Raw genomic sequence first — 71,538 nt, 5'->3', positions numbered from 1 at the left:
TTGGTCCAGCCCAGCTGAGACATCACCCAGGGGGGGATCACCAGGCCTCATAGCAGCCACAGGCACAGCCAGCTGGGCTCATCCCCCCGAACACCCCCAGGCTCCCAGGCCCTCCCTGCCTGCCCATGATAGCCCAGTGTCCCCTGCTGGCTACAGGACCCACATACAGGCCACAAGGAGGCAGAGCTCAGGGCCTCCAGGCAGAGGAAGGTCTCTGCTGCCTCTTCTGTTCATCCCACCCAAAGGTGGAGCCTCCCTTGAGCCCCAGCCTGAGGCACCCAGACAGACCCTGTCCTCAGCCCCCTCCCTGGCCTGGCCTCTTGCACTTTTCACTCCCTGCTAGCAGGCACTGATCCAGGCCCGGGTTCCAGGACTAGAAATCCTGGCCTCTCACTGGGCAAAGGTTCTTCTTCCTGGCCTTACAGCCTTTCCAGAGCCCAGCCCTGCTCACTGCCCCATCCCAGTCTGCTGGGACTCCTGGACCGACAGGAAACTCTGCTCTCTGCACCAGGCCAGCCTGTCCTCATGGAGCTCCTGAGGCCCAGCTGGGCTCAGCCTCCAGGCCTTCTGTGCTCTCTTCCCACAAGCCCTCTCAGAAGTCACAGGGTCTCTGACTTTCACCCAATCAGTGGACCAATGAAGCATCTATTTGTTTCTCTGCTATGTCCCAGGCACTTAGGAACAGCAAGCTGACAGGCTGGACCTCCCTGCCTCCCAGAGGCCATCCTGGAGGGGCCACAATCTCCTGGTACTTCAGGGTCCCAAGGGCTTACCCTGATTCCGAGGCAGATGCTTGGCCAGCCCCTCCCTGGGCATTCATCAGGTTGGGCAGCCTCTCCGCTGATCCTGTGGCCATTAGGCTCAGATTTCTTGGTGTTCTTCCCTCCCATTTGGGGTCTCATTGCTCCCAATCTGGCTCTGAGTGCATCAGATCAGCTGATTATTGTCTAGACCCAAAGCCCCTCCAACTGGGTAAGTGCAAGAGGGAAGGGAGGGTTGGAACATGCTCATTGGGTGAATGTGAAGCCACCCCTCCATCCCACCTCCCCACCCTAGGGAGCCTGATCCTACGAAGACCAGAGAGAGGAATATGGTTCCTTCCTGCTCCCAGTTAGAGCCTGGGATCATGTCATGTCACTGCTTCCCTCCCCTGACAGATAGGGAAGAAGAGAACTTTTGTGATTGGCTGAGGAGCCAGAGCCAGGGAGCCAATCCCCAGCATCCTCAGCCAAAGGGAGTCTGGGGCTCTTGTTCTTCCTCCCTGCATGGGGGTGTGAAGGGAGGTGCTGGGAGCCCCAGGATGGAGGGAGGACACAGGCCTCTCCATGGGAGGCCAGGAAATGGCCTGGGAAGGAGCAGATCTGCTCTGTCCTCTGAGGTTGTTATTTCTTGTGTTACCTGAAGGCCATCAGAGAGAGTTACTGCTGCTGACGTTCAACAGGTGGGAATGGGGAGCTGCTGAGGGACTAAGTAGCAGAGAATTGTAACCAGAATTGTAGCCATACTAGTAGCACGAAAGGAGCCCAGGGAGCCAGGCCAGTGATCTTTGGTGAGAGGCCTGAGGCTGGCTCAGACCTGATTTGGAAGGAAACTGAATGGGATCGACATAAAGTCCGAAGTGCTTCCAGTTGGAGCTCCATCGCCCCAAGGGGTGAGCCTGGAGAGGGGAGAGAGTGACTCCTGCGGTATTGATCTGAAATATTTGGAAGCTCTTCATTTTCTATGTTACCTCAATGAATATCATTTTGTACATATGGATTCTGTTCATTCATTCATTAGATCCTTTACAGTGAGGGAAACAGAGCAGAGTGGGAGCCTGAGCCATTACCAGTAGAAAAAGGCAAGCACAAGGCTCAGGGAATCCCCAGGATCCAGAGGGAAATTAAGGGAATTTCAGGGAATGCAGGAGGTGGGATGAAGGTCCTCAGACACTTGACCAGGGCTCGCTTAGCTGGTCCGGAGTCACTGGACTGAATTCATGGTCCCTTGGGTCCCATCCCATTGTCTGGACAACGTTGTCACACGTGGTAGGTCAAGAGAGCTCAGAGCATGTTGGTGAGTCCTCATTAGCTACTGGCTGCAGGTACAAGTCCCTGACCCTCCCAGAGAAGTCCTCCTCAACACCAGGACCTTCACAGTTTGGATGGACTCTTGGGTCTCCTACTCAGGCCTCAGCTGAAGCTTTCCCAGCCTTCAGTAGAGGGCAATGAAGGACAGCCCCAGGGCTAGTGAGCAGTAAAGGATGCTCAGAGAGAGACTGGAGAAAGGGAAGAAGAGAGCAAGAGAGAGACTGACTTGGGAAGGGAGGAGGAGACCCATATGAAGGGATGGTGCCAGAGTGGTGGGAGAGGAGATCCTTGGGAAGCCCCCAAAGTCAGATGGTGATGTCACCCAGGGGTCCCAGTGGAGAGAATCCTGGAGCTGAATTCCAGAAGAACTGTGTTCAAATGCTGCTACAGGCATTGAAAGGTTGTATGAGTCTGGGCAAGTCTGTTCACCTCTATCTACCTGACTTTTGTCATCTGAAAATGAGGCATAATGAGAGCACCCTCCCCAGGGGCTGTGATTGGCATCATGCGATGACATTTGCAAAGTGTTCTATACAATTTAAGACTATAAAAGGTCTTTTTCTTATTGTCATCATTACTTCCAAGGCAGACTCCTGCTGCAGCAGCAGTCCATGTCCTTCTTCCCCAAGAACAGCCCCCCATTTCTCCCACCATTTTCCAGACCAAGATGTGCCTCCTCTCTTTCTCTTTCTGGAGGACCAAGAAAGTCGGTGATGAGGGTGGTCTGAGCCCATCCCCTGCTCCACACTCCCTTCCCTCTACAACACACAACATGCCTTTGGACTTTCTCCTTCTCTGAGATGAGCCTTAATGGAAGCCTGGCTGGGGGAGGTGGAATGGGTGCTGCCTTTGCTCAGCCTTTCCTGGGTCAGAGGCTTCCCAGCAGCTCAGCCTGGCAGCCCTTCCCAGAGGAATCGGCTCTTTGCTCTCTGCTGTCATTAGACCGGATTCTGCTCACTATGGCAGGAGGGGAAGCCCTGGCAGGAGCTGCTGTGAGCTGTTGGGACCCTCTGAGTGACTGTGGAAGGGAAACGCCCTGGAGGGGTCTGGCACCGCCTGCACAGGGAGGTCTATAAACAATGAATGTTGAAACTCAGGAGAAGCAGTCAGATCCAACTATTAAGATATAGGAGGGGACAGTTGGGGGGCTTTGGGCAGTGAGTGTCTACACTGAACGGGGCCCTGTGGATATTCACAAACAGGATCAATGGTTCGGCCTGTTCCACCGCAGTGCTGGGCTTCCTCCTCTGGCTGGGCGCTGCTGAAGGACAGGAATGGATCGTCCCCAGAGCTGGGCTCTTACTGGTCCCTCATCCTCACCCTGAAATCCTGTGATCGTGGCTGGGATGGCTGTGGGGGCTGGATGCAAATCTACCTTGTACCTGGGCTTACTTAATCTTGCTCTGGCTCCTGGGCAGGCTCTGGGTCCCAGGTCCCATGGGGACAGCCTCTCTCTCTGGGTCTTGGGGGGTCTTGGCCCAACCCACGTGGGACGACCCCCAGGAGTCCTCAGTTACCCCCCTGCCTTCTTAGGACCAGCCCCAAAGGGTCAACTGCTGTCTATAGAAGCCTCATTCATGCCAGGCTTGTAGCTAAGCCTTAGGAACCCCCAGTTACCTGCTGGCTGCTCTGTTCACCCCAAAGCCAGAGCCTTCCCTTGACCTACAGCTTTCGGCTCCCGGAGCCTCCCTCGTCTCTCTGCCTCTCCCAAGAAGTCTTCCCTGATCAATTGGGGATACTTTAACTCTTACTGTCTGTCTTCAAAAAAAACCCCAAAGACTGACTCTCTCTATTATTAAAAGAATCCATTTCTTTATCTCATTGAATATATTTAGAAATGCAGAACCTGCTCTCTCTCCAGTCAGAGAAAGGTCTTCTCTGTCAGCTGTTAGACAGACTGTCTTCTGATTGAACTTGTTCTTTGCTTCCACCTAGTGGAATTCCAGAGTACTGCACAGCTACTCTTCTGATTGGATACAGAGTTTTATATTTTCCAAACTCTCTATCACCAAATTCTTCCCAATAGCTCAAAGCCATCTCCCTGGACACCCTCCCTCAGCAAGGGAAATCCAAGGAGTGTCTGTTTATCAACGGACTCTTCCCGGGGAGCCTTGGGAATCCCAAAACCTCCAACCTCTTCAAAATTCTCTACGTTAAAGGAGCCCCGATAACTTTTTTAAACTATCTGTCTCAAGGTCTTACTTCTATCTAAAGCCTCTTCTTTAACTCAACTATTTCACTTAAGTTTACATTCCCCACCTGGGCTTCTTTGAAAAGTCACGTTGATTATAGACTTTTTTTTTCTCAAATGAAGCAAACACATATCTATTTTTATTCTATAGTTAAACTAAGCTATAATCTATGCTACGGACAGAAAGAGAATTACAGGAAAAATAAAAAGAGAAAGAAAGGAAAATTCTTGCAAAACTGCAAGTCAAATATTACAGTAACAAAAATTCAAATGTAAACAACTGCAATAACAACATAAGACTTTACCATATAGTGTTACATAAAAACACAATTCCATATAATGACAATACTTTAAAATTCACTTTGCAAATACCATGGAAGGAAAGAAATCAGACCACATTTTTTAACTACTTTATTACAAGAAAATCGATGTTAAATAACTCTAAATTAGCACACAAGATCCCAAAGCCAGGCAGGTCAAAAACCGAGAAAGAAAACTATAGACCAATCTCCCTAATGAATAAAGACGCAAAAATCTTAAATAGGATACTAACAAAAAGACTCCAGCAACTCATCATGAGGGTTACTCACTATGACCAGGCAGGATTCATACCAGGAATGCAAGGATGGTTCAATATTAGGAAAACCATCCACATAATTGACCATATTAACAAGCAAACTGACAAAAATCACATGATTATCTCAATAGATGCAGAAAAAGCCTTTGATAAAATACAACACCCATTCCTATTGAAAACACTAGAAAGTATAGGAATAGAAGGGCCTTTCCTAAAAATAATAAACAGTATATATCTAAAACCATCAGCAAACATCATCTGCAATGGGGATAAACTAGAAGCCTTTCCAATAAGATCAGGAGCAAAACAAGGATGCCCATTATCACCTCTAATATTTAATATTGTACTAGAAACACTAGCAGTAGCAATTAGAGAAGAAAAAGAAAGTGAAGGTATTAAAATTGGCCATGAGGACACCAAGCTATCACTCTTTGCAGACGATATGATGGTTTACTTAAGGAATCCTAGAGAATCAACCAAAAAGTTACTCGAAATAATCAACAACTTTAGCAAAGTTGCAGGTTACAAAATAAACCCTCATAAGTCATCAGCATTTCTATATATTTCCAACACATCTCAGCAGCAAGAAATAGAGAGAGAAATTCCATTTAAAATCACCCTAGATAATATAAAATACTTAAGAATCTATCTGCTGACACAAACACAGGAACTATATGAACACAACTATAAAACACTTTCCACACAGCTAAAACTAGATCTAAACAATTGGAAAAACATTGATTGTTGATGGGTAGGATGAGCTAACATAATAAAAATGACAATCCTACCCAAATTAATTTACTTATTTAGTGCTATACCCATTGAACCACCAAAAAACTTCTTTACTGAATTAGAAAAAACCATTACTAAGTTCATTTGGAAGAACAAAAGATCAAGGATATCCATGGAAATCATGAAAAAAAATGCAAAGGAAAGAGGACTTGCAATCCCAGATCTCAAACTACACTACAAAGCTGTGGTTATCAAAACAATTTGGTATTGGTTAAGAGACAGAAAGGAGGATCAGTGGAATAGATTTGGCGTAAATGATCTCAGCAAGACAGTCTATGACAAACCCAAGGACCCCAGCTTTTGGGATAAAAATCCATTATTTGATAAAAACTGCTGGAAAAATTGGAAGCCAGTGTGGGAGAGATTAGGTTTGGATCAACACCTCACACCCTACACCAAGATAAATTCAGAATGGTTGAATGACTTGAACATAAAGAAAGAAACTATAAGTAAATTAGGTGAACACAGAATAGTATACCTGTTAGACCTTTGGGAAAGGAAAGGTTTTAAACTAAGCAAGACTTAGAAAGAGACACAAAATGTAAAATAAATAATTTTGACTACATCAAATTAAAAAGTTTTTGTACAAACAAAACCAATGTAACTAAAATCAGAAGGGTAGCAACAAATTGGGAAACAATCTTCATAAAAACTTCTGACAAAGGTTTAATTACTCAAATTTACAAAGAGCTAAATCAATTGTACAAAAAACAAGCCATTCTCCAATTGATAAATGGGCAAGGGACATGAACAGGCAGTTCTCAGCCAAAGAAATCAAAACTATTAATAAGCACATGAAAAAGTGTTCTAAATGTCTTACAATCAGAGAGATGCAAATCAAAACAACTCTGAGGTATCACCTCACACCTAGCAGATTGGCTAACATGGCAGCTATGGAAAGTAGTGAATGCTGGAGGGGATGTGGCAAAGTAGGGACACTAATTCATTGCTGGTGGAGTTGTGAATTAATCCAACCATTCTGGAGAGCAATTTGGAACTATGCCGAAAGGGCGATAAAACACTGTCTGCCCTTTGATCCAACCATAGCACTACTGGGCTTGTACCCCAAAGAGATAATAAGGAAAAAGACATGTACAAGAATATTCATAGCTGCACTCTTTGTGGTAGCCAAAAACTGGAAAATGAGGGGATGCCCTTCAACTGGGGAATGGCTGAACAAATTGTGGTATGTGATGGTGATGGAATACTATTGTGCTAAAAGGAATAATAAAGTAGAGGAATTCCATGGAGACTGGAACAACCTCCAGGAAGTGATGCAGAGCGAAAGGAACAGAACTGGGAAAACATTGTACACAGAGACTGATACACTGTGGTACAATCGAAGGTAATGGACTTCTTCATTAGTGTCAATGCAATGTCCCTGAACAATCTGCAGGGATCTAAAAAACACTATCCACAAGCAGAGGATAAACTGTGGGAGTAAAAATACCGATGAAAAGCAACTGTTTGACTACAGGGGTTGAGGGGATATGACTGAGGAGAGACTCTAAATGAACACTCTAATGCAGATACCAACAACATGGAAATGGGTTTGAATCAAGAACACATGGGATACCCAGTGGAATTGCACATCGGCTGTGGGAGAGGTGGTGGGAGGGGGGGAGGGAAGAAAAGAAAATGATCTTTGTTTCTAATGAATAATGTTTGGAAATGACCAAATAAAAATAAAAAAAATAAACTAGATATCTGGCTAAATTTGAAAAAAAATAAATTAACACACAATATTATGAAACCAAAAACTTTGTAAACCTGATACAAAAATATACAGAACTACAAATATTTACACAAGTCACCTTTTAGAAGGAATATAAAATGCTCTCATGTGGTGAGTAGAAAAACGTCTTTAAGGAGGATATAAAATTCCTATGATTTAAGCTATTTACTATTATATTTTATTTAAATTATCTTCTACATTTTTATGCATTAAGCATTATATGTAGTAACGAGTTAGAACTTTGGAGTGGATGAACCCACACCCCAGACTTAAGTCCTTGCAGAGTTTGAGGTTATGGCAGGGAGGAATCAGACTCTAAATTTTCCATTTCCATTAACTCAATCTGTGGTGAGCAACCAAATATATTCATTTGGAAGTGATACAGACACTGATATCTTTGAAGACGATGCTGAAGTATATGAACTTTGACCAAGAAGAAGAGAGAAAGTCAGAAGAAGTACCTCAAGAGAGAGATTCGATGATATTGTATTATTAACAGAAGATATACAGGAAGGCGATACTTTAAATGCAATAGCCCTTCAGTAGTGTTGTTCTGTAGCAGATACCAAGAAGGTTAATAATCCCATCAGTGATCAAGACAAGAGAGACTGACTTGGGGAGAGAGGAGGAGACCCATATGAAGGGATGGTGCCAGACTGGTGACAGCAGATCCTTGGCCATTCCCAGAAGTCAGACCATGGTGGCACCCTGAGGGCCCAGAGGATAGAATTCCAGAACTGAAATGAAGAAGACCTGGGTCCAAATGCTCCTGCAGACACTGAAATGTTGTGTGACCCTAACCTTGTCACTGATTCTCTATCTGCCTCAGTCCCCTCATCTGTCAAATAGGCATAAAAATAACATCTATATCCCAGAGTCCTTGTGAGTATCAACAAATATTATATTTGTAGTCCTTTGCAAACTTTAAAGGGTCATCTAAGTGGTGATTCTCATTGGATTGGTATAGTTGTGGTTTTTTTTTTTTATGATCATGTGTGTCACTTCCTGCTGCAGCCTTCATCAGTTCCTTTAGTTCATGATTAGAAGGTTTGGACCAAATATACCACCTGATGGGCCTTTCTGTCCCCTGTTATATTTAAAATTAAGAAAAGAGACTGACTAAGGGGTAAGAAGACAAGTTCATGGATGGTGGCCAGCTGGCAGGTGAGGTAACAGCAAACCCCACAAAGTGATCCGAGGCTCTCTGGTGTTCTCACGGCCAGCATCCTTTTGTGTTGGGTCCCACAACTTAAGAATCCAACTCTGAGGAGCTCATTACTCAAGGTCTTCCCTATCAGCCAAGACAGCTTTAATGGGGGAGAGCTCATGAAGAGGAAGCCCAGTCAGCTCTCCTGCCCTCCCCAGCCCACTTCTCTGGAGCCCACACAGGCGAGGAGTGCTTGGCCCCTTCACTGCTTAGCCCAATCCTGCTAGAGAGGAAGATGCTCCTGGAGATTCCTGGGACAAAGAAATGCCCAAAGCAGCAGCCTAGATGGTGTCTCTGATGGGATTCCAGATGCAGGAATGCTTAGTCAATCGCCCAAGTATTTGTTATTCTTACAGTAGATGAAAAATAAATTGTCACTATTTCTCCCACCCACTTGGGGATCCTGGGCCTCAGTTTCCCAAGTGAAATTCCTGAAGGATGATGGCTACATGTTACATGGAGTGTCTAGGATGCTTGGGTGTTACTCTATATAATAATAAAAGAAAGATTGTTAGAGGCCTTGCCAGGGTGCCATTACGGGGTCACCCCCTGGTAGCATAAGAATATCACCAACAAACAAACCAAAAGAACATGGGAGAGACACAAAGGGCACTGCTAAGCCAACCCCCTGTCCATACAGGAGAGATCTGCTCCACAGACATATGGCGAGTTCTCGGAACTGGGACAAGAGAAATTGGCCTGGATTACAGGAGGATCCATCCCACAGGCTTACAGATTAGACTCGCAGACATGCTCTTGCTGGGTGGTAACAAGGTTTACTGATTTGGGTACACAATTTCTAGGGGAAATGACGTAGGTTAAAGGATGGGGCAAGCCTTTGGCAGGAACCATGATTGGCCATGATTTGCAAGATAGAATCAATGGATGGAGATTGCCTCAGTGGCTCTTGTTATATTAAAAATTGTTATAGGGAAGGTTTTAGGGAAAGGTAAGTGAAGATGACACTAATAAATATATAACAGAAGTATATTTAATTAAGAGGATAAAGGGAATTGGAGAGGAATTTAGGGAAGTCCTACTTCTATCAACCCATCCAGGTATTAAACCTAAATAAATCTTAACTAAACCAGACTACAAGGGGTTAGTAATGTCCACGGGGCCAGATCCTCACAGACTCCACATGGTTGGGTCAGACAGCAGAGTCAAGATGGAGTGTCCTCACAAGGTCCCAAAGGGGAGAAGGTTGTCACCATCCACAATGTGCAGGGGAACACCCACTCAACCCTTTTGGATAATCCAAAGTCCTTGGCAGCTGCCCAACTGGTTCTTCAGGGAGACCACCAGGCACACCTTCCAGTCTGACCAGCTCGAGAGAAAAAGAGATTTTCCAACTGCTCTAGAATCCTGACCCAGCCAAGGTCGGGGGAATTTTGATCTTCATCGCCCCAGGCTGCCAGCCTGCACTGCTCTGCCCAGCTAGAAATCCTCTCCTACACTCTGAGCAGCGTCTTCTCGAGGATAATGAATGTCTGGCCAGTTCACTATCGAATACGGCTTGTTCTTCTTCCCGGGCTCTGGCTTGTTGCTTTCTTGGCTCGACGTCTCCTGTTCTGGCCGGCGGGAAATGTTCGCTTGTCTCAGGCTGGGCTGCAGACTGCGTGTCTCAGTGCTTCGGAGCTAATGGCTATACAGACACGTTGCAATCTGGCGAGCGCTGGGCTGCTTTGCCCAGCCTGGCTCAATGGAACGCCCCAGACTTCCTAACTGCCCAGAAGATGTCCGTCCTGGGCTGCACTGTGCCTGGCAGCCCCGGATCTTCTGTGCGGACCATTAGGTCGGAGGACTCAGAGTCCCGGGATGCAGCGGGCTGACTTCCGGGCTCCCCGGCTCTTTGGATCCTCTTCTTGGGCCGTCTGCATGCAGTCACCCTGGTGCTGGGAACAGCTCCTCCCGCTGATCTCGCTCCTCCTGTCCAGGGTCCTGGATCGCTTCTTTTTTTTTTTTTAATATATTTTATTTGATCATTTCCAAGCATTATTCGTTAAAGACATAGATCATTTTCTTTTCCTCCCTCCCCCACCCCCCATAGCCGACGCGTAAGTCCACTGGGCATTAGATGTTTTCTTGATTTGAACCCATTGCTTTGTTGATAGTATTTGCATTAGAGTGTTCATTTAGAGTCTATCCTCTGTCATGTCCCCTCAACCTCTGTATTCAGGCAGTTGCTTTTCCTCGGTGTTTCCACTCCCATAGTTTATCCTTTGCTTATGAATAGTGTTTTTTTCTCCTGGATCCCTGCAAGTTGTTCAGGGACATTACACCGCCACTAATGGAGAAGTCCATGACGTTCGATTATACCACAGTGTATTAGTCTCTGTGTACAATGTTCTCCTGGTTCTGCTCCTCTCACTCTGCATCACTTCCTGAAGGTTGTTCCAGTCTCCATGGAATTCCTCCACTTTATTATTCCTTTTAGCACAATAGTATTCCATCACCAACATATACCACAGTTTGTTCAGCCATTCCCCAATTGATGGGCATCCCCTCGTTTTCCAGTTTTGGGCCACCACAAAGAGCGCAGCTATGAATATTTTTGTACAAGTCTTTGTGTCCATTATCTCTTTGGGGTACAGACCCAGCAGTGCTATGGCTGGGTCAAAGGGTAGATATTCTTTTGTCGCCCTTTGGGCATAGTTCCAAATTGCCCTCCAGAATGGTTGGATCAGTTCACAACTCCACCAGCAATGAATTAATGTCCTGACTTTGCCAAATCCCCTCCAGCATTCATTACTTTCCTTTGCTGTTATGTTAGCCAATCTGCTAGGTGTGAGGTGATACCTCAGAGTTGTTTTGATTTGCATCTCTATGATTATAAGAGATGTAGAACACTTCTTCATGTGCTTGTTAATAGTTTTGATTTCTTTATCTGAGAACTGCCTATCCATTTCCCTTGCGCATTTATCCATTGGAGAATGGCTTGATTTTTTGTACAATTGATTTAGCTCATTATAAATATGAGTAATTAAACCTTTGTCAGAGGTTTCTATGAAGATTTTTCCCAATTTGTTGTTTCCCTTCTGATTTTAGTTATATTGGTTTTGTTTGTACAAAAGCTTTTTAGTTTGATGTAGTCAAAATTATTTATTTTACATTTTGTGATTCTTTCTATATCTTGCTTGGTTTTAAAGCCTTTCCCCTCCCAAAGGTCTGACATGTATACTATTCTGTGTTTACCCAATTTACTTATGGTTTCCTTCTTTATGTTTAAGTCACTCACCCATTTTGAATTTATCTTGGTGTAGGGTGTGAGGTGTTGATCTATTCCTAGTCTCTCCCACACTATCTTCCAATTTTCCCAGCAGTTTTTATCGAATAGTGGATTTTTGTCCCAAAAGCTGGGATCTTTGGGTTTATCGTATACTGTCTTGCTGAGGTCGCTTTCCCCCAGTCTATTCCACTGATCTTCCTTTCTGTTTCTTAGCCAGTACCAAATTGTTTTGATGACTGCTGCTTTGTAATATAGTTTTAGGTCAGGAACTGCAAGGCCCCCATCATATGTGTTTTTTTTTTTCATTATTTCCCTGGATATCCTTGATCTTTTGTTCTTCCAAATGAACTTTTTATGGTTTTTTCTAAATCAGTGAAGAAGTATTTTGGTAGTTCAATGGGTATGGCACTAAATAGATAAATAAGTTTGGGTAGGATGGTCATTTTTATTACATTGGCTCGTCCTATCCATGAGCAGTTAATGTTTTTCCATTTGCTCAAGTCTAGTTTTAGTTGTGTGGCGAGTGTTTTGTAGTTGTGTTCATATGGTTCCTGTGTTTGTCTTGGGAGGTAGATTCCTAGGTATTTTATTTTGTCTAAGGTGATTTTGAATGGGATTTCTCTTTCTAGTTCTTGCTGCTGAGCTGTGTTGAAGATATATAGAAAAGTTGATGATTTATGTGGGTTTATTTTGTATCCTGCAACTTTGCTAAAGTTGTTGATTATTTCAATTAGCTTTTTGGTTGAGTCTCTAGGATTCTTTAAGTAGACCATCATGTCATCCGCAAAGAGTGATAACTTGGTCTCCTCCTTGCCTATTTTGATGCCTTCAATTCCTTTATCTTCTCTAATTGCTACTGCTAGTGTTTCTAGTACAATGTCAAATAGTAGAGGTGATAATGGGCATCCTTGTTTCACTCCAGATCTTATTGGGAATGCATCTAGTTTATCCCCATTGCAGATGATATTAGCTGTTGGTTTTAGATATATACTGTTTATTATTTTTAGGAATGACCCTTCTATTCCTATGCTTTCTAGTGTTTTTATTAGGAATGGGTGTTATATTTTATCAAAGGCTTTTTCTGCATCTATTGAGATAATCATGTGGTTCTTGCTAGTTTGCTTGTTGATGTGGTCAATTATGTGGATGGTTTTCCTAATGTTGAACCAGCCCTGCATCCCTGGTATGAATCCTACTTGATCATGGTGAATGATCCTTCTGATCACTTGCTGGAGTCTTTTTGCTAGTGTCCTATTTAAGATTTTTGCATCTATATTCATTAGGGAGATTGGCCTATAGTTTTCTTTCTCTGTTTTTGACTTGCCTGGTTTTGGAATCAGTACCATGTTTGTGTCATAAAAGGAGTTTGGTAGAACTCCCTCTTTGCTTATTATGTCAAATAGTTTGTATAGTATTGGGATTAACTGTTCTCTGAATGTTTGATAGAATTCACAGGTGAATCCATCAGGCCCTGGGGATTTTTTCTTAGGAAGTTCGTTGATGGCTTGTTGGATTTCAATTTCTGATATGGGATTATTTAAGAATTCTATTTCCTCTTCTGTTAGTCTAGGCAGTTTGTATTTTTGTATATATTCATCCATTTCTCCTAAATTGGTGTATTTATTGCCATATAATTGGGCAAAGTAATTTCTAATGATTGCCTTAATTTCATCTTCATTGGAGGTGCTGTCCCCCTTTTCATCTTTAATGCTGTGAATTTGCTTTTCTTCCTTCCTTTTTTAATTAGATTGACCAGTACTTTGTCTATTTTGTTTGTTTTTTCAAAGTACCAGCTTCTTGTCTTATTTATTAAATCAATAGTTCTATCACTTTCAATTTTATTAATTTCTCCCTTAATTTTTAGGATTTCTAATTTGGTTTTCTGTTGGGGGTTTTTAATTTCATCGCTTTCGAGTTTTTTCATTTGCATTTCCAATTGATTGATCTCTGCTCTCCCTTGTTTGTTAATATAAGCATTCAGGGATATGAATTTACCTCTGATTACCGCTTTGGCTGCATCCCAAAAGGTTTGAAAGGATGTTTCGCCATTGTCATTTTCCTCGATGAAATTATTAATTGTTTCTATGATTTTTTCTTTAACTAAACGGTTTTGGAGTATCATATTGTTTAATTTCCAATTGGTTTTAGATTTGGTTTTCCATGTACCATTACTAATCATTATTTTTATTGCCTTGTGATCTGAGAAGGCTGCATTCATTATTTCTGCTTTTTTGCATTTGTGTGCTATGTTTCTGTGACCTAATGTATGGTCAATTTTTGTGAATGTGCCATGTGGTGCTGAGAAGAAGGTGTATTCCTTTTTATCCCTATTTATTTTTCTCCATATGTCTATTAATTCTAATTTTTCTAAGATTTCATTCACTTCTTTTACCTCTTTCTTATTTATTTTTTGATTTGATTTATCTAAATTTGATAATGGTTGGTTTAAGTCTCCCACTAGTGTGGTTTTATTGTCTATTTCTTCCTTCAATTCTCCTAATTTCTCCATTAGAAAATTGGGTGCTATATTATTTGGTGCATACATGTTGATTAATGATATTTCCTCATTGTCTAGAGTCCCTTTTAACAAAATATAATTACCTTCCCTATCTCTTTTGATCAGGTCTATTTTTGCATTGGCTTTATCAGATATCATGATTACCACTCCTGCCTTCTTTCTATCAGTTGAGGCCCAGAAGGTCTTACTCCATCCTTTAATTCTGACCTTGTGGGTGTCAACCCGCCTCATGTGTGTTTCTTGAAGACAACATATGGTAGGGTTTTGGATTCTAATCCATTCTGCTATTCGTCTACGTTTTATGGGTGAGTTCATCCCATTCACGTTCAAAGTTATGATTGTCATTTGTGGATTCCCTGGCATTTTGATTGCCTTCCCCAATTCTAACCTTTTCTTCTTCGGCTCTACCTTTTAGTCCAGTGATTTACTTTGAATCAGTCCCCCTTGTCCCCTCCCTTGGTGTTTCCCTTTTTAGTCCCTCCCTTTTTGTTCCCTCCCCCTCCCCCCTCTCTTTCCCTCCCTTTTTGTTCTCCCTCTCCCCCTCCCCCCCTTGGTTTTCCCTTCTCCTTACCCTTGTTGGGTAAGATAGAATTCAAGATCCCAATGGATCTGGATGTTTTTCCCTCTCAGAGTTGATTTCCCTGAGATTGAGGTTTAAGTAAACCACCCACCCCTCTCTTCCTCTCCTTCTTATCGGAGTTTTCTTCCCCTCCCCTTCCCATGTGAATCTTTGTGTGAGAACGATTATTCTATTTGGTCTTTCTTTACCCCCTATTTATACATTACATTTTCCCCACATATTAGTATACATAGAATGATATAAATGTAGTCCTTATAGAAGAGAGTTTGAGTAAAAGAAGAAGATAACATTTTTCCCCTTTCCTTAATATTTACCTTTTCAGGTATTCCTTGCTCTTTGATTTTCAGTATCAAACTTTCCACAGAGCTCTGGTCTTTTCTTTGCAAAAAGTTGGAAGTCTTCTATTTTGTTGAATGCCCATACTTTCCCTTGGAAGTATATAGTCAGTTTTGCTGGGTAGCTGATTCTTGGTTGGAGACCCAGCTCTCTGGCCTTTCTGAAGATCATGTTCCATGCCTTACGATCATTCAGAGTAGAACTTGCAAGGTCTTGTGTGACCCTGATTGGCATTCCTTTATATCTAAATTGTCTTTTTCTGGCTTCCTGTAGGATTTTTTCTTTTGTTTGATAGCTTTGGAATTTGGCAATTACATTCCTGGGAGTTGTCTTTTGGGGGTTTAGTGTAGAAGGTATTCTGTGAGCTCTGTCAGTGGCTGTATTGCCCCCTTGTTCTAGAATCTCTGGGCAATTTTCTTTGATTATATCTTGTATCACCATGTCCAGTTTGGTGTTTATTTCTGGCTTTTCTGGGAGTCCAATTATTCTTAAATTCTCTCTTCTCCCTCTATTTTCCAGATCTATCATCTTGTCGGTGAGATATTTTATGTTCTCTTCTAATTTCTTGGTGTTTTGGCTTTGCTTTATTAGTTCTTGCTTTAAAGCCTGGTTTTCTTTTACAGTTTGGTCAAACTGGTTTTGTAGATGCGTGAATTTCTTTTGCATTATTTCCCACTTTTCCTCCCAGAAGGCTTCCATCTTTTTGGTCATTTCTGACTCAAATTCTTCATGGGTTTGTGGAGAGTTTCCATTTCCTTTGGAAGATTTTGGAGCATTTTCTTGTATATCTTCTTCTATCTGCTCTGTATTTTGTATTTTGGCTCCGTAGAATGTGTCCAAAGTCGCCCCTTTCTTCTTATTTTTCTTGGTATTTTGGGGCTTCTGTGCTTCTGTGGAGTTTGCCATCTCTGAATGTGGAGGATTAGCTTTTCTTATCTCTGTCTGGTGATCAGAGGCTTTAGTCCTGGGCAGATTGTCGGTTCTATGAGCTTTCCCTGGGTTAAACTGAATATGCCTCACTGGAACTAGAATGGACGGGTCGGACCACGTTGCTTTCCGGAAGTTGCCTTCAGAATCGCTGGCCGTGAGGCTGTTTCGTTGGCCTGCGGGGGGGATGGGCTGCAGCTTCCCCAAGCTCCGAGGGCAGGGAATTTCACTGAGACTTGGATAGCAGGATCCAGCCAGTGAGGCTGTCTTGCTCCAGGCAGTGACTTTCACTGGGACTCGGATAGAAGGCCCTGAGGGTTGTTGTTCCGAGGACCCTGCTCTCTGAGCCGGGCCAGGCTGAGGCTTCCCGGAGCCTTGGACTCTGCGCTTCTACCCCTTAGGTCAGAGTGATCTCAGGTTCTGGCTTTTGAGGGGAGCCGTACCTTTTGATCCTGGTCCAGGTCCAGGAGGAGGGTTCCCAGGGTCTGTGCTGTTGATCGTTTTGAATTTCGGCGCCTTAGGAGCTTATAGTTTGAGATCAGTCGGGAAGGGTTTTCCGGAGATCTGAACTTTAGCTTTCTCTAAGCCGCCATCTTAACCGGAAGTCCCTGGATCGCTTCTTTCCCAGAATTCCCTTCAAAAATAGAACTTAATGCAATTCAGCATCAAGTCAGCATTGTCAGGAGCTGGTCAGCCGGTGAGAGCGAACTCGGGCCTCCGGACTCTGCTTCCTCCTACACAGCAGACACAGGACGGAGGCCGGCGCGGCACGATCCGCGTTTCTCAGACTCGGGGCTGTTTGGCTTCTTCCTGCTCTCCAGAACTGGCCATAACCACGTGACCCAAACGAAGCTGCTACTTTCCCTACCTTTCTCCAGCTCTGCCTTGGAGCACGCTCAGAGCCTTGGACAGGATCAGAACCAGATGAGGCACAGACACAGCTCTGTGGATTCTTCTGGTCTTTGTAGCTGTCTGAGGAAACTTTCCCTCCGTTATTCTCTCGCTCCCGTCAGTCCTCATTGCTTCAATCCTCTCCTTTTCTTATTCTCAGCCCCCAGAAGCTCCTCCTCCCTCCGGAGCCTCTCAGGGCGGCTCTCTTGGACCACGAGGGGCTTCTGGGCCCGAGTCAGCTGGTGGCCGCCAGGAATCCACCCAAACGCTGCTTCCTCCCTCCTATGGGACCGAGAGACGGGCGATGGGAGTCCCCCAAGCTGGGCAGACGCGGCTACACCGTCAGACACGATCTCTCTCCTCAGGCGGCACCAACTCCGAAAGAGGCCTGAATGGACTCCACACTGTCCTGGCCTCAGGGAGGCCCTCAGAGCCCTCTGCGGCCCACACAATGATGCAGCTGATTTTGCAGACGCCCCGCAGCTTTTCTCGACCTCAGAATTCAGCCTCTCCTCAGGGGATGCCTGTCAAGGCTTGTAGAGGTGTGGGCGCTTGGCCACAAGGTGTACATCATGGCGCAGGGACTGTCAGCAGCTGCCTCTGTCTCCTCTCTTCCCATTTCCTTCCTGACATCTTCGTTTCCCCTTTTCTTCCCCTGGAGGGTGTCTCTGGTCATGGCCTCGTGAGCACTGGCAGGGGTTCAAGGGATCCCCTTGTATGAACAAGATTCTATTCCCTGAGAGCAAACTGGGGCACAGCCAGAGCACGGCAGGGAGCTTCCTCTCAGCTCCTCTCTACCAGCCCAATCCTCAGTTCTGAAGGCTCAACTAAATACACTCCTCTGGTGTCTTGGTCATCCCAAAGGGGGCTGGGACATGGCAGGAAGTACTGGTGATGGGGTGAGAGGACCTGAGTTACAGCTTTAGTCTGTATGACCTTGGGCCAGTCACTGCTGAACTGGATGAAATAGACACACTCAGAGAGAAAGAAGGACACACAGAGAGACAGAAGGAAAGAGACAGAAAAAGAGACAGATGGAAATGGGGAGGGTGAGACAGAGAGAGATAAAGACAGAGAGACAGAGAAAAAGAGAAACAAAGAAGAGACAGAGGGAGCTCTAGCAGGGACAAAGAGACAAAGACAGAAAGAGAAAGAACAGCTGACTCTCCCCTAGCAGCACCCTGGCCTTGCTCAGGAGCCTGGGGACAAGCGAGAAGCTGCTGCAGGCCTGACAAGGAGGTTTTTGTCCCACTTCCCCACTGAATGCATCACTGTGTATAAGGATAGCTACCACCAGAGTAGTAATACGACTGGCAGAAATAATCGGCCTCATCCTCAGGCTGGACGTTGCTGATGGACAGGAATCGGTTAGTCCCAGATCCGGAGCCAGAGAAGCGCTCAGGGATCCCGTCGGCCCTGCCTGTACTTCCACTGCTATCGATATACAGGAGGTACCGAGGGGGCTTTCCTGGGCTCTGCTGGTGCCAACCAACAGCATAACGACTGGACGCACTACTCAGGGTGCAGGAGAGTCTGACCAAGCTCCCCAGGGCTGCAGACACAGAGTGAGGCTGAGTCACCACATCCTGGGAGAGGGAGCCTGCAAACAGAGAGACTCATTAATGACCCTGAACAAGGAGGAAGCCAGAAGGTGCTTTGAGATCCTCCTGAGAGGCAAGAACAATCCTCTCCTGGTTACCCCGTGATGGTGGCTGATGGGCAGGCAGGGATTGATGCAAATGTGGGCCTGCTCCAGCCTCCTCTAGACCCCACCTGCATCCTCTCTCAGGGTCCCAGGGGGGCAGCCCTTCATGGAGGGGGGTTGTTGGGGTCACTTGAGCCCAGCCCAGCTGAGATGTCACCCAGGAGGGATCACAGGGCTCAGAGCAGCCACAGGCACAGCCAGCTGTGCTCATCCCTCTCAACACCAACAAGCTTCCCAGGCCCTCACTGCCTGCCCAGGATCAGCCCCACATTGTCCCCTGCTGGCTATAAGACCCACATCCAGCCCACAAGGAGGCAGAGCTCAGGGCCCCCAGGCAGAGGGAGGTCTCTGCTGCCTCTTTTGTTCATCCCACCCAGAGGTGGAGCCTCCCTTGAGCCCCAGCCTGAGGCACCCAGAGCAACCCCTGAACTCAGCCCCTTCCTTGGCCTGGCCTCCTGCCCTCACCACACTCTGCTAGCAGGCACTGATCCAGGCCCAGCTTCCAGGGCTAGAAATCTTGGCCTCTCACTGAGCAAAGGTTCTCCTTCCCTCACCATAGAGCCTTCCCAGAGCGCAGCCCCTGCCTGATGCCCCATCCCAGCCTGCTGGGGCTCCTGGACCTACAGGAAACTCTGCTCTCTGGTTCAGGCCAGCCTGTCCTGCCTGCCATCCTCATGGAGCTCCCCAGGCCCAGCTGGGCTCAGCTTCCAGGCCTTCTGGGCTCCCCCACAAGCCCGCAGGGTCAGCATAATAGAAACATAATGACTGATTCCCTTTGAAAACCAGACTCTGGAAAGCTGCCCCACCTTGCAGTGACTCTGCAGGTGTGTCTCCAGAAATTGTGTCTCCTCGGCGCAGTCAAAGGGAAAGTCCAAGCTGCCCCCATTCTTGCTCATGGCTGCTCCTCCTTCTGCTTCTTCTTCTCTACCTCTCATCACTGAAGGGCTCAAGGCATTCACAGAGAAAGCTTTGGATCATGGAATAAGCTTTTCCCCAAAGCTTCCACAAACACAGAAATCTTTCCCTGGGTGATCAATTAGTCTGTAAAATGTCCTTCTTCTGTTACGGCATGCTTTTTCTCCACTAAAAGCTCATGTACTTCTACTTCTAGTTGGCTCTGCACAGACATAATAAAACTCATTTCCTTCTTCCGGTTAATATACAGGAATGACGTGGGGTTCTTCCATTTGCATTGATAGTCCATCACTTTCAGGGTCATTAATCAGAGGCAGGGATGAGCTCTTTGCTCTCTGGGCAGCAGGACGCCGATTCCCCAGGACCGACATTCAGTTTTGTCAGCCTTATGTGACTCATCCCGACCCCACTGGGGATTTGGGGGCACAGACGCCCCAGTGGTTTGCCATTCCTTCTAGGGCTCATTTTTACACAAGGGGAAATTGAGGCTAACAGGCCATAAAGACTGCCGTGAGTGGCCTGTTCAGGTATCTGCCACAAGCTCTGTAGCCTTGACGCTTCCTCCTTGACATCTGTTGGCTCTCATGCCTAGTGACAATGGAGGACAGTGTGGGACTGCCAGAGGTGAGTCCTGGCAGGGCCTCATCACATGTCAGAAGTCACAGGAGCTTCTCCAAAAGTGAATAAGTTGGTCCTATATGTGTCAGGTGGGGGCTAGTCCAGTAGCTGCTTCCTGCCTGCGCCCCATGGGGTAAGTTCGAGGGAAGGTTATGCTGTGCTTCACCCCCTCTAAACTAGCCATGACACTGGGAGCACTGGCAGGAAACAGGCTTCCATGCTCCTGGGTCTGGAGGGATGAGAGGGACTGGCAGGAATCCAGCCCTAGCTCTGAGAGTCCAGAAACAGAGAAGCAACATGAGGGCCTTGACTCCCCTCTTGATGCTCCCCACTCTTTGCACAGGTTTTGGGGGAGACTCTGGGCTCTGAGGAGATGATGAGGGCTGAGGTAGGCAGGAAGCAAAAAGCCCCCCCACTGACAGCCCCATCCTCATCTCTGTCCTGTTGTTTTCAGGGGTCACTTCTCAGGTGGTGGTGACTCAGGGACCTTCTCTGACTGTGATCCAAGGAAGAACCATCACCTTGACCTGCAGCTCCAGTGCAGGGGCACTCATCACTGCCTCAGTCCTTACTGGTTCCATCAGAAATCTGGCCATGCTCCCAGGACACTGATCTATAGAGCCAACAATCCTTCATCAGGGGTCCCTGCCTGTTTTTTTGTGTCCCTCCTGGGAAACAAGGGTGCCCTCACCATCCCAGAGGTCCAGTCTGAGGATGAGGCTGGTTATGACTATTCTATATGGCACAACAGTTCTTGTCACTGTGAAAAGAGAATTCTGAACGGAGTTAACACTGTAAGGGAGTTTGCAAGTCACTTGCTAAAATGAGTGATAACTCTATAACTCAACACTAAGTAAGAGAGTTGGCAAGTCATTTGCTAAAGTGGGTGATAACTCGATCAGTGAGAATCTTGTATATGATAAGAGTTAACACCTTCAGAGGTGTGTGTAATTGGAATCTGTTACCCTAGAAAAACTATGATCCCCAGCAAAACTGTGATTCCCAGAACTCCACGCACTTCCTTTCATTACATGCTGAGGTAGATAGGATATAAATTGGGTGGAGGTCCATCTCTCTCCCTCTTTTCCTTATGGTGGCAGCTTTGATGGAGCAAGGGTTTTTGAGCAGGTAGAGAACTTAGTCACATGGTTCTATTTTGTCATATAATAAACTTCATAAAATAATACTTAAAGTATTGGACATTAATTTAACTCTTATAGGTGAAAAGGTGATCCCACAGATACTGCCTACTGGGCAGTGATAGATAATTTGTAAACTGTGATTGGCCCCTGTGAAGAGGGGAAGGGACAAGGAGTCACCATCAAAGCAAACCCCATACTCCTTTGGTGGGAATTGTCTTAGAGAAGATAGTCTGAAGAGATTGTCTTCTGGAGATAGTCTTCGATAGTCTTCAAGGGAGTTTTGCTGGCTTCGAGCTCAGCTTCTACTTGGACTCTGACTCCTGGACTGCTTCCTTGAGTGAGTGAAAGGCTGATCACTTTCCTACCTTCTGGAGAGACTAACTTCCATCTTGGAGGAGGCTATGTGGTTACTCACTATCAGCCTTCCTGGTTGAGAGCTAATCAATGACTTTTTCATCCCCCTCACATTTCTCTTCTTTATTGTTTCCTCATCATTTGTACATAAATTTTTCAGACACAAGATATAATAAATACTGATGACTACACACTTTCATATAATCATTGTCAAACCATTAATTTTATCCTTTACAATAGCACAGTGAGAGCCTGAGATGGAGAACTGAACAAAAATCTCCAGCCCAGATGGGTCCCAGATGCATAGGCTACCAAGGTTTGTGGGCTGTCCAGCTTCCAGGTCAGGCTCTGGGTACTCCTCATGCCTTCTCCTGATCTGCACATGTTCCACAGGCCGGGTTTAACAGTGGGTCCTTTAGAGCCTGGGGCCTGGGCAGGCAGGGCAGAGAGTTTCTGAAATCTCTTAGTAGCCAGAGTTTTGGGGCTCCTTGAAGGGACATTACTAGGAGCCTGACGGTGAAAACACAGTTTCTGAGGGAATGTTCCCCTTCCTGGAGAAGGCCCCTGTTTTTCACATCTTTATAAAGAGGAAGACAATAGAATGTGTAGATTGTTGGCTCTCTCACTGTTCATGAAGATGACGTCCTGGAAGGTACAAGACTTAGGCATTGTAAAGATGAAAATGAATATTGAATTATTAAGGGTTTTTTGAAGATTATTTTATTTGGTCATTTCCAAACATTATTCCCATTTCCTTCCTGAAATCGTCATTTCCCTTTCTCTTCCCCTGGAGGGTGTCTCTGGTCATGGACTCATGAGCACTGGCAGGGGTTCAAGGGATCCCCTCATACAAACAAGATTCTATTCCGTGAGAGCAAACTGGAGCACAGCCAGAGCACGGCAGGGAGCTTCCTCTCAGCTCCTCTCCACCAGCCAAATCCTCAGCCTTGAAGGCTCAACTGAATCACTCCTCTGGTGTCTTGGTCATCCCAAAGGGGGCTGGGACATGGAGGGAAGTACTGGTGATGGGGTGAGAAGACCTGAGTTCCAGCATTAGTCTCTGTGACCTTGGGCAAGTCACTGCTGAACTGGGTAAAATAGAGACACACAGAGAGAAAGAAGGAAAGAGCCTGAAAAAGAGACACAAAGAGGACAGAGACTGGCAGAGACAGAGGGAGAAAGAACAGCTCACATGGCCCTAGCAGCACCCTGGCCTTGCTCAGGAGCCTGGGGACAAGCGAGAATCTGCTGCAGGCCTGACAAGGAGGTTTTTGTCCCACTTCCTCACTGAATGTATCACTGTGTATAAGCTAAGCTACCACCAGGGTAGTGATACGACTGGCAGAAATAATCGGCTTCATCCTCAGGCTGGACGTTGCTGATGGACAGGAATCGGTTAGTCCCAGATCTGGAGCCAGAGAAGCGCTCAGGGATCCCGTCGGCCCTGCCTGTACTTCCATCACTGTAAACCCATATCAGGTACCGAGGGGGCTTTCCTGGGCTCTGCTGGTGCCAATAAACATAGTTACCACTGATCCCACTGCTCAGGGTGCAGGAGAGTCTGGCCGAGCTCCCCAGGGCTGCAGACACAGAGGGAGGCTGAGTCAGCACAGCCTGGGAGAGGGAGCCTGCAAACAGAGAGGCTCGTTAATGACCCTGAACAAGGAGGAAGCCAGAAGGTGCTTTGAGATCCTCCTGAGAGGCAAGAACAGGGAGGGAGGAGGAGGCCAAAGGGGAGGTCTGGGATGGTCCTGACCTGAGCAGAAGAAGAGCAGTGAGAGACAGACGAGAGGCCAGGCCATGGCGAGAGGACCCGAGAGCTCAGCTTCAAAGAGCTCCCAGCTGAGTCTGGCCTCTCTCAGCTCCCTCTTATTCTCTCCTGGTTACCCCGTGATGGTGGCTGATGGGCAGGCGGGGATTGATGCAAATCTGGGCCTGCTCCAGCCTCCTCTAGACCCCACCTGCATCCTCTCTCGCGGTCCCAGGGGGGCAGCCCTTCATGCAGGGGGGTTGTTGGAGTCACTGGGCCCAGCCCAGCTGAGATGTCACCCAGGAGTGATCACAGGGCTCAAAGTAGTCACAGGCACAGCCAGCTGGGCTCTTTCCCTCCTTAGGCCCTCACTGCTTGTCCAGAACAAGCCCCACAGCATCCCCTGCTGGCTACAGGACCCACATTCATCCCACAAGGAGGCAGAGCTCAGGACCCCCAGGCAGAGGAAGGTCCCTGCTGCCTCTTCTGTTCATCCCACCCAAAGGTGGAGCCTCCCTTGAACCCCAGCCTGAGGCACCCAGAGCAGCCCCTGAACTCAGCCCCTTCCCTGGCCTGGCCTTCTGTCCTCAGTACACTCCGCTAGCAGGCACTGATCCAGGCCCGGGTTCCAGGGATAAAAATTGTGGCCTCTCACTGGGGAAAGGTTCTTCCTGGCTTTCGAGCCTTCCCAGAGCCCAGCCCTGCCCGCTGCCTCTTCCCAGCCTGCTGGGGCTCCTGGACCTACAGGAAACTCTGCTCTCTGGGCCAGGCCAGCCTGTCCTGTCTGCCACCCTCATGGAGCTCCCCAGGCCCAGCTGGGCTCAGCTTCCAGGCCTTCTGTGCTCCCCCACAAGCCTGTAGAGTCAGCATAATAGAAATATAATGACTGATTCAGTTTGAAAACCAGATTCTGGAAAGCTGCTCCACCTTGGAGTGACTCTGCTCATGTGTTTGTACCTGGAGAGGTCTGGGAGAGGCTGTCCAGAATACCCTGTGCTGGCATGTCTCAAATGAAGGACTGAAGCTGAAAAAGGCCAGTCAGAGAGTCTGTAGAGGAGAGGAAAAGCCTGGCCAGAGACAGCAAGCTGGTCTCTTCCAGGGCTGGAGCTGGTGTTCTCTCCTGGGCCTGACCTTCCCTGACAAGGGGATCTGTGCCTGCTGCCCAGAGGAAGCATCGGCACCTAGAAGGGAAGGGAAGCCAGGGGATCTCTGTCTCTGTCTGTCTGTCTGTATGTCTGTCTCTGTCTCTGAGTCTCTGTCTCTATCTGTCTCTTTGTCTCTGTCTCTTTGTCTGTCTCTGTGTCTCTATCACTGTCTATCTGTCTCTGTCTCTCTGTCTCTATCTCTTTGTCTCTGTCTCTGTGTCTTGTGGAAAGGAAAACTAAAGCAAATTCTGGAATTTCTGCCACTGAGTTGGAAGAAGCACCAGTTGGAGTATTGGAGAGAAGATATTGACAAGACGGATAGTTGGTGGGGGACACTGGGAGTAGCAGTTGGTCTTGTGATGTGCTCACTTCCTGGTCCTTAAACTGGAAGGAGCCTCTTTCTCTGTCTTTGGATAGAAGTGCCTCTATTCCTGAATTTCCCAACTGAGTGCTCTACCTGGATCCTTGTGATTGTGTTCATTAGACAAAAGGACTTAAGGGAAGCAGTTTGAACTGTAAGGCCAGACTTTAGGGCATCAGCCTGAAGAAACAGGCCCAATCAGTTCTGAAAGTCAGAACTTTTCTCCATCTTGCTGTCTACTGCTAAGACTTTGAACTTGAGAAAACTAGCACAGATTAGCATAGACAGGAACAACAGAAACCCTCCATCAGCCTGTAAGGCCTGGTCTCAGCTCGAAAGCTGAGAGAGACTCAAACCTCTTCTAGGGAAATCCTTCTTCCCTCTTCCCTGATACATCTCCAACCCAAACTTGTTATTAAAATTTATCTTTATTTGAATATCGTAGTCAGATAAGAGGAAGATCATTTCAGGGGACATCAAGGGAGCTGAACCTCAGGACAACCATTCAACTAAAAACAGTCCTTATTGGACCCCTGCTGGGCGACCTTGGTCTGGGAAGGCTTTTCCCTTAGGAGGGTCCATGCTTACCTGCTCTGGGGTATCTTCAACATCATTCTATAGAGAAGACATCCCCTCAGGCTATCATAAATGGCCCATTTCTCAGGAACCCCATTTTTAAAAAATAGCCCCTGGGCAGGGGGCATCTCTCTCCTTTTACCTCACCGGTAGCCATATTCCCTCTCTCCCTTCAACTCCAACATTTCCTGATACAAATCCTTCCATATCCCCTGTTAATCAATCACCCCATTTTCCCAATAAATACTACAGTCTTCACAATTCCCCCTGTGATCTGTGGGGAGACTAGTCTCCTCAATTGATCATTTAAACATAACTATCTTATACCTCTAAAAATCTCTAAGTAAAAGTGCATAACAATATTGCACTTTCTAAGAGGAAATTACAATAGAGATAAGAGGGAAGTAGAAGAGAGAGAGAGAGAGAGAGAGAGAGAGAGAGAGAGAGAGAGAGAGAGAAACCAATGGTCACTAGGTGCATTGAAAAAAAGCCAATTAGGGAGAAGACCCATTTGGCATAAGAGTTTAGATTCAGAATAAATATGTACAACCCCCTTCAGTTCAATTAATTACATCCCAAAGTTCATTCTGGATCTTCCAATGAAGTGTGGATTTCTTTATGGCATTTTCTCCAAACAGTTCATCTACTAGATTCAAGACTTGGCGAGGTTCTTTTCCTGAAACTTTTCTCAAAAAATTTTTTTAAATCTTGAATTGTATGAAAATCTCACAATCCCCCCTGAAAAGGGTGTTGACCAACATCCACATCAACTCAGGATACATGGTTGAGTTATGACATGTGTGAATTGAGTGTCAAATGAAAACCCAAAACATAAAAAAATAAATTTTGGGAAAAAAGAAAATGAAAATCAAAACCAAAATATCAAAAATCTATGTATATAAAATTTCTAAGTGACATATAAATCCATAACATTTTTTTAAAAATCAGGGTTCAATTGAAGTCATTTCTGTCTTACAAGTCTGTAGGACAAATTCAGTAATCTTGCATTTACCCATTGGTAGCCAGGATTACAGGAAGTTGTCATATTATGAGAGAGAAAAAAGTAGAATTTCTATGTAAAAGGTCTTGTTTTGCCTTCACTATTAAGGATGAGGAAGCCAAGATGGTGGCTGAGCTTGGGTACACGTCAGAATGTGCCATGGGGAAGACATGCTTCTGCTGTATGTCAAACAGCCACAACCTCCAACTTCAAACAAGTCCTCTGTTTTGGTGCAGAAACTCATCAATCCCACTGGCATTGGTTGGTCTCCTTGACCGTGTGCTTGTAGGCACTGTGCAGATTAACCTTGTGCTTCCTTCCTACTGTGCAGCGGCTCTTCTGTGAGGCCTTTTCCGGGGATCAGACGTGATCCTTAATCAAAGTCTCATAACACTTATCAATCAATGGCAGGTTTCCATAGTCTAAAACTTTGGGTTATGAATCAATATTGGAGCAAATGGATATTTTAAACTTATTATATTGCAAATAAAAAATAATAATATTGATTATATGTATTTTAAGTACAATAAATAAGAAAGGGAAAAATATTCTATTGAAAATACAAAGAAAAGCAAGAGTAAGAATTTGCAGGAATTCACTGTGTTCCCAAAACAGTGTCCATTTGTCTGTGGACTCTTAAAATGGTATTGCCTCCAGTCCAACCATAGGAGAGGGAAAAATAAAAAATAAGGAATAAATCGCACTACAGAGGTGTCTTTACTGTTGGGAGGGGAAGAGTCTGAAAAAGCTTAAAACTCACCTCCAGACTCTTTCAGTTTCCTTCCCCTCCTGAGTACCATCATTCATGTAGAGTCCTTTGGTCCTGCCTCTGAGGGCCCCCTGGAGGGAAAGCTTTAGTACCTTTGAGGTGTTCCTGATACACCTACTCCAGTTAGAGAGCCAATAGAACTGCACTCAGCATCTGGTTTACACATCAAAAATGATTTGGAAGCTCCTGTATCTAAGAGGCAATCATTGTATGTGTTCCCCACTTTTAGGGTTACACGAGCTTCATTACCATACATGGGGGATAATGAATAGGGATGATTGGCATTAAAACATCAGGGTCTGCGGAATCAAAGGTTTCACTCCTTGATCCCAGGGCCTTATTCCCCCTCCCCTCCCCACGTCTCACGTTCATAAAGATCCATGAGTATTCCTTGGGATCCCCCACTCTGAGGGGATCGTCACCCTGAGTACAGAGTGGACAAGCTCCACTTTTGAGATATTGTTCTTGGGTGTTTGCTGTGAGGTGTCATTTGGAGTTTTGTTTCTGTAATTGTTTTGATTATAATTTTGATTATTGTTGTAGCTTTATTTCTGAAATTACCATTTTTCCTAAAATTCATGTTATTGAATACCTGATCCCGGTTATTACAATTTAATAGTAAGTGGCCTTTTTCCATATAAAGATCACTTTGGGGGTTTATATCTGGATTCTTGCGAAGGGCTACGGTCACATCATGAGAGCGCTGAGCCTGGGGCCGGACCTGATCTACAAGGAAACTGAATGGGACAGACATAAAGGCCAAAGTAGTTCTAGAGGGAGTCCATTCTCTCCAATACACTGGATTGTAGAGGAGAGAAAGCATCCCTAGATGTTGAGTGAAAAGATTTGAAACTGTTTTATTTTCTGTATTATCTCAATGAATATAATTTTATGAAACCAATTGTGTTCATTGGCGGATTAGAAATGTTACATGAGCAGAATGGGAGCCTGAGCCATTACAAGTTGACAAAGGCAAGCACAAGTCTCAGGGGAACCCCAAGAACCCAGACAGAAATTAAAGACCCTTCATGGAATGTGGGAGGTGGGATGAAGGTCCTCAGACCCTTGCCCAGTGTTGGGTTTCCTGATCAGGAGTCACTGGAGGGAATTCATGGTCCCTTGAGTCCCACCCCATTATCTGCACAACATTGCCACACGTGGTAGGGTCAAGATAGTTCAGAGCATGTTGGTGAATCCTCACTAGCTATTGGCTGTAGGTACCATTTTGAATGGAGTCATGGATCTCACTCTTGCTCAAGTCTCAGGTGGCCAGTGAAGATTTCCCAGCCTCTAGTAGGGGGCAATGAAGGACAGCCTCCAAGCTAGTGAGAAGTAAAGGATGCTCAGGGAGAGACTGGAGAATGGGAAGAAGAGAGCAAGAGAGAGACTGACTTGGGGAGAGAGGAGGAGACCCATAGGAAGGAATGGTGCTAGTGTGGTGACAGTAGATCCTTGTCCATCCCCAGAAGTCAGACCATGGTGGCACCCTGAGGGCCCAGAGGATAGAATTCCAGAACTGAAATGAAGAAGACCTGGGTTCAAATGCTCCTGCAGACACTGAAATGTTGTGTGACCCTAATTTTCTGCCTCAGTCCCGTCATCTGTCAAATAGGCATAAAAACATCTATATCCCAGAGTCCTTATGAGTATCAACAAATATTATATTTGTAGTGCTTTGCAAACTTTAAAGGGTCACCTAAGTGGTGATTCTCATTGGATTGGTATAGTTGTGTGTGCTTTTTTTTTAATGATCATGAGTGTCACCTCCTTCTGCAGCCATCACCAGTTCCTTTAGTTCATGATTAGAAGGTTTGGACCAAATATACCACCTGATGGGCCTGTCTGTCCCCTGTTATATTTAAAATTAAGAAAAGAGACTGACTAAGGGGTAAGAAGACAAGTTCATGGATGGTGGCCAATTGGCAGGTGAGGCAGCAGCAAACCCCACAAAGTGATCCGAGGCTCCCTGATGTTCTCACGGCCAGCATCCTTTTGTGTGGGTCCCACAACTTAAGAAACCAACTCTGAGGAGCTCATTACTCAGGTTCTTCCCTATCAGCCAAGACAGCTTTAATGGGGGAGAGCTCATAAAGAGGAGGCCCAGTCAGCTCTCCTGTCCTCTCCAGACCACATCATGGGAGCTGACACAGGTGAGGAGTACTTGGTCCCTTCACTGCTTAGCCCAATCCTGCTAGAGAGGAAGATGCTCCTGGAGATTCCTGGGACAAAGAAATGCCCAAATCAACAGCCTAGATGGTGTCTCTGATGGGATCCCAGATGCAGGAATGCTCAGTACTCCTCCCAAGTATTTGTTATTCATACAGTATATGAAAAATAAATTCTCACTATTTCTCCCTTCATCTTGGGGATCCTGGGCCTCAGTTTCCCCAATGAAATTCCTGAAGGATAATGGCTACCTGTTACATGGAGGGCTTAACTAGGATGCTGGGGTGTTAATCTATATAATACTAAAAAAAAGATTGTTAAACACTTTACCAGGGTGCCATTACAGGGTCACACTCCTGCTACCATGAGAATTTCACCAACCAACAAACCAAAAGAACATGGGAGAGACACAAAGGGCATTGCTAAGCCAACCCCCTGTCCACACAGGAGAGATCTGCTCCACAGACATATGGCGAGTTCTCGGAACTGGGACAAGAGAAATTGGCCCGGATTACAGGAGGATCCATCCCACAGGCTTACAGATTATATATGCAGACATACTCTTGCTGGGTGGTAACAAGGTTTACTGATTTGGGTACACAATTAATAGGGGAAATGACGTAGGCTAAAGTATGGGGTAAGCCTTTGGCAGGAACCATGATTGGCAATGATTTGCAAGATAGAACCAATGGATGGAGATTGCCTCAGTGGCTCTTGTTATATTAAAAATTGTTATAGGGAAGGTTTTAGGGAAAGGTAAGTGAAGATGACACTAATAAATATATAACAGAAGTATATTTAATTATAAGGATAAAGGGAATTAGAGAGGAATTTAGGGAAGTCCTACTTCTATCAAACCACCCAGGTATTAAACCTAAATAAATCTTAACTAAAACCACACTACAAGGGGTTAGTAATGTCCACAGGGCCAGATTCTCACAAACACCACATGGTTGGGTCAGACAGCAGAGTCAAGAAGTTTGTCCTCACAGGGTCCAAAAGGGGAGAAAGTTGTCACCGTCCACAATGTGCAGGGGAACACCCACTCTACCCTTTTGGATAATCCAAAGTCCTTGGCAGCTGCTCAACTGGTTCTTCAGGGAGACCACCAGGCACACCTTCCAGTCTGACCAGCTCGAGAGAAAAAGAGATTTTCCAACTGCTCTAGAATCCTGATCCAGCCAAGGTCGGGGGTATTTTGATCTTCATCATCCCAGGCTGCCAGCCTGCACTGCTCTGCGCAGCTAGAAATCCTCTCCTACACTCTGAGCAGCGTCTTCTTGGGGTTAATGGATGTCTGACCAGTTCACTATAGAATATGGCATGGTCTTCTTCCAGGGCTCTGGCTTATTGTTCTCTTGGCATGACATCTCCTGTTTTGGCCAGAGGGAAATGTTTGCTTGTCTCAAGCTGGGCTGCAGACTGCGTGTGTCACCGCCTCTGAGTTAATGGCTATGCAGACACCTTGCAATCTGGGGAGCTGTAATAATTAAAATGGTTATCTGCCATAAACTGTGGCAGTTAAAAGAGTTGGGGTCTTAAACTGTAGTGAGTAAAATAGTGGAAGATAGAAGAGTGGGTGAGTAAATTTGACCACAGAAAATGTTTCCCTACAGTGTCTTGGTTTTAAATTAAATATAAGGTGGTCGCCAGGGAATATATTCCCAATTATGAATATGCCCAAGTCAACTGGGTTTTATAGAGATTTTAATTAATAATACAATGAGGAATTAAAGAAAAGGAGAGAAAGAGTAAGAAAGCAATAAGTATGAAGGGCCTTAAGCCAACATGGCCTAGACCTGAGTCTTAAGAGAGAGAGAGATCAGTCATTCAGTCTTTTATCACTCACTACAAGGTCTGTCTAAGCAAGGATTCTAGTGACACCAGGCCAGCTCCATCTCAGCTGACTTCACCAGAGAGAGTTCCAGCCAGAGTCCTCCTCAAAGAGAGATCCATCCAGAGACTGTTTCAAAGAGCCTCTCTCAAGAGATTCTTCCCAAGCGATCCTCATCAGAGATTTCTCCAAAAGGATTGTCCTTCAAGAGATTCTGCTTATTCTTATATAGGGGGTTTTCTCCTATGTCACCTCCCCTAAGTCCTTACATCTACCAATCACTGTAGATGTTTTCCAAAGGACAACCCATTCTAAAAACACTGCTGGGTCGACTAATCCCTTTAGTAGAAAACCTCTGAGTAAGTCTGAACCAGAGAAAACACAGCTGAGTCGACTAATCCCCTCAGTAAGTCTGAACCAGAGAAAACACAGCTGAGTTGACTAATCCCCTCAAGAGAAAACCTCTGAGTAAGTTTTCGCCTCTTTGCTCCTTGCAAGTTTACAAGTTTCCCGACCTTTTTAGGTACCTAGCACCCCATTGTATCAATTCTAAAAACAGGCATGGCTCAAAGAACTCCCTGTCTCATCATAAGCATGGGTCCAAGTACTTTCATTGTTTAGCAGGAGTTTTCTCCCCTAAAGCAGTCTTAAGTACAGGTGGAGTAGAGGTCCTCCCATTTCTGATCCTGGCGAGTTCTCACAGTCAAAATGGGGAATGTTCCCAGTAGAGAACTGTTCCAATTGAGAATTCCCCAATGGGGAAATTTTTAACATTCACAAGTCTGAGAAATTTTTCAAGATTTACAGAGCACTGGGCTGCTTTGCACAGCCTGGCTCAATGGAAAGCCCCAGACTTCCTAACTACCCAGAAGATTTCCATCCTGGGCTGCATTGGGCCTGGGAGCCCTGAATCTTCTGTGTGGACCATTATCGATCCTCCTCTTGGGCCATATGCAGTCATGGTGGTGCTGGACACAGCTCCTCCTGCTGATCTCCCTCCTCCTGTCCAGGGTCCTGGATCACCTCTTTGCCTGAATTCCTTTCAAAAATAGAAGCTAATTCAATTCAGCATCAAATGAAAATTGTCAGGAGCTGGTCAGATAGTGAGAGCAAACTCGGGGCTCCGATCTATGCCTCTGCCTAAACAGGAGACCCAGGATGGAGGCCAGCGTGGGACGACCCGCGTTTCTCAGACTTGGGGCTGTTTGGCTTCGTCCTGCTCTCCAGAACTGGCCATAACCACGTGACCCAAACGAAGTTGCTACTTCCCCAACGTTTCTCCAGCTCTGCCCTGGAGCATGCTCAGAGCCTTGGACAGGATCAGAACCAGATGTGGCACAGACACAGCTCTGTGGAATCTTCTGGTCTTTGTAGCTGTCTGAGGAAACTTTCTCTCCATTATTCTCTCGCTCCCGTCAGTCCTCATTGCTTCAATCCTCTCCTTTTCTCATTCTCACCCCCCAGAAGCTCCTCCTCCCTCCTGAGACTCTCAGGGTGGCTCTCTTGGCCCACGCGGGGCTTCTGGGCCCAAGTCAGCTGGTGGCTGCCAGGAATCCCCTCAAACCCTGCTTCCTCACTTCTATGGTGTGAATTTTAAAAGTCTCCATCTTGGTCTAGCACCCAAAAATTGTGCACACCCTCACTACACGGGCATGTGCGAGTCAATGACAAATCAGAAATAACTAACTGCCCACCTGGGCTGTCCTAAGCCAAGCTAGAGTCAACCATTGGCATTTGTGAGACACAGGAAGTGAGGTAGGGAACAGCCTCTGGAATTCGCTCACTTCCTGTGGAGAGAGCTAGACGGGAGTTGGTGTTAGGAGCTTGGACAGGGAGGACGCCCGCAGACAGCTTGCCTTCAGATCACTCACGTGAGTTAAGGACTGATTCTTTCCACTTTGGCTCTTTGGGCCTAAACTCCCTCTGCCTTGGTCAGAGGTTGAGTAGCCCCTTTCCCTTTTCTCTTCTCTCCTTCTCTCCCTCTCCTTTCCCTACTCCCAGTGTGATTAAACCTCCATAAACTGCATTCTGACTTGAGTGCTTCATTTTAGGAATTTCATAAGTAAATTCCTTGGCGGCCATTGCTCAATATTACATAAATCCTGTAGCCACATTTTAACCAAATACAGTTGCTCATAACCTCTCCCAGAAGCCTAAAATTTTCAGCCATTACAATGGGAATAAGAGACCTGGATGGGGTTCGCACCAAGCTGGGCAGACGAGGCTACACTGGAAGACACGATCTCTCTCTTGTCACGTGGCACCAGCTTCTAAGCAGACCTGAATAGACTCAACACTGGCCTGGCCATAGAGAGGCCCTCAAAGCCCCTGCACAGTCCTGACCATGATGCCGCTGATTTTCCAGACTCTGGGCTGGGTTTCTCGTCCTCAGGATTCAGCCTCTCCTCAGCAGATGGTTGTCAAGGCTTGTAGACGTGTAGACTCTTGGCCACAAGGTGTACAACATGGCGCAGGGACTGTCAGCAGCTGCCTCTGTCTCCTCTCTTCCCATTTCCTTCCGGATATCTTCATTTCCCCTTTTTATCCCCTGGAGGGTGTCTCTGGTCATGGACTCATGAGCACTGGCAGGGGTTCAAGGGATCCCCTCATACAAACAAGATTCAATTCCCTGAGAGCAAACTGGGTCACAGCCAGAGCATGGCAGGGAGCCTCCTCTCAGCTCCTCTCCACCAGCCAAATCCTCAGCCCTGAAGGATAAACTGAATCACTCCTCTGGTTTCTTGGTCATCCCAAAGGAGGCTGGGACATGGAGGGAAGTACTGGTGATGGGGTGAGAAGACCTGAGTTCCTGCTTTAGTCTGTGTGACCTTGGGCAAGTCACTGCTGCCTGGATGAAATAGACACACACACAGAGAAAGAAGGAAAGAGCCAGAAAAAAAAGACAGACAGATGTGGAGGGAGACAGAGAGACAAAGACACAGAGACTGGCAGAGACAGAGGGAGCTCTAGCAGGGACAAAGAGAAAGCAGAGAGAGACAGAACATCTGACTCTCCCCTAGCAGCACCCTGGCCTTGCTCAGGAGCCTGGGGACAAGCAAGAAGCTGCTGCAGGCCTGACAAGGAGGTTTTTGTCCCACTTCCCCACTGAATGTATCACTGTGTAGAAGGATAGCTACCACTATCGTAGTAATACGACTGGCAGAAATAATCGGCTTCATCCTCCGGCTGGACGTTGCTGATGGACAGGAATCGGTTAGTCCCAGATCCGGAGCCAGAGAAGCGCTCAGGGATCCCATCGGCCCTGCCTGTTCTTCCACTGCTGGTGACATACAGGAGGGACCGAGGGGGCTTTCCTGGGCTCTGCTGGTGCCAACCAACATCATAACTACTGGACGCACTGCTCAGGGTGCAGGAGAGTCTGGCCGAGCTCCCCAGGGCTGCAGACACAGAGGGAGGCTGAGTCACCACAGCCTGGGAGAGGGAGCCTGCAAACAGAGAGACTCATTAATGACCCTGAACAAGGAGGAAGCCAGAAGGTGCTTTGAGATCCTCCTGAGAGGCAAGAACAGGGAGGGAGGAGGAGGGCAAAGGGGAGGTCTGGGATGGTCCTGACCTGAGCAGAAGGAGAGCAGTGAGAGACAGACGAGAGGCCAGGCCATGGCGAGAGGACCCGAGAGCTCAGCTTCAAAGAGCTCCCAGCTGAGTCTGGCCTCTCTCAGCTCCCTCTTATTCTCTCCTGGTTACCCTGTGATGGTGGCTGAGGGGCAGGCGGGGATTGATGCAAATCTGGGCCTGCTCCAGCCTCCTCTAGACCCCACCTGCACCCTTTCTTGGGGTTCCAGTTCCCAGGGGGGGGCAGCCCTTCATGCAGGGGGAGTCCTAGGGATCATGTGGCCCAGCCCAACTGAGATGTCACACAGGATTGATCACGGGGCTCAGAGCAACCACAGGCACAGCCAGCTGGGCTCATCCCCCCCCCCCAACACCTCCAGGCTCCCCAGGCCCTTCCTGCCTGCCCAGGACCAGCCCCACAGCATCCCCTGCTGGCTACAGGACCCACATCCAGGCCACAAGGAGGCAGAGCTCAAGGCCCCCAGGCAGAGGAAGGTCCCTGTTACCTCTTATGTCAAGAGAGGTGGAGCCTCCCTTGAGCCCCAGCCTGAGGCACCCAGACAGACCCTGTCCTCAGCCTCTTCCATGGTCTGGCCTCTTGCACTCATCACACTCTGCTAGCAGGCACTGATCCAGGCTCGGGTTCCAGGGCTAGAATCCCTGGCCTCTCGCTGAGCAAAAGTTCTGCTTCCTGGGCCATAGAGCCTTCCCAGAGCCCAGCCCCTGCCCACTGCCCCATCCCAGCCTGCTGAGACTCCTGGACCTACAGGAAACTCTGCTCTCTGCACCAGGCCTGCCTGTCTTGTCTGCCATCCTCATGGAGCTCCCCAGGCCCAGCTGGGCTCAGCTTCCAGGCCTTCTGGGCTCCCCCTACATGCCCTCTCAAAGGTCACAGCATCTCTGATGTTCAGCCAATCAATGGATCAATGAAGCATCTATTTGGTTCTCTGCTATGTCCTAGGCACTGTTCTTGGCCTTAGGTAGAGCAGGGTGACAGCACACTCCTCCCTGCCTCTGAGAGGCCACTCTGGAGGGACTACCATCTCCTGGTCCCTCGGGGTCACAAGGAATTACCCTACTTCCCTGGCAGATGCTTGGGCAGCCCCTCATTGGGCGTTCATCAGTGGTCTTTGGGCAGCCTCTCGGCTGAGTCTGGGGCCCTTAGGCTCAGGTTTCTGGGCCTTCTTCCTCCCACTTGGGGTCTCATTCCTCCTACCCTGACTCTGAGTGCATCAGATCAGCTGGTCATTGCCTAGACCCAAAGCCCCTCAGACAGGGAGGGGAGGGAGGAGGAACATGCTCAGTGGTTGCAGGTGAAGCCATTCCACCTCCCCACCCTGGACTGCCTGCTCCCAAGGGAACCAGAAGGAAGGAAATTGTTCCTTCCTGCTCCCAGATGGAGCCTGGGCCCATGTTCTGTCACTGCTTCCCTCCCCTGACAGATGGGGGAAAAGAGAACCTTTGTTACTGGCTGAGGAGCCAGAGGCAGGGAGCCAATCCCCAGCATCCTCAGCCAAAGAGGGTCTGGGGCTCTTGTCCTTCCTCCCAGGATTGGGGTGAGGATGCAGGTGCTTGGAGTCCCAGGATGGAGGCAGGACACAGACTTCTCCATGAGAGGCCAGGAAATGGCCTGGGAAGGAGCAGATCTGCTCTGTCCTCTGAGGTTGTTATTTCTTGTGTTACCTGAAGGCCATCAGGGAGAGTTACTGCTGCTGAGGTTCAACAGGTGGGAATGAGGAGCTGCTGAGGGACAGAGCAGCAGAGGCCAGGCCAGAATTGTAGCCAAACTAGCAGCAAGAAATGATACCAGGGACCTAGGCCATTGATCCTTGGGGAGAGGACTGAGCCTGGGCCAGACCTGATGTGTAAGGAAACTAAGGGGGATGGACTTAAAGTCCGAAGTGCTTCCAGTTGGAGCTCAATCGCCCCAAGGGGTGAGCCTGGAGAGGGGAGAGAGTGACTCCTGCGGTATTGATCTGAAATATTTGGAAGCTCTTCATTTTCTATATTATCTCAATGAATATCATTTTGTACATATGGATTCTGTTCATTCATTCATTAGATCCTTTACAGTGAGGGAAACAGAGCAGAGTGGGAGCCTGAGCCATTACCAGTAGAAAAAGGCAAGCACAAAGCTCAGGGAAATCCCCAGGATCCAGAGGGAAATTAAGGGAATTTCAGGGAATGCAGGAGGTGGGATGAAGGTCCTCAGACCCTTGTCCAAGGCTGGCTTTCCTGGTCAGGAGTCACTGGACTGAATTCATGGTCCCTTGAGTCCCACCCCTTTATCTGGACAACATTGTCACACGTGGTAGGTCAAGAGAGCTCAGAGCATGTTGGTGAGTCCTCAATAGCTATTGGCTGCAGGTACAAGTCCCTGACCCTCCCAGGGGAAGTCCTCCTCAACACCAGGAGCTTCACAGTTTGGGTGGACTTCTGGGTCTCCTAATCAGGCCTCAGCTGAAGCTTTCCCAGCCTCCAGTAGAGGGCAATGAAGGACAGCCTCAGGGCTAGTGAGCAGTAAAGGATGCTCAGAGAGAGACTGGAGAAAGGGAAGAAGAGAGCAAGAGAGAGACTGACTTGGGAAGGGAGGAGGAGACCCATATGAAGGGATGGTGCCAGAGTGGTGGGAGAGGAGATCCTTGGGAACCCCCAAAGTCAGATGGTGATGTCACCCAGGGGTCCCAGTGGAGAGAATCCTGGAGCTGAATTCTAGAAAACCTGAGTTCAAATTTTTTCAAACTAAAAAAGAGTCTGTTTTATTGTGACATTTATGACATTGAGTCCTTGTTGCAAAGGATCATGACGGGTACTCTTGGCACATATTACACAATGTCAAGATGTTTGGTGCACACTGAGGGTCATCTGATGGCTGAGAATGTTTACTGGCTCTTCCTGCCCTCAGTGCAATTTTGGATAAGTCACAAACATTTCATCATTAGGTTGGTGTATAGGTAACAAGTAGTTGGTCTTAATAAGCATCATTATAAACCCTCATGTTTAGGGTATTATTACTCTAGTTCACAAATGCTTCAATGATAAAAATGGCACGATTACAGTATACACACACTTAATTTACCTGTACTGTATTATAGTCATAACTGAGATAAGCTGCGGAGCTAACTTTGGTTGTCTGCAATTAATGAAATCTTTAAACTGAGTAATTGCAATTTGCCTTCTAATTTGTGTAAATATTACAGTGCATTTATGAATCTAGTTTGACCATTTACCAGCACCAAATCGATATTATAAATGGCTGACCTAGTATGTTGTAGTTGGAAAAGCAAAATTTAAAAAAAATTCTAATTGAACAGCCCTTCAATCGAAAGCACATCCATATACCTGGGCTGAAAGGATGCCATGTCTCAGCATCAATGGCCAACTCCCAATGGAAATATGTCCCGGTTTTCAAGATTCAACAGATAGAGATAGAGATAGAGATAGAGATAGAGATAGAGATAGAGATAGAGATAGAGATAGAGATAGAGATGTAGATATAGATGTAGATAGACATAGAGATAGAGATAGAGATATAGATATAGATGTAGATGTAGATATAGATATAGATATAGATATAGATATAGATATAGATGTAGATGTAGATATAGATATAGATGTAGATGTAGATGTAGATATAGATATAGATGTAGATGTAGATATAGATATAGATGTAGATATAGATATAGATATAGATATAGATATAGATGTAGATATAGATATAGATGTAGATGTAGATATAGATATAGATGTAGATGTAGATATAGATATAGATGTAGATGTAGATATAGATATAGATGTAGATGTAGATATAGATATAGATATAGATGTAGCTATAGATATAGATATAGATGTAGAAATAGATATAGATATAGATATAGATGTAGATGTAGATATAGATATAGATGTAGATGTAGATATAGATATAGATATAGATATAGATATAGATGTAGATATAGATATAGATGTAGATGTAGATATAGATATAGATATAGATATAGATGTAGATGTAGATATAGATATAGATGTAGATGTAGATATAGATATAGATGTAGATGTAGATATAGATATAGATATAGATATAGATATAGATGTAGATATAGATATAGATGTAGATGTAGATGTAGATATAGATATAGATATAGATGTAGATGTAGATATAGATATAGATGTAGATGTAGATATAGATATAGATGTAGATGTAGATATAGATATAGATGTAGCTATAGATATAGATATAGATGTAGAAATAGATGTAGACATAGATGTACATGTAGATATAGATGTAGATGTAGATATAGATGTAGATGTGGATATAGATGTAGATATAGATATAGATATAGATATAGATATAGATATAGATGTAGATGTAGATGTAGATGTAGATGTAGATGTAGATATAGATGTAGATGTAGATATAGATGTAGATGTAGATATAGATATAGATATAGATATAGATATAGATATAGATATAGATATATTCAACATACATCATGTCAAGGCAGCTCAGCTATACTCATGAGAAGCCTGAGAAAGGGGTTGTTTTGAGCTAGGGTATTCATCCTGTACCTTGCTTAAGTAATAATATAATAGGGCTCACACATACAAATGTTCTCGTGAAAGATTGTACCTATGATATGGAGAATCTGACTGGGAGAACCATTCAGTGCTGCTACAGTCATTGAAAGGTTGTATGACTCTGGGCAAGTCTGTTCACCTCTATCTACCTGAGTTTTGTCATCTGAAAATGAGGCATAATGAGAGCACCCTCCCCAGGAGCTGTGATTCGCATCATGCGATGACATTTGCAAAGTGTTCTATACAATTTAAGAATATAAAAGGTCTTTTTCTTATTGTCATCATTACTTCCAAGGCAGCCTCCTGCTGCAGCAGCAGTCCATGTCCTTCTTCCCCAAGAACAGCCCCCCATTTCCCCCACCATTTTCCAGACCAAGATGTGCCTCCTCTCTTTCTCTTTCTGGAGGACCAAGAAAGTCGGTGATGAGGGGTGGTCTGAGCCCATCCCCTGCTCCGCACTCCCTTCCCTCTACAACACACAACATGCCTTTGGACTTTCTCCTTCTCTGAGATGAGCCTTAATGGAAGCCTGGCTGGGGGAGGTCTGGAATGGCTGCTGCCTTTGCTCAGCCTTTCCTGGGTCAGAGGCTTCCCAGCAGCCCAGCCTGGCAGCCCTTCCCAGAGGAATCGTCTCTTTGCTCTCTGCTGTCATTAGACCGGATTCTGCTCACTATGGCAGGAGGGGAAGCCCTGGCAGGAGCTGCTGTGAGCTGTTGGGACCCTCTGAGTGACTGTGGAAGGAAAACGCCCTGGAGGGGTCTGGCACCACCTGCCCAGGGAGGTCTATAAACAATGAATGTTGAAACTCATGAGAAGCAGTCAGATCCAACTACTAAGATATAGGAGGGGACAGTTGGGGGGCTTTGGGCAGTGAGTGTCTACACTGAACGGGGCCCTGTGGATATTCACAAACAGGGTCAATGGTTCAGTCTGTCCCACTACAGTGCTGGGCTTCCTCCTCAGGCTGGGCGCTGCTGAAGGACAGGAATGGATCGTCCCCAGAGCTGGAGCCCGAAAAGCACTCAGGGGTCCCAGCGCCCTTTTCTCCATCTCCATCACTCTTGACCCACATCACATTCAGGGGGCTTTTCCTGGGCTCTGCTGAAAGCACTGAATACTGTAGGTGCTGTGCTGAGTGCTCAGGCTGCAGGTGGGTTGTGCTCCTCAGGGATGCAGAAGGAAGCTGAGTCAGCACCAGCTGGGAGAGGGAGCCCGTAAACAGAGAAACTCATTAATGACTGAACAAGAAGGTGCTTTGAGATCCTTATAGGAGGCAAGGGCTAGGATGGAGGAGTAGGGACAAGTGGAGTTCAGTCCTGACCTGAGCAGAAGGTGAGCAGTGACACCCAGATGAGAGGTCAGGCCATGGTGCAGAGGCCCCAAGAACTCTGCTCCCCAAAGAGCTCATGCCTGGGCCTGGGCTCTTCCTGGTCCCTCATCCTCACCCTGAAACCCTGTGATGGTGGCTGGAAGGGCTATGTGGGCTGGATGCAAATCTACCTTGTACCTGGGCTTACTTAATCCTGCTCTAGCTCCTGACTCTGGGTCCCAGGTCCCATGGGGACAGCCTCACTCTCTGGGTCTTGGGGCATCTTGGCCCAACCCACGTGGGAAGACCCCCAGGAGTCCTCAGTGCCCCCTCTGCCTTCCTAGGACCAGCCCCACAGGGTCAACTGCTGCCTATAGAAGCCTCATTCATGCCAGGCTTGTAGCTAAGCCTCAGGAACTCCCCAGGTCCTTGCTGGCTGCTCTGTTCACCCCAAAGCCAGAGCCTTCCCTTGACCTCCAGCTTTCGGCTCCCGGAGCCTCCCTCGTCCTTTATCCCCCACCCTGGGCTGGGCCTGGCCCTCCCCACACTCAGCCGCAGACAGGGATCCCCGCCTGGCCCTCACTTGCATGGCTGTATCAAAGGGCAGGCAGTAAAAGCAATGATCTACATAAGCACTTCCAAAGGTTCCCCCAAACAATTTCCAAATAGAGGTTCAAAAGGAAAGCTGGAGGACCGGAACCCAGGGAAGGATGACATGAAATCCCAAAGAGGTCTTCAGGAGAGCTCTGAGGTCTGCCACACTGGCGTGAAGGTGGAGTGCAGTCCAGCCCAAGTGAGCCCAGCAGGGGCCCCTGAATCATCAGCAGCTTCCAGAGAAGGTTGGGGAGTCCGATAACCGATCAGGAGATGGCAGGGACTCCTCTGCTAGCACTGAGTGCAGGACTGATGCACTGTCCATGGATGGGAGGATTGGGTTCAGAGCCGCAGGGAAGGACAAGCACTAGCAGAGCAGAGCTCTTGGCATCAGGAGAGATCGAACCCCATTTACAGTTCCTAGGCAGAAAAGAGGGCTCCCCAGGGCTCTGGTCCAGCAGCCCTGACCACTGGGCTTCTCTTGGGGGGCTGAGGGAGCTGCAGAGGATTTCACTCTAATGGGCATTCTTTCATTTCCTTTTTTAAATCCTTTCACTAGGATTCACCAGGTTCCATTATATTGGGTCATCCCATCATTGCTGTATTTTGGAAAGCTTCATCCCTAAAGTGTGGGCATTCTGTATGCTTGGTCTTTGGTTGTGGGGTGAAGGGCAAAAGTGGCCATCATTGTGACTCTTCTAGTCCTTCTCTCAATGGCCTCCTGGTTAAATTCATTTTTAATGGGGAATTGAGAAAAGTCTTCCATAAGAAAGGGAGTTCTGAGTGGGTAGGAGGGAGCAGTGGCTAGAAACAGAATTTTATGTCTGGCATTGTTTAAAATAAATTGGGAGCTTCCTTTGTGGAATAAATAGGTCTATATTAATCCCAGAAAACTCAGTGGCTCAATGAGTAGAGTGGAAGGCTTAGAGCCAGGAAAATCAGGTTCAAATCTAGCCTCAGATACTTACTAGATGTGTGACCCTGGATAAGTCACATAACTTTTATTTGCCTCAGTTCCTCATCTGTAAAAATGAACTGGAGAAGGAAAAGGCAAAGCACTCTGGTGTCCTTGGCAAGAAAACCCCAAATGGTGTCACAAAGAGTCAGGCATGACTGAACTAAATCGGGAAGTATCTGTAACTGAATTTGAACTCAAGTTTTCATGGCGACAGACCCAGTACTCTTTTTTTTTTGTAATCCATCATCAGTTTGCAATGGAATTTCATTATCATGGAGACTTAAGGATGGTGCAATAATGTTTGTGTTTGCTTTTTCTTGTGCAGTTACTATTGGTTGTATTTCTTCTGCATAAGAATTTAAGGTTGACTTTTCTATTATGTCTTTGGTATTTTCTTTTGTAATATCATACCTGCTTTCAGTGTCATTGTCTCCAGGAGGTCTGCTAATTTGAATGTTCTCTGTTATTGCATTTACCTCCCCATTGGATCCTTCTGTTCTTTGCTCATGTGCTTCAATTAATTCATTTGCAGTTTGTTTAGAATTTTTATAACCCTCTACTATTTGTTTCCCATATGGTTCTGTTTTTGGTTTTATACTTCCTGTTTCTAAAGTATATTCTTTCCTTTCCACTAAGTTACTTGTCACTTGTTCTGAGACATGTTGTAATTCACTTTTGCTTGGATGTAATCTTCCATGTTCTTTGCTTTTTAAGTTATAATTTACAAATGCATTTAAGGTTTGTGTATTACAGACTGTTTCCAGTTCTTTTCCTTCCTCTTTCTTTGTAGCTTGTTCCACTGTTCGAAAAATTTTCTTTTTAATCTCTGTTACATCTTTATCTAATTGGATTTCTTCTTCTATCTGTTCTTTAATTTTATTTTGTGCTTTTGGATCCCCAAGTTCTATTTCCTGTCTCCTTCCTTTTCATTTGCCCCATTTCCTTTCCCATCTTGCCTTTTTGATGTTTCTCCATGCACCTGGCTTCATAACTGACTTTGTTTGGCTGCACCTGATACTACTTGCGAATAATGTGGTTTTGCTCCTTTTTGGATGTATCTATCCATGGTTTCTAAATTTGGTGCTTGCAATGAATTCTTTCAATTATAATTACAACAGTTTGTATTTGTTTGTGTATTGTTGCTGCTATACTTTTTGTTGCTTTTCCAGGACCTCTTTGTTATTAGCTTGGACTAATTGTGCCTTTAAATAACAGCCTCGAACCATGTGACCCATTTTTCCACATAGGAAACATTTGGGTACATTTCTCCTTTGATTGCTTTGTGTGTAATTTCTTATGGGTTTCTATGATTGAAGAGTGGCTAGATTTTTTATTTCTTCAATTTCTTTATGTTTAATTGTGCTATTTGCCTCCTTGAGCTTGGTTTTAAGCTCCCTTATTATTTTATCCTTTTCCTCTAGGATTTCTTTATGACCTGTGAATATGTAAGTTGAAGTTTTTCTTAAATCTTCCAGACTTAGTGTTTCTCAGTCTGAGCATTGAAGTTTAAAATATGATATAATAGGCGTGCTACTGCCTTTCACAAATTGTCTCCTTATGTGTTGGAGATTTTGTTCAGTTAAATTTTCAAATCTAATCACATCTTCTGCTATTTCAATCACTCTATTGAGGAACTTAGATGGATGTTCCCCACTTTCCTGTCTCAATTTCTCAAATTGCCCCCAAGAATCTGGTCTTTTTGAAAAACTTTTCATTGCTTCTAATTGATCTTCTCTGGCCTTTTTTAGATAATGTAGATTTTAATTATTAGATAACTCTATGTCTGTTCCTTCCTCTGGCCAAGATGTTAAATTTGGATTCTTTCTAGTTTCATCAATGAACTGTTGTTTTCCCCCTTTTGAAAATAATTCTGAGAGAAGAAATGCTGTGTCCTGGAAATCTGGATCATAAAGCCTAATTGCTCTTTTAAATTCTTTCAAACATCTTACTGGTTCTGAAAACCAAGAAGGCATTCATTTTTTCAGACTTTCAAGGTCAGCTATTGTAAATGGTTTATGTGTTTTAATATGAATTATGCCAGTATCTGGTTGTAGACTTGTTTGATCTCTTAGTGGCAATATTGGTATTCCCCCTTCAGCCCGATCTATATTTTTTTCCTTAACTACATTGTTATTTTTAGGTATGCCATGTTGTGTGTTAATATATTTGCTACTTTGTTTCTCCTCAGTCAGTTGCCTAATCATTTGCTTTAATTGCATCATCTCCTTCCTCATGGCTAAAATCATCACGGCTATTTTATTATCTCTTGCTTTCCCCCCATAAATTAGACATACACCTTTTTCAGGCCATAGTACAATTGCATTAAGAATTTTTGATTAAGAATTTGCTCCAGCAAATGTGGGAATAAATGAAATCAACCAATTTACACTCATATTCAGCTATTCAAATCTTTCAGAGATATTAAGGAGAAAATAAATATAATCTGGAATCTTGACAAAAAATGAATTGTAAAACATATAAAAGAACTGTCCAATCCAGGCTAGATAACCCATGGCAAGTAATAGTTTCTTTGCCATCTTGTATCTTGAAAAGCCTTTTGCAACAGAAAAAATGTTTTTAAATCTGGCCCTTTAAGAGTTACTTTCTCCCTTCAGCAGGAGTGGTTTAGCTTGGCTGTGGTGTTGCTAGGCAGATTACTTGCACTCAACACTGCTTTCAAAATGGCTGCTTCCACAGTCACACAGGCTTTTGAAATGTATGTAGGCCCAATTTCTTTGAAACTTCTCTGGCACCTCCAACTACCTTCTTTTTTCCCAAATTCTTGACAAAATAGGCTGGAAAACCTAGCTGGCTCTGCCAAAAACTATAATATTCATTGGGAAAGAATATAGGGATTTGAAAAAACAGGGGATATGGAAGGTTTGTAGCAGAGTATGGAGGTGTTGATATGAAAGAGGGAATATGGCTGCCAGTGAGGCAAAGGAGAGAGATGCCCCCTGCCGAGAGGCTATGTTTTTGACCAAAATGGGGTGTCTAAGATTGAGCCACTTATGATAGCCTGCAGGGATGTCTTCTTCCTGGATTGCTGCCAAAGTTGCCCCAGTGCAGGCTAAACATGGACCCTCCTGAGGGAGAAGCCATTCCCTTGACTTTAGTCACCCAGTTAAATGATTGAACTGAGGTTCAGTTCCCTCTGTGCCCCAGAAAAAGAGTCCACTTCTCTGATTGCCAGAGTCTTACAAGAACCAGGCCAAAAGCCAAAATCACTGTTCTAAGTGCCAAGACACTTCTAAGCCCCAGTACCAGTGTGAATCATAAAATTGCTCAGACACTACCTTAGAAGATTTGATTAAGCTACATTCTCTACAATGGAGGTACTTGGTCAGGAATGTATTGAGAACTTTAAAATTACTCCACCCTGCTCAGACACTGCCTTAGGGGAAGATAAAGTTGAGAACTCCTGATGGAACAATGAAAGTCCCCAACTTATACTTATAGTGAAGCAAAAACCTTAAGCTAGGTCTATTTTTAGATACAATACAAAAAGGGTGTTAAAGCTTCCTCAGAGGGGAGAGAAGCTTTAAGGTAGGAAGATAGAGACAGGATAGAAGTTTTAGATACCACAAGGGGGATGATGGAGTCAAATTAGAGATATGAGGTGGCAGGAATGAGTCTTTATTAATTTTCCATGAGCCACAGCTAAGCTCTGATCAAAGGACCCTTCCGTAGGCTTTTACCAGTCCAGAGATCCACATTTAATACCACACAGGTCAGAGAGATGAAAGAGAGATAGAGAAGGTTTAAAGATGGAGCTTGGCCAGAGACCAAGCTCCTGCCAGGACAGCCATCAGCTAGCCTGAAAGAGAGAGAGAGAGAGAGGCGGAGCTTGCTGGGCTATATATAATCTTTGATATGCAAATATACACAGTACATAGGGATGATTCTCATTGGTTAATGACAAGGTATAGGTGTGGTTTCTCTTAACCAGGTGAGCACAAAGAAATGTGTGTTCCCACCTAACCTGGGGGAAGCTGGGGTCAAGGGTCAGAGGCTTCCCCAGCCATGTGCAATACTGAGCATGCTCAAGACTGAGCATGCTCTCTTCTAAGACAATCTGTACATACCAACAGTTTCCCTTGCCTATAGCTAGGTGTGGACTGCTACAGGTGTTAAGTACCTTTAAAGGTTAAATTAATCACTAAATGATCAAGCAACTTACAAAAGGCAAGCTTAACAAAAGAGGTGTGAAGTTTTAGTCTACCCAGAAAAGTTGAGAACTAAAGAATGGTGTGAACTAAGAATGGGAAGTCCTAGGAAAAAGCATCTACTGTGATTGGTAGATGTGAAAATTTAGGGGAGGTGACATAAGAGAAAAATCTCTTTAAAAGGAAGCAAAGGAACAAGTTCAGAGGAATTAAATTCAGTTACAATTTGAATTCACTTTGGAGGCTAATTTCTGTTTGGAGTAGAAGAACCCAGCTTGAAGAAGACCTTGTGGTGAGTGATAAAGACTGACTCGCTCTCCCTTAAGGCTCAGACCTAGGCCATTTGGTGTAAGCCCTTCCTACTATTTTTTCTCTCTCTCTCCCTTCCCTTAATTCCTTCATTTTTATTAATTAAAATCTCCATAAAACCCAGCTGACTTGGATATTTTCATATTTGAGAATTTTCCCATGGACCACTTATTTTTTTTATATAAATCATTACAGTTTGGCCAAAACCTTTACAGTGTTTTGGCAATCCACAGTCTTGGCAAAACCCACATTTTCACGGTTACACCAGTCCAGGATCCTGAAAACTCAGGACAAAGACATCTTGGACAGGAATTTATCAACCTTTATAGTCCTTTATTTATGTCCCTTCCTGGCCCTTCCTCCATTTTATGGGAGCCAATTGCAGTCTTTAAATTTGCTTTGCATGACTGAGATGGTCAGTCATTTCTGAGTTGTCACTCACTTTAGCAAGAGGCTTGTGGACCGCTCCTAATTAGTGTTAAGTATGGATGTTTACAGTTTTTGTTGATTAGTTCAAAATAGGCAAGGGCAGAGTCAGTCACATGTTCACACCCCTGAGCCATTTTAATATGAACAGGCATTTGTGTGTGTCTACATATTACATGTAACAACATATAGGAACATATGGCATATCTACCTCAGGTATCTGTGCATATTATCTATAAGCAGATGCATGTATATGTACTTGTTTGAGTGTGTATATATAAAAACACACATATGTGATCTCATTGCTTGCAAAGCTGTTTCCAAATATTATCCTCACAACAATTACCTGGGAGGCAGGGCTACTATGATCCACTTTTACAGATGAGGAAACTGAGACCAGGAATGATTGATGTTTGCCCAGGATCGCACTAGGAGTGTCTCAGGTTAGATTTGAATTCAGGGTTTCTTGACTCCAAGACTTGCACTCTCAGCTCTACTCTTCCTGTTTTCATATTCCAGGAGGAACTAATCCTTTCTGCTCCTGCCTCATTAAGCCTCTGGGAGCCCATGGTCTAGACTGGAAGGAGAAATCCCTTTGGTTCTGGATGATGTGACCACATTCTCCCTCAACCTTTTCTGGGAGTGGGGAAAGCCTGATCCTCTGAGCCTTCCATTCCACACATCATGTTCTAGACCAAGATATGCCTCCTCTGAGCTGAAGACCGAGGAGATATAGGAGAGCCTGTCCTGCTCTGGGACTGACAGCAGGAAGCCATTGACAGCTGCATCATTGGGAACAAGATGGCCTCTGAGGTTGGGGAGCTGCCACAGACCATGGAAGGTTCTACCACGACTGGACCGGACACATGTCTATTGCCAAGAGTCTTCTGCTCAGGCGGCATCCGGGTAAGAGAAACCAGGCTGGTTAAGTTGATGCTGGTGCCTCAGAACAGCCTAGGAATAGAGTGATCATTGGGACCATTTTATAGATGAAGAAACTGAGACTGAGAAAGCTCCACTCCTCGTGCCAGTCTCCTGAGCTCACATTTGTCTGAGACCAGATTGGCACTCGGGGCTTCCTGACTGCAGCGCCAGCAGCTGGTCCATCCACACTATATCCCAATAGGGGCGCTGATCACTGATGGGACTATATTGTATGGGGCCTGGGGCAGCTGTGGGACTGGTGAAGGTCAGAGCCATTGTTAGGAGCACTGAGTAGCCTGGATCAAGAGCCCTGAATGGCATGTCTGTCTGGCCCAGTGCTTGGGGGTGGGAGGGGCTGGTAGCCTCTGTCTGGTGAGGTCTGGCCCGAGAGGGCAAGACTTGGGGAGGGTTTCCCAGGGTTTAGGTGTCAGGCTGAGCTCAGGGGACCCAGGACAAGGCTGGGTGGAGCTGTGGGTGCTCGTCCCCGGGCTGTGCACACTGGAGTCCCCTCTGCTCACTCTTCATGGCTCCTCGAGGTCCATTTCTGTCACTGCCTGGAAGTGTGACCTCAGGTACATCATGGGACTTCCTGGAATGGGAAAGAGAGGGGGAGAGAGAGACAGAGAGACAGACAGAGAGAGAGAGACAGAGAGAGAGAGACAGAGAGAGAGAGACAGAGAGAGAGAGACAGAGAGAGAGAGACAGAGAGAGAGAGACAGAGAGAGAGAGAGAGACAGAGAGTGAGAGAGAGACAGAGAGAGAGAGAGAGAGAGACGAGACGAGACGAGACGAGACGAGACGAGACGAGACGAGACGAGACGAGACGAGACGAGACGAGACGAGACGAGACGAGACGAGAAGGAGAGACAGAGACAGAGAAGGGGGGGTTAGAGGGGAGAGGGAAGGAGGGACAGAGGGAGAAAGAAAGACAGAGGTGGAGATATACAGAGAGAGGGGAGACAGAGGGATGAAAGGAGGGAGAGAGAAGAGAAAGTGAGGAGAGAGAGGCACAGAGACAGAAAAGGGGGCACAGAGAGACAAAAAGGGACAGAGACAGAGACAGAGCGAGAGGGAGAGACAGAGAGAGAGGGGGGGGGGGGATGAACACAGAGAGAAAATGAACACAGAGAGTCCTGACCGGCTCCTGGCAGTTGAGTGGGTGGGTAAGTGGGGCCAGGCGTGAAGCAGAGCCTGGGCTGGCAGGGGAGGTTTTTGTCCCACTTCCCCACTGAATGCATCACTGTGGGTAACGATAATTACTACCACTGCCATAATATGCCTGGCAGAAATAATCGGCTTCATCTTCAGGCTGGACGTTGCTGATGGACAGGAATCGGTTAGTCCCAGATCCGGAGCCAGAGAAGCGCTCAGGGATCCCGTCGCCCCTGCCTGTACCTCCACCACTGTTGACATACAGGAGGTACCGAGGGGGCTTTCCTGGGCTCTGCTGGTGCCAATAAACATTTCTACCACTGAGTTCACTGCTCAGGGTGCAGGAGAGTCTGGCCGAGCTCCCCAGGGCTGCAGAGGCAGAGGGAGGCTGAGTCACCACAGCCTGGGAGAGGGAGCCTGCAAACAGAGAGACTCATTAATGACCCTGAACAAGGAGGAAGCTAGAAGGTGCTTTGAGATCCTCCTGAGAGGCAAGAACAGGGAGGGAGGAGGAGGCCAAAGGGGAGGTCTGGGATGGTCCTGACCTGAGCAGAAGGTGAGCAGTGAGAGACAGACGAGAGGCCAGGCCATGGCGAGAGGACCCGAGAGCTCAGCTTCAAAGAGCTCCCAGCTGAGTCTGGCCTCTCTCAGCTGCCTCTTATTCTCTCCTGGTTACCCAGTGATGATGGCTGATTGGCAGGCGGGGATTGATGCAAATCTGGGCCTGCTCCAGCCTCCTCTAGACCCCACCTGCATCCTCTCTTGGGGTCCCAGGGGGGCAGCCCTTCATGCAGGAGGATCCTTCGGGTCACTTGGCCCAGCCCAGCTGAGATATAACCCAGGAGGGATCCCCAGGCCTTAGAGCAGTCACAGGCACAGCCAGCTGGACTCATCCCCTCCCCCAACACCTCCAGGCTCCCCAGGCCCTTCCTGCCTGCCCAGGACCAGCCCCACAGTGTCCCCTGCTGGCTACAGGGCCCACATCCAGCCCACAAGGAGGCAGAGCTCAGGGCCCCCAGGCAGAGGAAGGTCCCTGCTGCCTCTTCTGTTCATCCCACCCAAAGGTGGAGTCTCCCTTGAGCCCCAGCCTGAGTCACCCATAGCAGCCCCTGTCCTCAGCCCCTTCCCTGGTCTGACCTCTTGCACTTTCCACTCTTTTAGCAGGCACTGATCCAAGCCTGGGTTCCAGGGATAGAAATCTTGGCCTATCTTTGGGCAAAGGTTCTCCTTCCCTGGCCATAGAGCCTTCCCAGAGCCCACCCCCTCCCTGCTGCCCCATCCCATCCTAATGGGACTCCTGGACCTACAGGATACTCTGCTCTCTGGGCCAGGCCAGCCCGTCCTGTCTCCCATTCTAATGGAGCTTTGCAGGCCCAGCTGGGCTCAGCTTCCAGGCCTTCTGTGCTTTCTTCCCACAAGCCCTCTCAGAAGTCACAGAGTCTCTGACTTTCACCCAATCAGTGGACCAATGAAGCATCTATTTGTTTCTCTGCTATGTCCCAGGCACTTAGGAACAGCAAGCTGACAGGCTGGACCTCCCTGCCTCCCAGAGGCCATCCTGGAGGGGCCACCATCTCATGGTACTTCAGGGTCCTAAGGGCTTACCCTGCTTCCCTGGCAGATGCTTGGGCAGCCCCTCATTCATCAGTTTTGGGTAGCCTCTCAGCTGATCCTGGGGCCATTAGGCTCAGGTTTCTTGGTGTGTGTTCTTCCCTCCCATTTGGGGTCTCATTCCTCCTAATCTGGCTCTGAGTGCATCAGATCAGCTGATTATTGTCTAGACCCGAAGCCCCTCAGACTGGGTAAGTGCAAGAGGGGAGGGAGGGTTGGAACATGTTCAGTGGGTGCAGGTGAAGCCACCCCTCCATCCCACCTCCCCACCCTAGGGAGCCTGCTCCTACAAGGACCAGAGGGAGGGAAATGGTTCCTTCCTGCTCCCAGTTAGAGCCTGGGATCATGTCCTGTCACAGCTCTTCTTCCCTGACAGATGGGTGTAAATCTTGAAATCTCTCAGACTTGTGAATGTTAAAAATTTCCCCATCGGGGAATTCTTAATTGGAACAAATTCCCTACTGAGAAACATTCCCCATTTTGATGTGAGAACTCGCCAGGATCAGAAATGGGAGGACCTCTACTCCACCCGTACTTAAGACTGCTTTAGGGGAGAAAACTCCTTGCTAAACAATGAAAGTACTTGGATCCATGCTTATGGTGGGGCAAGGAGTTCTTTGAGCCAGGCCTGTTTTTAGAATTGATACAATGGGATGCTAGGTACCTAAAAGGGTCGGGCAAGTTTTCTCTTGATGAGATTAGTTGACTCAGCTGTGTTTTCTCTAGTTCAGTCTTACTGAGGAGATTTGTCAATGTAGCAGGAATTTAGATGGGCAGTCCTTTAGAAAGCATCTACAGTGATTGGTAGATGTAGGGACTTAGGGGAGGTGACATGGGAGAAAAACCCCTATATAAGAAAAAGCAGAATCTCTTGAGGATACAATCCTTTTGGAGGATCTCTGATGAGGATCGCTTGGGAAGAATCTCTTGAGAGAGGCTCTGGAGAAGGGAAGCTCTTGGAGGACAATCTCTTAGGAGGTCTCGCTGGAAGGCTCTCTGGTGAAGTCAGCTGAGATGGAGCTGGCCTGGTGTCACTAGAATCCTTGTTTAGGCAGACCTTGTGGTGAGTGTTAAAAAACTGACTGACTGATTCTCTCTCTTAAGACTCAGGTCTAGGCCATATTTCCTTGAGGCCCTTCATAATTATTCCTTTCCTACTCTTTCTTTCTCTAATTCCTCATTATATTATTAATTAAAAATCTCTATAAAACCCAGTTGACTTGGGTATTTGAATAATTGGGAATATTTCCCTGGTGACTACCTTATATTTGATTTAAAAACCAAGACACTGTAGTGAAACATTTTTTGCAGTCAAATTTACTCACCCTCTCTTATATCTATCACAATTTATATCTTCCACTATTTTAATCACTACAGTTTAAAACCTCAACCATTTCAACTCTAACATGGGGAAGAAGAGAACTTTTATGATTGACTGAGGAGCCAGAGACAGAAAGCCAATCCCCAGCATCCTCAGCCAAAGAGAGTCTGGAGTTCTTGTCCTTCCTCCCTGGATGGGGGTGAGGAGGGAGGTGCTGGGAGCCCCAGGGTTGAAGGGAGACATAGGCTTCCCCATGGGAGGCCAGGAAATTTCCAGGGAAGGAGAAAATCTGTACTGTCCTTTGAGGTTGTTATTTCTTATGTTTCCTAAAGGCCATTGGGTAGAGTTACTGTTGATGAGGTTCAATAGGTAGGAATGATGAGCTGCTGAGGGACTAAGCAGCAGAGAATTGTAGCCAGAATTGTAGCCAGACTAGTAGCAAGAAAGGAGCCCAGGGAGCCAGGCCAGTGATCTTTGGTGAGAGGCCTGAGGCTAGCCCAGACCTGATTTGGAAGGAAACTGAATGGGATTGACATAAAATCCAATGTGTTTCCAGTTGGAATCCATTTTTCCAAAGGGGTGAGACTGTAGAAGGGAGAGAATGAGTCTCTAGATATTGAGGAGAAATATTTGGAACCTCTTTATTTTCTAGATTATCTCAATAAATATCATTTTATAGAAACAAATTGTGTTCATTGGCTGATTAGAAATGTAACAGTGGGGAGACAAGCAGAATGGGAGCCTGAGTCAGTACAAGTTGAGAAAGACAAGCACAAGACTCAGGGACACCCTCAGAACCCAGAGAGAAATTAAAGACTTCAGGGAATGCAGGAGGTGAAATGGAGTTCCTCAGACCCTTATCCAGAGCTGACTTTCCTGGTCAGGAGTCACCAGGAGGAATTGATGGTCCCTTGTGTCCCACTGCATTATCTGGACAATATTGTCATACATGGTAGGGTCAAGATAGCTCAGAGTATGTTGGTGAGTCATTATCTGCAGGTACCAAGTCCCTGACCCTCTCAGGGGAAGTCCTCCTAAACACCAGGAACTTCACATTTTGGATGGAGTCATGGTTCTCACTCTTTCTCAATCCACAGCTGTCCAGGGAAGGTTTCCCAGCCCCAGAAGAGGGCAATGAAGGACAGCCTCGGGGCTAGTGAGGTGTAATGGATGCTCAGAGAGAGACTGGAGAATGGGAAGAAGAGAACAAAAGAGAGACTGACTTGGGAAGAGAGGAGAGGACCCATATGTGTGAATCTTAAAAATGACTCAGACTCTACTTTAGAAGATTTGGTTAAGCTATTCCCCTATTTTAACAATGGAGATACATCAGGAACGTATTGGGAACTTTTAAAATTACTCCACCCTACTTAGAAAGTGCCTAAGTGGAAGATAAAGTTGTAACTCCTGATTGAAACATGAACGTCCCCAACTCGTACCTTATATGTAGTAAAGCTAGAATCTTAAGCCAGGTGGTCTATTTTTAGATCTAATACAAAAAGGCGCTAAGTGTCTGTAAAGGTTAAATTAGTACCTAAAAGGTCAAGTAACTTACAAAAGGCAAGTTTAACAAAGACGTGCGAAGTATTCAGAAGATTTGTTTTAACCAGAGAAGGTGAGAACTGAGAATGGGCAGTCCTGGGGAAAAGCGTCTACTGTGATTGGTGGAATTGAAAATTTAGGGGAGGAGAAAATTCTCTTTAAAAGGAGGTCAGTTGTGGGGCTGTTCGATGGAGCTCAGCAGCACCCAGAGCTCCGGGGCTGACTCTGTGTTGTCGCCAAGGGGCACCATGGGCACGGGGTACAGGGGGAAGTTGGCCGCCGCCACCGCCTCCTGGGGGTGGGATGGGAGAAGTGTTCCAGGGGAGGGGGCGGGCGGGCGGGTGGGGGTTCGGCTGGGGGCAAGGGCGGGGGAGGGAAGCTCTCTTGGCCCTGGCACTTTTTTTTTGGGTGCGGCAGCCGCGACCCCTCCGCGCGGATGTCCCCGATTCCCGGAGCGACAGCAGCCGCTTCCTAACCTGGAAAGAGGAATGCCAGCTCCGGAGCAGACCCCTTTGGTGGAGGAGGGGCTGCAACAAACTAGCGCGGAAGCCTGTACAGACCCAGGCAGGGAACCAGGAAGTACAGCCACTAGCATTCTTGCCTCTGTGAGGGAGCAGCATGAAGTTCATTTTCCATCGTCACCTACCGGAACCCTTCCTTCTCTTCCCAACCGCTACCTCAGTTTGGAGCTTCAGTTTCAGCGACTCACCAGAGAGCCGGAAGTGGAAAGACACCTTGTTGCCAGTCGCTAGAAAGACGCAGGCGTGGAGCAGAATCGCCGAGCATTGCCGGCGCGAGGTACAGACCTTGACAGCTTCATCTGCATACGCCGAAGTTAAATATTTAATTCGTTTAGCAGAACCATAAAAAATGTTAACGCCCTCATTGCTAACTTATCGCACTGCATCTGATGCTCAAAATGCCTTCTCGTTACTTACACAGAAAGGCCTCTTTACGAATTGTTTTGTTTTCTTGACAAGCTTTAACATCACGTGATCCCCTCACATCTAAATGGAGTAGTAAAAGCCCTTGGACTTGACTTCTCGTGTAGACACAATAAATTCCTTTTTCTTTGGTTAAATAACAATAGTTTGATAAAGCTCCATAATATTTGGAGATCCAGGATTGGAAGTTTCTGTACACAAATGCATTATTCTAAGGGGTCGGGCTTACTTAACATTCGTTTTGAGAATTCCCTAGTCATTCTGAAGAACTCTGCATTAAGGTGTATATATACATCCTTCCACTTGTTTCATCAGCAAGAATATAGACAAACGGATTTCCTGTCAGTCCTTCCACAAAACTGTTCCTGTGTCATTGTTCTCCTGGACGACAATCCCCCAATCCCAGCCATCTCTGTCAGGAATGTGCCTTTTTTCCATCCTTACAGTTCTTTAGAAGTCTGCCTGGCAGAGTTGGTTTGTTTGGTAAATAATTTCATTCTCCAGGCTGTCTTTACTACATTTTATAGTATTAATTTCTTGCAAATAAGCTTGATATCTAAAGCATCTTTGTGTGTGTGCCTCGGAACAAAGTTCCTTGTAAGAATTAAGTTCTTGGACTTCTCCATTGGTGGCGGTGTAATGACCCTGAACAATCTGCAGCGATCCAGGAGGAAAAACACTATCCATAAGCAGAGGACAAACTGAGGGAGTGGAAACACCGAGGAAAAGCAACTGCCTGACTACAGTGGTTGAGGGGACATGACTGAGGAGAGACTCTAACCGAACACTCTAATGCAAATATTATCAACAAAGTAATGGGTTCAAATCAAGAAAACATCTAATGCCCAGTAGACTTAGGCGTCGGCTATGGGGGGTGGGGGGGGGAGGAAAAGAAAATGATCTATGTCTTTAATGAATAATGCTTGGAAATGATCAAATAAAATATATTAAAAAAAAGAATTAAGTTCTTACATGTTTACATAAGTATTTATGCACATGTGTGAATTCCATGAAAGGTATGGAATGAAGGAAAAGGTAAAGGCGTATATGAGAGCATGTATGGGGGGGAAATGGCATATAGAATATCATAGTTTGGTTATAAGAAGATAACTCGTGAGTGGCCAGAGGTCCCAATAGAAGCATGGCTTGGGGAGCCCCTCTTTCCTTTGGCACTGCTTTCTGGCCAAGGGCTGACACTTTACCTATCATTGCAAATTAAGGTCCACTAGCCCATACCATGAGCCCTGAAACTTTGCTTCTGTACCATTGGGCATTACTGTTTTTCAGGACTTGTTATCTGCTATAGTTGAACACGCCTATAAGTGTTTTCTCCTCTAATTGACATGTTACCTTGCTTGCTTGCAATCTGGTTTTCACTCCCTCATTTTATAAATGAGGAAACTGATGGTCAGGGTACACAGGTGACTTTTTTAATGTGCTATCATTTTTATTTTGTATATATTTTTCATTTACTTATTTTTATATGGTTTTAATGGTTTTCTGCCATTAAGACATAAGTCTTTGTGACAATAGACTATTTTCTGTTTCTGTATCTTTACTTCATCGTACATGGCAAATATTAGGTACACAGTAAATTGTTAAATATGACCTGAATTTTCAGGTACTGTCTCAATACAAAGCCTTTCTTTAATGCCTCATTATGGTACAAAAGTGACCCTTGGTAGTCGAAGGTAGCTATAAATAGCAGAAGCTTCTGAGGACCCTACTAAGGTAGAAAGGCAAGCTTTGATTACAGGCCTCCCATTAAACTATTTCCAGGAAACAGTCGATGCACTTCCCCACAATGGTAGTCATCAGATGATAGATTTCTCTGGTCACAATAATTCATGAAGTCACCCTACTTTAGAAGGGTTTCAGTATGCCCCAATAAGTGGAATCATGCTTTTTGTAAAAGTTACCTATCTTGAACTTTTGAAATTTAAGCTATTACCATTTAAAGTAGATTTAAGCTCATCTAAAATTACAATGCTGTATAAAATCCGCAGCGCATTTATAATTAGTGTTAAAAATAAATACCAGATTATATTATAAAATGAAAGTAATTTCTCTTAACATTCATTAGCCTAAACTTCTGATTTTCACTACGTAGAATCATTTTTAATTCCCTTCAGTTTTTTCAAGATGAATAAGTATAACTAAATCAATAACAAAAGTATGATATTTTTCCATACAAATTCAATTTTAAGAAGGGAGGAGAAAAGTTTTTCAATTCTGGATCATTTTCTAATTGATTTACTATTAAATTTAAATATGTTATAACAATGTATGAATGTTAACGAGTAATATAAAGTTGAACCGAATTCAAAGATTCTATTTTCTATTATCTAGTTTACTAATTTTATAGAACTTGTGAAAAGTTTTAAATAACTAAAATATCTTTTGCATTTATTAACAATCTGTTTGTGTAATATAGAGTTTGGTCCCATTTCCATTTTAATTTTCTTAGCTACAAGATATATAGTACTCAAGCAGATTGTGTAACATATACTGTACACCACATTCATTTAGATATTCAACTTTGGTGTGTGGGAAGGAAAGGATATTTTGGTTAATTAAGCAACTGTCAGTTCTTTAGATCATTAAAACGTCACCCTTGTATTTCTACTTTCTTCGCAAATATTTTTCATTTGACTTTTCTCCAAGTGTTGAGAAAGATGTCTGTTTACGTAAAGACACTTTTTCTGCCTTATTTCCTTCTAGATAAATATATTTAAGAGCAATAGACTAGAGAATACTATGGTAATGAAATGAGGGGAGTTTTGTGTTGTGTTTTCTTTTTGATTCCTAGAGACATCCACCAGCATACGACTATTCTTCTACCACCTGTCAGTCTCAAAGTTAGAACCCAGTGGCTGAGAGACACCTTCTACATCCATGTACTTAATTTCTGCCAAAATTCTTCACTTTTGCAACAGGAAATTTTATTGTGAATGATGCTGTCATTTGTACCCAGGAGTTTCCCTTTAAATTGAAGATGTTATCAAATTACCAACTAGGACATTTAATAATTATCTTTTTTATATATTTATATGAATTCTACTTCAGCTATTCATGTGAAGGTTATTTTTACATTGAATATTATCCAATATATCATTTTATCCCTCTATATACGCACACACATAAATCCTCACATCTTTTATTCATGTTCTGCTTCACCTCTGTACTGACAAATGTTGTAAGGAGCTTTCCACATAGTGTTATATGAATGTTGTTATTGGTGACTTGGAAAACTCATGTAGGTTTTTATTTGATCAGTCGTTTCTGCTGACACGTGTATTTTGAAACTAGGACTTTATTCCAATATGATTGATATATTGAGCATAACATGAATTTTGAGTTGCTTCCACTTGATTTCTTCCTGGAGAAACAGTGACAATGCGAGGCTCTTAAACTGCACTTCATCATAGCTCACAAACTACAGCGCTTCAGACATCCGCTTCTGCTACAGCTTCAGGTCTTTGCCAAGGTAAAAGCCATATTTATCATGCTTCTCCTGGTGCAATAGTAGCTGTGAGCAGAGAAGGCCTCAACACTTCACTATCCCCAACAGTCCTGGAACAGCAATCTGCCTGCCTAACTGCCTTAACTGTTCACGCAGTATGAAGTTGAAGAAAGAGCCACTTTTTATTGTAGTGTTTATGCGTTTCTTCATCGTTTCGTATGTATAAAACTGCTACAGTTTTTCTGAGGCTTCTATCTTTTAATACGTCACTGACAAGGTTTTTATGTATTGTGACATTAAACAGATTTTCTCTAGAATCTCTTTGATTTTTGTTAGCTGATTTTGCATGATGCATTGCTTTTGGAGGAGCACATGTCACATTTTATTGGAACTGACTGTACGTATTAAGAAAATTTTACTGCACAATTTACTTTCCTTGAAATATTTACCTTTTGACATTCCTAGACCAAGGTGAAAGTCATTTTTTTAATAATTTGTTTTGAGCATCTGTTGAAGAAATCTATGGATACTATCTAATTTTTTCTACGAATTTTATATGCATTTCCTTTATCATAACATTGACTCAACTTAGCCAACTTCATGTAGCATGAGGTAAAAGAGAATAAAATCTACTTTTTTTTCTCTCAGCCAAAGTGGAGACAATAATACTTAATACATTTGTCTTTCCTCACCCTTATGATACAAATTCTTCCTTAATCTTGATGAAGTTTGGATGTGTAAAGTTTTATTTTATCCTTGTGCAAAACTAACCCTATAAATGCTAAGCAATCTTTAACATTATAGAATGATAGGCTTTATATCTAATCTGGAATTAAAAAAAAAAAGGAGGTCAGTTGAATTGAGTGGGATTTCTGAATTCAGTTCAGGAGATTCAGTGGACAACTGGAGCTTGCTTGGAGATGATCTTGTGGTGAGTGATAAAGACTGACCCACTCTCCCTTAGCCTCAGGCCTAGGCCATTTTGGCCTAGGGCCCTTTTTCTACTGCTTGGTTCAACCTGAGCCAGGGCAATTTAAATTAATTCTCTCTCTCTTCTTCTTCTTCTTCTTCTTCTTCTTCTTCCTCTTCCTCTTCCTCTTCCTCTTCCTCTTCCTCTTCCTCTTCCTCTTCCTCCTCCTCCTCCTCTTCCTCTTCCTCTTCCTCCTACTCCTCCTCCTCCTCTTCCTCTTCCTCTTCCTCCTCCTCCTCCTTTTCCTTCTCCTCCTTCTCCTCCTTCTCCTCCTTCTCCTCCTTCTCCTCCTTCTCCTCCTTCTCCTCCTTCTCCTCCTTCTCCTTCTTCTTCTCCTTCCCTTAATTCCTTCTTCCCTTATTAATTCAAATTTCCATAAAATCACAGCTGACATGGGTATTTTCATATTTGTGAATTTCCCATGGTACCCACTTATTTTACATTTTAAGTGAAAACACTAAAATTACCCTTTAAAGTTTTGGCATTTACCATTTTTAACATTCACATATGACAGAATGTTGCCATAGTGGTGAGAGAGCTGATCCTTGGCCATCCCCAGAAGTCAGACCATGGTGGCACCCTGAGGACTCAGATGATAGAATTCTGGAACTGAAATAGAGAAGACCTGAGTTCAAATGTTCCTGCAGTCACTGAAATGTTGTGTGACCCTACCAAAGTCACTGAACCCCAATATTCCTCAGTCTCCTCATTTGTCAAATAGGCATAATAGCAACAACATCTACAGTCCAGAGTCATTGTGAGTATGGATAAATATTATATTTGAAGTGCTTGTAAACTTTAAAGGATCATAAAAGTGATGATTATTATTGAATTGTTATTTGTTTTTCTTTTTTATGATTATGAGTGTCATCTCTCTGGGTGCTGTACAGTGGTCTCCCTGAGGGTGATGGCTCCCTCTGTCTAGATGTGATGATCCAGCTGAGTAATGGAGATGAGAGACACTGTGCTCTCAGACCCACATACATAGGCATCACACAGTGTTCTGGTATAGCACAGAAGTTCGTTTATTATGTAGGCTGATGATTACATACTTTGTTGGCACACAATCAATTATATATATATATATATATATATATATATATGTTTCCATGGAACTTAACAAGACACATAGCCTAAAGAGATAGTCAACAAAACATTGTTGCTATATATGAATGACATAAACAGGGTGATCTAGAGGTTAGTTCTCCCTGACCTAGGAGAATCATTGTTACTTTTGGTCAGCTTTTACAACCAATCACAATTACTTAGGAGATGGGTAACAAAACATTTTGTAACTAGATACAATGTTAGAGAACAATTTCAATGCAAACAAGATTTGAGGTTTTCCTCAATTTATAAGTTCTGTTTTTCTTGTGTTACTTTGAAGTGCCTGGTTCCTGTTCATCAACAAATTCATTGGAGTGTGATAACTGTAAGGAATGATTTATTATGGTGCTCAAGCATTTGGCCAGTGTTTATTGTAGGGTCTTGCAGCATATCTGTGCTTGAGTGAGAGAAAGGAGGGGTGATGGGCAATAATCTTTGAGCTTTAATTCTGTAAATGCAATCTTTTGGGAACAATAATCTAGTGGGATTAAAGTGGGATATATATGTATTGATCCTATAAGTATTTGCTCTCATATTATTTCTCCTGTATTGGGGAGGAAATAGCAACCATAACAAGTCCATTAGTAGGGGAAGTTGGAGAGAGAGAAGTCACAGAAGGGGGCCATCAGGGGACTTTGTTCTTGGGGAGCTTCCTTGCAGTTCTAGCCTCTCAACTGTGACCTTGTCAGCCAGTGGGGGGGTCTATTGACTCCCTGCATCACCTTCTGCTGCAGGCATCAGTCTCTTTAGTTCATGACTAGAAGGTTTGGTCCAAATAGGCCACCTGGTGTGCCTGCCTGTCCTCTATTATGTTTAAAATTAAGGCAAGTGCCTGACTCAGGGGGAAGAAGATGAGTTCGTTGAGGGTGGATGGCTGGCAGGACAGACCAGCAGCAAACCCCACACTATAATCCGGGGCTCCCTGGTCCTCTGACAGCCAGTATGCTCCGGCGCTGGGTTCCCACAGCTCCAGAAAACGGCTCTGAGGAGCTCATTACTCAGTGGCTCCCCTATCAGCCCAGACTGCTTTAATGGGGAAGAGTTCACGAAGAGGAGGCACAGCCAGCTCTCCTGCCTTCCCCATCCCACATCATGGGAGCCCACAAAGTCAAGGATCCTTTCGTCTCTTCACTGATTAGCCCAATCCTGCTAGAAAGGAAACCTTTCCTGGGGATTCCTGGGACAAAGAAATGCCCAAAGCAGCAGACTAGAGGGTGTCTCTGATGGGACCCTAGAGCAGGAACACTCAGTTATCCTACCAAGTATTTGACATTCATTCAGTATATGAAAAACAAATTCTCACAATTTTGCCTCCTGGGGATCCTTGGCATCAGTTTCCCCAGTGAAATTCCTGAAGGATGATGGCTACATGTTACATGGAGGGCTTCACTAGGATGCTTGGGTGTTAGTCTACGCGATATTAAAAAAAGATTATGAGAGGCCTTGCCAGGTAGCCATCACAGGGCCACCTCCCTTCTAGCATAAGAGTCTTACCAACAAACAAACCAAAAATACATGGGAGAGACACAAAGGGCACTGCTGAGCCAACCCCCTGTCCAAACAGTAGAGATCTGCTCCACAAACATATGGCAGGTCCTCAGAACCAAGACAAGGGAAATTGCCTGGGATTACAGGAGGATTCACCCCACAGGATTACATATTTGACTTGCAGACATCCTCTTGCGGACCAGTGGCAACATTTACTGGATTAGGTACACAATTTATAGGGAAATGATGTATGGTAAAGGTTTGGGTAAGCCTTTTGAAGGAACAATGATTGACAATGATTTACAAGATAGAACCAGTGGATGGAGATGGCCTCAGGGGCTCTGAGCAGCATCTTCTGGAGGATGATGAATGTCTTACCCAGTTCACTATAGAATACGGCATGTTCTTCCAGGGCTCTGGCTTATTGTTTTCTTGGCACAACATCTCCTGTTTTGGCCAGAGGGAAATGTTTGCTTGTCTCAGGCTGGGCAGCAGACTGCCTGTCTCACTGCTTCTGAGCTAATGGCTATGCAGACACCTTGCAATCTGGTGTGCGCTGGGCTGGTTTGCACAGCCTGGCTCAATGGAACGCCCCAGACTTCCTAACTGCCCAGAAGATTTCTGTCCTGGGATACATTGGTCCTGGCAGCCCCTGATCTTCTGTGCTGACCATTATGTCCGGGGACTCAAAGTCCCCTGATGGAGCGGGCTGATTTCTGGGCTCCTTGGCTATTGCTGTCATCTTCTTGGGCCATCTGCAGTCAGGCTGGTCCTGGGAACAGCTCCTCCCGCTGATCTCCCTCCTCCTGTCCAGGGTCCTGGATTGTTTCTTTCCCTGAATTCCTTTCAAAAAAATAGAACCCAATGCAATTCAGCCTCAACTCAGCATGGGCAGTAGCTGGGTGAGATGGTGAGAGGAAACTGGAGTCTCAGGATTCTCATGTTTTTCCTACAAAGGAGATCCCAGATGGAGCTCTGCACTGGAGAATCCCCGTTTCTTAGACTTGGGGCTGTTTGGCTTCTCTTCCTCATTCCTGCTTTCCAGAAATGTCCCTAACAAAGTGAGAGAAGTGAAGCTGATTCTTTCCCAGCATTTCTCCAGCTCTGCCTTGGAGCACGCTCAGAGCCTTGGACAGGATCAGAACCAGATCTGACACCACAAACACAGCTCTGTGCAGTCTTCTGGTCTTTGTAGCTTTCTTAGGCAACTTTCACTCCGTTATTCTCTCTCTCCCATTATTCATCATTGCTTGAAGCCTCTCCCATTCTCATTATCAACCCCCACCTCTGGAGAATCTCCTCCTCCCTCAGGAACCTCACAGGGCAAATCTCTTGGCAAATGTGGGGCTTCTGTGCCTCAGTCAGCTGGTGACCACGAACATAGCCAAAACACGATTCATACTTTCTATTGGAACAAGAGACGTGCGATGGAGGTCCTGCAAAGCTGGGCAGATGTAGCTACACTGTCAGACAAGTTATCTCTCATCAGATTTCACCAGTTTCTAACCAGGCCCCAATAGACTCAATATTGTACTGCCTGGAGTGATGCGATTTGCATCTCTTGACACCGCTGACAATGATGTGGCTGATTTTGCAGACTCCTGGCAGGGTTTCTCGTCCTCAGGATTCAGCCTCTCCTCAGGTGATGCCTGTCAAGGCTTGTAGAGGTGTGGATGCTTGGCCACAAGGTGTACAACATGGCGCAGGGAGTGTCAGCAGCTGCCTCTGTCTCCTCTCTTCCCATTTCCTTCCTCTTTTCTTAGTTTCCCATTTTCTTCCCCTGGAGGGTGTCTCTGGTCATGGCCTCGTGAGCACTGGCAGGGGTTCAAGGGATCCCCTCATACAAACAAGATTCTATTCCCTGAGAGCAAACTGGGGCACAACCAGAGCATGGCAGGGAGCTTCCTCTCAGCTTCTCTCCACCAGCCAAATCCTCAGCCCTGAAGACTCAACTGAATCACTTCTCTGCTGTCTTAGACATCCCAAAGGAGGCTGGGACATGGAGGGAAGTACTGGTGATGGGGTGAGAAGACCTGAGTCCAAACTTCAGTTTGTGTGACCTTGGGCAAGTCACTGCTGAACTGGATGAAATAGAGACACACAGAGAGAAAGCACACACAGAGAGACACAAGGAAAGAGCCAGATAAAGAGACAGAGAGACGGAAGTGGGGAGGGAGAGACAGAGAGAGAAAAAGACACAGAGGCAGAGAGAAAGAGACCCAAAGAGGACAGAGACTGGGAGAGACAGAGGGAGCTCTAGCAGGGACAAAGAGACAGAGACAGAGAGAGAAAGAACAGCTGACTCTCCCCTAGCAGCACCCTGGCCTTGCTCAGGAGCCTGGGGACGAGCGAGAAGCTGCTGCAGGCCTGACAAGGTTTTTGTCCCACTTCCCCACTGAATGCATCACTGTGTATAGCCATATCTACCACTAATGTAGTAATCTGACTGGCAGAAATAATCGGCTTCATCCTCAGGCTGGACGTTGCTGATGGACAGGAATCGGTTAGTCCCAGATCCGGAGCCAGAGAAGCGCTCAGGGATCCCGTCGGCCCTGATTATATCTGCATCACTGTAAACCCACATGAGGTACCGAGGGGGCTTTCCTGGGCTCTGCTGGTACCAACCAACCGTTCTACCACTGATCCCACTGCTCAGGGTGCAGGAGAGTCTGGCTGAGCTCCCCAGGGCTGCAGAGGCAGAGGGAGGCTGAGTCACCACAGGCTGGGAGAGGGAGCCTGCAAACAGAGAGACTCATTAATGACCCTGAACAAGGAGAAAGCCAGAAGGTGCTTTGAGATCCTCCTGAGAGGCAAGAACAGGGAGGGAGGAGGAGTCCAAAGGGGAGGTCTGGGATGGTCCTGACCTGAGCAGAAGGTGAGCAGTGAGAGACAGACGAGAGGCCAGGCCATGGCGAGAGGACCCGAGAGCTCAGCTTCAAAGAGCTCCCAGCTGAGTCTGGCCTCTCTCAGCTCCCTCTTATTCTCTCCTGGTTACCCTGTGATGGTGGCTGATGGGCAGGCGGGGATTGATGCAAATCTGGTTCTGCTCCAGCCTCCTCTAGACCCCACCTGCATCCTCTCTCGGGGTCCCGGGGGGGCAGCACTTCATGCAGGAGGATCCTTCGAGTCATTTGGTCCAGCCCAGCCGAGACGTCACCCAGGAGTGATCACAGGGCTCAGAGCAGCCACAGGCACAGCCAGCTGGGGTCACCCCTTCCCCCCAACACCTCCAGGCTCCCCAGGCCCTGCCTGCCTGCCCAGGACCAGCCCCACAGCGTCCCCTGCTGGCTACAAGACCCACATCCAGGCCACAAGGAGGCAGAGCTCAGAGCCTCCAGGCAGAGGGAGGTCTCTGCTGCCTCTTCTGTTCATCCCACCCAAAGGCAGAGCCTCCCTTGAGCCCCAGCCTGAGGCACCCAGAGCAGCCCCTGAACTCAGCCCCTTCCTGGCCTGGCCTCCTGCCCTCAGCACACTCTGCTAGCAGGCACTGATCCAGGCCCGGTTCCAGGGATAAAAATTGTGGCCTCTCACTGGGGAAAGGTTCTTCCTGTTTTTCGAGCCTTCCCAGAGCCCAGTCCCTGCCCGCTGCCTCTTCCCAGCCTGCTGGGGCTCCTGGACCTACAGGAAACTCTGCTCTCTGGTTCAGGCCAGCCTGTCCTGCCTGCCATCCTCATGGAGCTCCCCAGGCCCAGCTGGGCTCAGCTTCCAGGCCTTCTGGGCTCCCCCACAAGCCCGCAGGGTCAGCGTAATAGAAACATAATGACTGATTCAGTTTGAAAACCAGATTCGGGAAAGCTGCCCCACCTTGCAGTGACTCTGCAGGTCTGTCTGTGCGGCCTTCTGGCAGGAGCTGGAGAGGTCTGGGAGAGGCTGTCCAGAATACCCTGTGCTGGCGTGTCTCGAATGCAGGACTCAAGCTGAAGGAGGCCAGTCAGAGACTCTGAGGAGGAGAGGAAAAGCCTGGCCAGAGACAGGAAGCTGGTCTCTACCAGGGCTGGAGCTGGTGTTCTCTCCTGGGCCTGACCTTCCCTGACAGGGGGATCTGGGCCTGCTGCCCAGAGGAAGCATCAGCACCTAGAAGGGAAGGGAAGCCAGGGGATCCCTGTCTCTGTCTGTCTGTCTCTGTGTCTCTGTCTGTCTCTCTTTTTGTCTCTGTCTCTGTCTCTCTGTCTCTGTCTCTTTGTCTCTGTATCTCTGTCTCTGATTCTGCCTCTGTCTGTCTCTGTATCTCTCTCTCACTTTTACTAATAAATCATTGTGAATTGATATCCAATCTCCAGGAACTTTACTCATTGAGCTCCTCAGGGGGCTTTGGGCAGCCTCTCAGCTGAGTCTGGGGCCATCCTTGTCAGCCCAGCATCCTGAAGGAGTCCCTGAGGGAGACCCAGTCCCTGCCTAGGGCCATCTGCATGGAGGTGGGATGAGATCTCTGTCTCCCTTGGATCCACTGCCACAAGGATGGGGATTTGACAGGGAACAGCGAGGAAGAGCTAAAGGAAGGCAGAGGGGAGTGACGGACAGGACTCACAGCCAAAGCCTGGTCAGGCCTCCAAAGTCAGTGCTGAGAAGAAGCCAGAGACAGGCACAGCCTTGCTGGGGGAGGTGGAATGGCTGCTGCCTTTGCTCAGCCGTTCCTGGGTCAGAGGCTTCCCAGCAGCCCAGCCTGGCAGCCCTTCCCAGAGGAATCGGCTCTTTGCTCTCTGCTGTCATTAGACCGGATTCTGCTCACTATGGCAGGAGGGGAAGCCCTGGCAGGAGCTGCTGTGAGCTGTTGGGACCTTCTGAGTGACTGTGGAAGGGAAACGCCCTGGAGGGGTCTGGCACCACCTGCACAGAGAGGTGTCGGGACACCCAGTGCCATTAGCTGGTAGAGTCAGACCTTTGGGGACTCAATCTGGGAGTGCCCTGGGGGAGGCAGCAGGGGGTGAACTTAATCCTAAGGACAATCACAGAAGTCCCAATAGCTGGCTCTTACCCACATCAGTGTTCACTCTTCATCTTCTCACAGGTTCAGCTCTTCTGTCACAGCCCTCTCTCAGGCCACAAGTCATTCCTTGTCCTCTCCCGAGGAGTCAATGCCTTGTTAACGGGCTTCTTCTCATCCAAATCTCTGGTTCTCAGCACTGGGAACACCAAAATACATGTTTGTGTCCTCTAAAAGACACTGACTTCTCAGTTATTTTTTTTTGTTCTTTAAAAGAAAAATTCTCATCTTCTATCCTAGAATCAATATTGATTCTAAGGCCAAAGAGCACGAAGGACTAGACAATGGGGGTGAAGTGATTTACCCAGGGTCACACAGCTAGCAAGTGCCTGATGGCTGATGTAAACCTAGAACCCCCCGACTGGCTCTCCATCCACTGAGGCACCCAGCTGCCTCCCTTCTCAGTTATATGTGAAAAAAACACAATTAGTAAGTGTCCATCATAACCCATATATTGTGGCAACAACACCCCAATGAGATGACAAAGAGTCAGACAAGGTTGAAGGCGCCTGAGGGACAGCTGTGTTAGACCCAGGAACACTGAAGAACTCTGTGTCCTTTGGGAGGCCATAGTATACGGAGAGAGTATTTAATGTGCAGGTATACATATAGGAAAGGGGAAGGTCATTGGTTTCAGGGAAAGAGAGGCATCATGAGATCAGGGCACTGGGAGAGCCTTCACATCCAGGTGAGAATGTGAAGAAAACCAGCGACTACCAAAGGGAGAGGAGACAAGAAGGGCACTGCATGGCATGGGGCACCAGGAGTGCTAAAATCAAGCTGATGGACAATGGATCATCCAATCAGAAGGACATATACCTGGCCATAAGATAATGGGAGGGGAAGGATTTGGAATAAGGTGTGAGGAAGGTTGGGCTGGGTTTGAAAGCTGTGATTAACAAACAAAACCACTTCTTTACAGGACTGAAGAATCAATGAAATCTCTTAAAAGGAAACTACTCTCAATGAACTGCCTTCTCAGCAGAGTCCCAGAGCAGAAAATCACCTAAAATCTGTGGGCCTCCATTTCCTGCTCAATAAATTGTGTGAGCTGGACTTCCTTGTTTTTGAAGTCACTTCCAGATCTACATCTGGGATCCTGGGATCCCCATCAATCAAGAATGTCAGCAATGAGATGACTCAGTGGATTGATAGCCCAGCCTGGAGACAGGAGCTCAAATTCAACTTTAGACACTTCCTACCTGGGCAAGTCACTTCACCACCATGGTCTAACCCTTACCATTCCTCTGCCTTAAAAACCAATACAAAGAATTGATTCTAAGACAGAGAAAATGAAGGACGGAAGGAAGGAATTGATGAGTATGTATGAAGTGCCCAAAAGTTCCAGGTTTCATGGATACAGAAAAAAGGAAAAGCAACCCCTAAGCGAATAGACATCAGAGTCTAAGGGCAGGACAACACTCAAATAAGTAAGTACAAACACGACATAAATCAGGTCAATGAGAGACAATCTCAGAAAGCAGGCATTAAGATGATGGATCTCTGACACAGACTTTTTGCAGCAGGAAGGTCAGATTTTACTGAGACTTGAAGGAAATCAGAGAAGCAGGAAGCTGGGGATGAGCAAGGATGGAATTCTGAGCTTAGAAAGACAGCCAGGGAGAATGGGCAGAGTTGAGAGAGTGACTGCGTAAGGAAGAGCAGGGAAGCCATTGTCACTGGATGGAAGAATAGGTGGGGTTTGAGGAAGGAGAAGGAGGGTCAATTCCAGAAGCCTAGAAAATGGCTACACAGTGAAGGGCAGTGAAAGCCAAGCAAACGATTTGAACATTCATTCCGGAAGTCATTTGGAGCCACTGGAGCTGCGTGAATGCAGGAGGCAGGATGGTGATATGGGGAAATATGACCTATTGTTAAATTGGCATTGATAGTTATTGATAGGCTAATGGAGATTCAGTTCTTGGCCACTGAGAATTTGGTTGGACCAGTAGTTGAACGATTTGGCTGGGCATAGCTTTCTTAAGAAAACCTATTTATTCATATTATTTCAAAAAGAACAGGGACAGGAAAAGGAAACAGAAAGGTAGGAAATATATTGAGTATTGATTTATTTACCCGAAATCTAAAATAACTATTTAAACCATCTAAATCAGAACCAAATCTGCTCCCCCGAGAAGTCTTCTTCCCTGATTAACTAAGGGTAATTTAACTCTTAATGCCTATTTTAAAAAAAAACCCTACAAACTGACTATCTATATTATTAAACTAATCCGTTTATTTATCTCATTAAACATATTTAGAAATCCAGAACCTGCTCTCTCTACAGAGAAAGATCTTATCTGTCTGCTGTTAGGCTGTCTCCTGTTTGAACTTGTTCTTTGCTTCCCCCTAGTGGAATTCCAGAGTACTGCACATGTATTCTTCAATTTGGATATAGAGTTTTATAGAGATTTTCCAATCTAGATATCATCAAATTCTTCCCAATAACTCAGTGCCATCTTTCTGGACAGCCATCCTCAACTAGAGAAATCAAATGAGTGTCTGTTTATCAACCGATGCTTTCCAGGGAGCCTTGGAGATTCCAAAAGCTCTGACCTCTTCAAAATTCTCTCTCTAAGTTAAGTAACTTTTTAAAACTCTATGTATTTGTCCCAACTTCTTACTTCTATCTGAAGCCTATTCTTTAACTCAACTAATTCACTTAACTTATTATTTAATTTTACATTTCCCCTGGGCTTCTTTGAAAAGACATGTTGATTAAAGACATTTCTTTTTATCAAATGAAGCAAACACCTAACTATTCTTATGCTAAAGCTAAACTAAGCTATAATCTACGCTAAGGACAGAGAGAGAATTACAGGAAAAATAAAAAGAGAAATTAGGGAAAATTCTTGCAACACTGAAAGTCAGACATTACAGTTACAAAAAGATTCAAATGCAAACAACTGCAATAACAAAATAACACTTTACCATATAGTAACTGCTGGCCCAGGACCAGCCCCACAGTGTCCCCTGCTGACTACAGGACTCATGTCCAGAAAAAGCTTAGCAAGAGACAGGAAGGTGGTCTCTTCCAGGGCTGGAGATGGTGTTCTCTCTGGGCCTGACCTTCCCTGACAGGGGGATCTGGGCCTGCTTCCCAGAGGAAGCATGAGCACCTAGAAGAGAAGGGAAGCCAGGGGACCCCTGTTTCTGTCTCTGTTTCTGTTTCTCTGTCTCTCACTTTTATTAATAAATAATTGCAAATTAATATCCAATGAATTATGAATTAGTATCCAATCTCCAGGAACTTTAATCAATGGGCTCCTCAGGGGGCTTTGGGCAGCCTCTCAGCTGAGTCTGGGGTCATTCTTGTCAGTCCAGTATCCTGAAGGAGTCCTTGAGGGAGACCAAGACCCTGCCTAGAGCTATCTGCATGGAGGTGGGATGAGACCTCCATATCACTTGGATCCCACTGCCACAAGGATGGGGGTTTGATGGGGAACAGCGAGGAAGAGCTAAAGGAAGACAGAGGTGAGTGATGGACAGGACGCACAGCCATTACTATAAAAAATATAATGAAAACATAAAAATAGACAAGGAGAAAGTCAATCACCTCATCATACCACTGAGCCATTTTTGTATTAACAGGTATTTGTGAGGCTATATATGTCACATAACAACATAAAGGGACATATGGCCTATTCTCCCCCCTAAGGGGTAAGACTGTAGAGTATAGAATGAGTCCCTAGGTATTGAGGGGAAATATTTGAAACCTTTTTATTTTCTCTATTATCTCAATAAATATCATTTTACAGAAATAAATTGTGTTCATTGGATGATTAGAAATGTTAAAGATGGGAGATCCTATCTGGAAGGGAAGAAGTTCCTGGGGATTCCTGGGACAAAGAAATATCCAAACCAGAAGCCTAGAAGGTATCTCTGATGGGACCCCAGAGCAGGAATGCTCAGTCATCCTCCCAAATATTTGAGATTCATTCAATACATGAAAAATAATTTCTCAAAATTTCTCCCTGTGGGGATCCTGGGCCTCAGTTTCCTAAGTGAAATTCCTGAAGGATGATGGTGACATGTTACATGGAGGGCTTAACTAGGATGCTTGGGTGTTAATCTATGTAATATTAAAAAAAAGATTGTGAAAGGCCGTGCTAGGTAGCCATTGCAGGGCCACCTCCCTTCTAGCATAAGAGTCTTACCAACAAACAAACCAAAAGAACATGGGAGAGACACGAAGGGCACTGCTGAGCCAACCCCCTGTCCAGAGGGTAGAGATCTGCTCAACAGACATATGGCAGGTCCTCAGAACCGGGTCAAGAGAAATTAGCTGGATGACAAGAGGATCCACCCCACAGGTTTACAGATTAGGCTTGCAGACATCCTCTTGCAGACTAGTGGCACCGTTACTGGTTTGGGTAGGCAGTTTGTAGGCTAAAGGACTGGGTAAGCCTTTTGAAGGAACAATGATTGACAATGATTTACAAGATGGAACCAGTGGATGGAGATGGCCTCAGGGGCTCTGAGCAGTGTTTTCTAGAGGATGATGAATGTCTGACCCAGTTCACTATAGAAAATGGCATGTTCTTCTTAGAGGGCTCTTGCTTTTTGTTTTGTTGTTTTTGGGGGAGCACAACTTCTTGTGTTTTGGCCAGAGGGAAATGTTTGCTTGTCTCAGGCTGGGCAGCAGACTGCCTGTGTCACTGCATCTGAGTCAATGGCTAAGCAGACTCCTTGCAATCTGGAGTGCCCTGGACTGGTTTGCATAGCCTGGCTCAGT

The 71,538-nt window shown here is 45.8% G+C and overlaps 4 gene segments (V, D, J or C); all 4 read right to left on the bottom strand.

Annotated features, from left to right (window-relative positions):
• Positions 1-18,320: 18,320 nt before the first annotated feature.
• On the bottom strand, positions 18,321-19,653 carry LOC130458031 (immunoglobulin lambda variable 4-69-like). The segment is given in 2 exon segments: positions 18,321-18,638; positions 19,564-19,653. Coding segments are annotated over 2 exon segments (408 nt in total).
• A 3,429-nt stretch (positions 19,654-23,082) lies between these two features.
• Positions 23,083-23,667, bottom strand: LOC130458030 (immunoglobulin lambda variable 4-69-like). The segment is given in 2 exon segments: positions 23,083-23,414; positions 23,543-23,667. Coding segments are annotated over 2 exon segments (378 nt in total).
• A 25,791-nt stretch (positions 23,668-49,458) lies between these two features.
• On the bottom strand, positions 49,459-49,964 carry LOC100619408 (immunoglobulin lambda variable 4-69-like). The segment is given in 2 exon segments: positions 49,459-49,790; positions 49,919-49,964. Coding segments are annotated over 2 exon segments (378 nt in total).
• Positions 49,965-54,016: 4,052 nt separating this feature from the next.
• LOC100617829 (immunoglobulin lambda variable 4-69-like) lies at positions 54,017-64,820 on the bottom strand. The segment is given in 5 exon segments: positions 54,017-54,139; positions 54,324-54,397; positions 54,557-54,667; positions 64,247-64,555; positions 64,684-64,820. Coding segments are annotated over 5 exon segments (663 nt in total).
• Between the last annotated feature and the right edge of the window lie 6,718 nt (positions 64,821-71,538).

The sequence above is a fragment of the Monodelphis domestica genome, chromosome 3 (assembly GCF_027887165.1).
Source record: "Monodelphis domestica isolate mMonDom1 chromosome 3, mMonDom1.pri, whole genome shotgun sequence".
Taxonomy (NCBI): domain Eukaryota; kingdom Metazoa; phylum Chordata; class Mammalia; order Didelphimorphia; family Didelphidae; genus Monodelphis; species Monodelphis domestica.
This window is presented reverse-complemented; position numbering and strand designations above follow the sequence as displayed.